The sequence below is a fragment of the Artibeus jamaicensis genome, unplaced genomic scaffold, assembly GCF_021234435.1.
Source record: "Artibeus jamaicensis isolate MK-2021 breed Jamaican fruit bat unplaced genomic scaffold, CSHL_Jam_final contig_507, whole genome shotgun sequence".
NCBI classification, from domain to species: Eukaryota; Metazoa; Chordata; class Mammalia; order Chiroptera; family Phyllostomidae; genus Artibeus; species Artibeus jamaicensis.
In genome coordinates, this window is record NW_026521864.1 from 151,337 (window position 1) to 223,425 (window position 72,089).

A 72,089-nucleotide genomic window follows, 5' to 3' on the forward strand; every position below is an offset into this window, starting at 1 on the left:
GAGAAAAAAGAAGTAACATACAAGGGAGCCCCAATAACGTTAGCTACTGACTTCTCAATGGAAACACTCCAAAAAAGAAGAGAATGGCAAGACATGTTCCAAGTAATGAGAACTAGAGGCCTACAACCAAAGTTAATTTACCCAGCAAGACTATCAATCAAGATAGAAGGCCAAATAAAGAGCTTCCAAGACAAAAGAAGTCTAAAAGACTAGGTCTCCACCAAACCAGGCCTACAAGAAATACTAAAAGGACTACTTTTAAAAAAAGGAAGAAAAAGTGAGAGACAGAGAGAACACAGATACAAATATGGCAATGAATAAGTACCTATCAATAATAACCTTAAATATAAATGGATAAAATGGTCCAATCAAAAGACACAAAATAGCTGAATGGATAAGAAAGCATGACCCTCACATATCTTGCCAACAAGAGACCCACCTTAGGAAAAAAGACCATCACAGACTAAAAGTGAAAGGATGGAAACAAATTTACCAAGCAAAAGGACAAGAAAAAAAAGCTAGGGTTGCAATTCTCATATCGGACAAAATAGATTTCAAAAAGAGGGCCATAAAGGGAGATCCAGAGGGTAACTTCATAATACATAAGGGAATAATCCACCAAGAAGACAGTAACATCTTAAATATATATGCACCCAACACAGAAGCACAAAAATGTATCAAGAAAATCTTAGAGGACTTCAAGAAATATATTGACAGCAACACAATTATAGCAGGGGATTTGAACACCCCACTATCAAAAATGGACAGATCTTCCAAACAAAATATCAACAAACATATTTCAGCATTAAACAACGCCCTAGATGAAATGGACTTAACTGATAAATACAGAGGCCCTCATCCCAAAGTAGCTAAATACACATTCTTTTCAAATGCACATGAAATACTTTCAAAGATTGACCACATGATAGGACACAAAACAAGCCTCAACAAATTCAAGAATATTAAAATCATACCAAGCATTTTCTCTGGCCATGAGGGACTTAAGCTGGAAACCAACCCCAAAGGAAAAAACCCAAAACACCCAAAATCATGGAGACTGAACGGTATACTATTAAACAATGAATGTGTCAAGAATGAAATTACGGAAGAAATCAAAAAGTTTCTGGAAACAAATGAAAATGATCTCACAACAACCCAAAACTTATGGGATACAGAGAAGGCAGTCCTCAGAGGGAAGTTTATAGCAATACAGGCCTACCTTAAAAAAACAGAAATATTTCAAACAAATGACCTTACTCTACGCCTGCAAGAATTCGAGGAACAACAACAAAAACAGCCCAAAGCAAGTAGAAGGAAGGAAATAACTAAGATCAGAGCAGAACTAAATGACATAGAGACTAAAAGTACAATTCTAAAGATCAATGAATCCAGGAGTTGGTTCTTTGAAAAAATAAACAAAATAGACAAGCCTCTAAGTAGGCTCATCAAGAAAAAGAAGGGAACGGACACACATAAACACAATCAGAAATGAAAGAGGAGAGATTACAACTCATACCACAGAAATATAAAGGATTGTAACAAATTACTATGAAGAACTGTATGCCAAGAAATTTGAGAACCTAGGGGAAATGGACACATTTCTAGAAAAATGTAATCTCCCAAAACTCAATGAAAAAGAAGTAGAACACCTGAATGGACCAATAACGGCAAAAGAAATTGAAGCAGTAATCAAAAAACTCCCATCACACAAAAGCCCCAGACCAGATGGGTTCACAGGAGAATTCTACAAAGCATTTAAGGAAGAGCTAACCCCCATTCTTCACAGACTATTCCAAAAAATCGAAAAGGATGGAAAACTCCCAAACTCCTTTTATGAAGCCAGCATCATCCTAATTCCAAAACCAGATAGAGATACAACAAAGAAAGAAAACTTCAGGCCAATATCGCTGATGAACATACATGCTAAAATCCTCAACAAAATATTGGTAAATCGCATCCAACAATATATCAAAAACATCATACACCATGACCAAGTGGGATTCATCCCAGGGATGCAAGGATGGTTCAACATTCTCAAATCAGTAAATGTAATTCATCATATAAACAAAAGCAAAGACAAAAATCACATGATTATATCAATAGATGTGGAAAAAGCTTTTGATAAGGTACAACACCCATTTATGATAAAAACACTCAGCAAAGTGGGAATACAGGGAACATTTCTCAAAATAATAAAGGCCATATATGAGAGACCCACAGCCAATATCATACTCAATGGGAAAAAACTAAAAGCTTTTCCACTAAGATCAGGAACAAGACAAGGTTGTCCACTTTCACCACTTCTATTCAATATAGTATTGGAAGTTTTAGCCACAGTGATGAGGCAAGAAAAGGAAATAAAAGGCATCCAAATAGGAAAGGAGGAAGCAAAACTGTTACTGTTTGCAGATGACATGATAGTGTACATGGAAAATCCTATAGACTCTACCGAAAAACTGCTTGAAATAATTATCGCTTTTGGTAAAACTGCTGGTTACAAAGTCAATATCCAGAAATCAAAGGCATTTTTGTATACCAACAATGAATCTGCAGAAGCAGAAATCAAGGGGAAAATCCCATTCGATATAGCAAAAAGAAAAATAAAATATCTGGGAATAAACCTAACAAAGGAGGTAAAAAACCTGTATGCAGAAAACTACACAGCACTGAAGAAAGAAATCAGGGAAGACACAAACAAATGGAAACATATACCATGTTCATGGATTGAAAGAATTAACATCATCAAAATGCCCATACAACCCAAAGCAATATAAAGATTCAATATCAAAGTACCAATGGCATATTTCACAGACGTAGAACAAACACTTCAAAAATTTATATGGAATAATAAGCGAGCCTGAATAGCAGCTGCTGTTTTGAGAAAGAAGAACAAAGTAGGAGGGATCACAATGCCTGACATCAAACTGTATTACAAGGCCACTATAATCAAAACAGCCTGGTACTGGCATAAAAACAGGCACATAGATCAATGGAAAAGAATAGAGAGCCCAGAAATCAACCCAACTCTCTACTGTCAATTAATATTTGACAAAGAGGGCAATAACATAAAATGGAGTAAAGCTAGCCTTTTCAACAAATGCTATTGGGAGAACTGGACTTTAGGTGCAAAAAAAATGAAACTTGAGCACAGACTTACACCATACACAAAAATAAATTCAAGGGTGATAAATGACATAAATATAAGCCATGGCACTATTAAAGTTCTAGAGGAAAACATTGGCAAGAAAATCTCAGATATTTCACACAGCAACATTTTTACTTATATGTCCCCTAGAGCAAGGAATATAAAGGAAAGAATAAACAAATGGGATCTCATCATTTGTGTGTGATTGGTTTGTTTGTGAAAATAAAAAGCTTCTCTGTGGCTAATGAAAACAGTATTAAATTAAAAACACAACCAACTGTATGGGAAAATATATTTGCCAATAATACCTCAGACAAATGTTTAATCCCCAAAATATAAAAATAACTTACACGACTCCACGATAACTTACACGACTCCAAAGAACTTAGACACGACTAGTTTCTAAGAAGACATCTAACCCGATTAAAAAATGGGAAAAGGACTTGAACAGAGACTTTTCCAAGGAGGACATACAGAATATACAGAGACACATGAAGAAATGCTCAATATCTTTAGCTATCAGAAAGATGGAAATTAAAACCACAAGGAGATGCCACTTTACACCAGTAAGGATGGCTATCATAAATAAAGCAGCAATCAACAAATTTTGGAGAGGTTTTGGAGAAAAGGGTTCCTTAGTGCACTGTTGGTGGGATTGTAGACTGGTACAAAGATTATGGAAAACAGTACAAAATTTTCTCAGAAAGATAAAAATCGACCTGCATTTTGACCCAGCAATTCCCCTGCTAGGATTATATCCTATGAATGCTAAAACATCAATTTCAAAGAACCTATGCAACACAATGTTCATGGAAGCAACCTAGGTGCCTGTCAGTAAATAAATGGATCAAAAAATCGTGGTACTTATACACAATAGAATTCTATGCAGCAGAGAGAAAGAAGGAGGTACTACTCTTTGCAACAACATGGATGGAACTGGAAAGCATTATGCTGAGTGAAATAGGCCAGGTGCTGAAAGACAAATACCATATGATCTCACCTTTAACAGGAAGCTAAACAACAAAATAGAGCAGGGAGAAACAGCTAGTGCAGGGTAGGGGAACCAGCGCCCTGTGGCGAGAGCCCAATGGCTCCTGGGACAGCCTTCAGCGCCCGGGCAGCTCCCTCCCTGAAATTTTTCTGCTGGGCGGGCTGAGTGACCCAGGCAAAGAGGTGTGGAAGAAATTTCAGCCTGCGCTCAAGTTGGGGAACTAGTCGATCCCCAAGCAGTGTGTCTGGGCAAGTGCCTGAGGGCGCCTAGGCAAACATTCAGCGCTCAGAAAGCTCCCTCCCTAGGATTTTTGGGCCCGGACCGGCCAAGAGACCCAACCAGAGGGGAGCAGAGGAGATTTCAGCCTGCACACAGTTCTGGGTCCAGCGTCCGGCGTGGTGCTGCTACATCCCTAGGTTTTGTTTTTTTGTTGTTGTTGTTTTTTGCCAGAGGTTGGCCAGGGGACCCAGACAAACACAGGAGCAGAAGGGATACATACCAAGCAGCGCAGCATACCATGACCTGCACACAGAGTTTCTAGGTTGGCGCCCAGGCCTCAGATCGGCTCCCGGCTTCCGGTCTACCCCCCTCAGACTATCTTGAAGCCTGGGGCACTGAGGGGTCCTGGGAAAAGAGCTGAGACCCTCAACCACCCCCCTTTCTGGCCAAGCAAAGTGGGGGACCAGGAGAGACTTGTTTGATAGAGTTTACAGAGAGGGTGCGGAGGACAAAGTGCCCCAACCAAAGACTCTGTAGTTGCCAGCCCAGGAGAACTCAGAGGTGCAGCCTGGGGCTCTGAATCCAGTAGCCACGGCAGCCTGGTCTGCTTCACACTCAGCTTGGCAGCAAACCCAGGATTGGGAAGAGGGTCTGGGGCTTCCCAACTGAACGGGGGCAGGCCTGTGCTCAATCCCGAGGGAACAAGGCAAGTAGGCCCATGCAGGTGCCTGCAAACACAGCAAACCAGACTATGGCAGTAACCTCTGGGAGGGGAGCACTGCGAGAAAGTCCTAGCTCCCCATTGTAGGGAGCTGGGGGAGAGGCGCCAAGTGTCTGTATCCTGAGAGGGGCTAGCTGAAAAAATCACAACAATCGACCCTCAGCCAACTGCAACCAGAAAAACCGGTTCAGCTAGTTTGAAGCCAACAAGTGACATTCCTTTTTCTGAGGTTGTTTTTGAGAGATTATTTTTGTTTGAGCCTTTTTTGTTTTTTGCTTTTTTACTTTATTTTATTTTTATTCCTTCCTGTTTTTATTTACCTTTCTTCCTTCTCCATTCCTTTTCTTTATCTTTTTGCTCTTTTAAAGTAATCTTTTATTTCTTTTAAACTTTATTATTGTTTCATCTTTCCATACTTTTGTCCTCTTTTCCCGGATTTTCAGTTTTATTTCTTTTTCTTTTCTTTCTAAACTTATTGCTCTTTCTTCCATTCCCCTACCATTTTTTTCTTTCTTCCTTTTATTTCTTTCCTTATCATTTCTTTCTTTTACCCACAAGAGTCACAATCAACTTGAAAATATGAAAAGATCAGAGCTGGACCCATAGAAGGGGCCTCCCAATAGTAGAGTCAGAGAGACAAATTGCACATTGTTGTAGGAGAGAAGCCACAAGTTGCTGCATATTTGAGTAGGTGGAAGCAGAACAACAGGATAACCAAAACAGGCTGCACCATTGAAATTCACAGGCATTCCACCACAAAAGTTCATACCATAAACCCAGAGTGTCAAAACAGATTAATCTAAGACGCTGAGGCTAACAAGAAGAGTCTCACAAACAATGGGAAGACAAAGAAACAATGCCCAAATAAAAGGAAAGAAGGAATCCTCAGAAAGAATGCTAGATGAAATAAAGGCAAGTCAACTATCAGATATTGAATTCAAAGCACTGGTTATCAGGAAGTTCAAAGAGATCACAATCAGCTACCAGAAACTACAGAGAAGCTACAATGATCTCACTATGAACTACATCAACATGAAAAAGGAAATGGAAATTATTAGCAAGGGCCAAGGAAATGAAGAATACAATTTCTGAATTAAAAAACACAGAGGAAAGCATTGAAAATAGGGTGGATGAAACAGAAGATCGGATTAGTGAATTGGAGGACAAAGTAGAAAGCATCTCACAGAAAGAACAGGAAAGGGAAAAGAGGCTCAGAAAGAATGAAGAGAGATTAAGAGAAATGCAAGACAATATGAAACGTAATAATATCCGAATAATAGGAATACCAGAAGGAGAAGAAGAAGAACAGGGATAGAAAACATATTTGAAAGAGTAATGAGAGAAAATTTCCCTAATTTGACAAAAGAAAAAGTCACACAAATCCAGGAATCACACAGAGTCCCATTCAAGAGGAACACAAAGAGGCCCACTTCAAGACACATCATCATTAAAATGGCAAACTTCCAAGACAAAGAGAGAATCTTAAAGGCAGCAAGGGAGAAAAAGGAAGTAACATACAAGGGAGCACCAATATGGTTGGTTACTGACTTCACAATAGAAACACTCCAAGCGAGAAGAGATTGGCAAGAAATATTCCAAGTAATGAGAAGAGGCCTACAACCAAGGCTACTTTACCCAGCAAGGCTCTCAATTAAGATAGAAGGCCAAATAAAGAGCTTCCAAGACAAAAAAAGTCTAAAGGAATTTGCTGCCACTAAGCCAGCTCTACAAGAAATACTAAAAGGTCTGCTTTAAGGAAAGGAAGGAAAAGAGACAGACACAGAGGAACACAGGTACAAAAATGGCCATGAATAAGTACCTATCAATTATAACTTTAAATGTAAATGGATTAAATGCTCCAATCAAAAGACACAGAATAGCGTCATGGATAAGAAAGTATGACCCACACATATGCTGCCTACAAGAGACCCACCTCAGGACAAAAGACCATCACAGACTAAAAGTGAAAAGATGGAAACAAATTTTCCAAGCAAATGGACAAGAAAAAAAAGCTGGGGTAGCAATTCTCATATCAGACAAAATAGACCTCAAAAAAAGAGCCATAAGGAGAGACCCAGAAGGTCACTTCATAATACTCAAGGGAAGAATCCACCAAGAAGACATTAACATCATAAATATATATGCATCCAACATAGGAGCACCAAAATATATAAGGAAAATCTTAGAGGAATTCAAGAAAGATATAGACAGCAACACAATTATAGTGGGGGATTTGAACACCCCACTATCAAAAATGGACAGATCTTCCAAACAAAATATCAACAAAGACATTGCGGCATTAAACAACACCCTTGATGAAATAAATCTAACTGATATATACAGAGCTCTTCACCCCAAAGAAGCGAAATACACATTCTTTTCAAATGCACATGGAACATTCTCAAAGATAGATCACATGATAGGGCACAAAACAAGCCTCAACAAATTCAAGAATATTAAAATCATACCAAGCATTTTCTCTGACCATAAGGGACTTAAGCTGGAAACCAACCCCAAAGGAAAAAACCCAAAACACCCAAAATCATGGAGACTGAACGGTATACTATTAAACAATGAATGTGTCAAGAATGAAATTACGGAAGAAATCAAAAAGTTTCTGGAAACAAATGAAAATGATCTCACAACAACCCAAAACTTATGGGATACAGAGAAGGCAGTCCTCAGAGGGAAGTTTATAGCAATACAGGCCTACCTAAAAAAAAAACAGAAACATTTCAACAAATGACCTTACTCTACGCCTGCAAGAACTCGAGGAACAACAACAAAAACAGCCCAAAGCAAGTAGAAGGAAGGAAATAACTAAGATCAGAGCAGAACTAAATGACATAGAGACTAAAAGTACAATTCTAAAGATCAATGAATCCAGGAGTTGGTTCTTTGAAAAAATAAACAAAATAGACAAGCCTCTAAGTAGGCTCATCAAGAAAAGAAGGGAACGGACACACATAAACACAATCAGAAATGAAAGAGGAGAGATTACAACTGATACCACAGAAATATAAAGGATTGTAACAAATTACTATGAAGAACTGTATGCCAAGAAATTTGAGAACCTAGGGGAAATGGACACATTTCTAGAAAAATACAACCTTCCAAAACTCAATGAAAAAGAAGTAGAACACCTGGATAGACCAAAAACAGCAAAAGAAATTGAAGCAGTAATCAAAAAAGTCCCATCACACAAAAGCCCTGGACCAGATGGGTTCACAGGAGAATTCTACAAAGCATTTAAGGAAGCGCTAACCCCCATTCTTCACAGACTATTCCAAAAAATCGAAAAGGATGGAAAACTCCCAAACTCCTTTTATGAAGCCAGCATCATCCTAATTCCAAAACCAGATAGAGATACAACAAAGAGAGAAAACTTCAGACCAATATCGCTGATGAACATGGACACTAAAATCCTCAACAAAATATTGGTAAATCGCATCCAACAATATATCCAAAAGATTATACACCATGACCAAGTGGGATTCATTCCAAGGATGCAAGGATGGTTCAACATTCTCAAATCAGTAAATGTAATTCATCACATAAACAAAAGCAAAGACAAAAATCACATGGTCATATCAATAGACACAGAAAAAGCTTTTGGTAAGGTACAACACCCATTTATGATAAAAACACTCAGCAAAATGGAAATAGAGGGAACATTCCTCAATATAATAAAGGCCATACATGAAAGACCTACAGCCAATACCATACTCAATGGGAAAAAACTAAAAGCTTTTCCACTAAGATCAGGAACAAGACAAGGATGTCCACTTTCACTTCTTGTATTCAATATAGTATTGGAAGTTTTGGCCACAGTGATCAGGCAGGAAAAGGAAATAAAAGGCATCCAAATAGGAAAGGAGGAAACAAAACTGTCACTGTTTGCAGATGAAATGATAGTGTACATGGAAAATCCTATAGACTCTACCCAAAAACTGCTCCAACTAATTAATGAATTTGGCAAAACAGCAGGATACAAAGTCAATATCCAGAAATCAAAGGCATTTTTGTATACAAACAATGAATCAGCAGAAGCAGAAATCAAGGGGAAAATCCCATTCGATATAGCAAAAAGAAAAATAAAATATCTGGGAATAAACCTAACCAAAGAGGTAAAAGACCTGTATGCAGAAAACTACACAGCACTGAAGAAAGAAATCAAGGAAGACACAAACAAATGGAAACATATACCATGTTCATGGATTGGAAGAATTAACATCATCACAATGTCCATACTACCCAAAGCAATATACAGATTCAATGCAATACCTATTAAACTACCAATGGCGTATTTCACAGACATAGAACAAACACTTCCAAAAATTTATATGGAATCATAAACCAGCCTGAATAGCAGCTGCTCTTTTGAGAAAGAAGAACAAAGTAGGAGGGATCACAATACCTGATATCAAACTGTATTACAAGGCCACTGTAATCAAAACAGCCTGGTACTGGCATAAAAACAGGCACATAGACCAATGGAACAGAACGGAGAGCCCAGAAATCAACCCAACCCTCTACTGTCAATCAATATTCGACAAAGGGGGCAGTAACATAAAATGGAGTAAAGATAGCCTCTTCAGCAAATGGTGTTGGGAGAACTGGACAGCTACGTGCAAAAAAATGACACTTGAGCACCAACTTACACCATACACCAAAATAAATTCAAGGTGGATAAAAGACTTAAATATAAGCCATGGCACCATTAAAGTCCTAGAGGAGAACATTGGCAAGATAATCTCAGATATTACACGCAGCAACATTTTTACAGATATGTCCCCAGAGCAAGGAATATAAAGGAAAGAATAAACAAATGGGATCTCATCAAAATAAAAAGCTTCTGCATGGCTAAAGAAAACAGTATTAAATTAAAAAGACAACCAACTGTATGGGAAAACATATTTGCCAATGATACCTCAGACAAAGGTTTAATCTCCAAAATATACAAAGAACTTACAAGACTCCACTCTAGGAAGACATCGAACCCAATTAAAAAATGGGAAAAGGACTTGAACAGACACTTCTCTAAAGAGGACATACAGAATATCCAGAGACACATGAAGAGATGCTCAATATCGTTAGCTATCAGAGAGATGCAAATTAAAACCACAATGAGATACCACTTTACACCAGTCAGGATGGCTATAATAGACAAAGCAACAAACAACAAATGTTGGAGAGGGTGTGGGGAAAAGGGGACCTTAGTTCACTGTTGGTGGGATTGCAGACTGGTACAACCATTATGGAAAACAGTATGGAATTTTCTCAGAAAAATAAAAATTGACCTGCCTTTTGACCCAGCAATTCCACTGCTAGGATTATACCCCAAGAATCCTAAAACATCAATTTCAAAGAACCTATGCACCACAATGTTCATAGCAGCACAATTTACAATAGCCAAGAGTTGGAAGCAACCTAGGTGCCCGTAAGTAAACGAATGGATCAAAAAATTGTGGTACATATACACCATGGAATTCTATGCAGCAGAGAGAAAGAAGGAGCTACTACCTTTTGCAACAACATGGATGGAACTGGAAAGCATTATGCTGAGTGAAATAGGCCAGGCATTGAAGGACAAATACCATATGATCTCACCTTTGACAGGAAGCTAAAGAATAAAACAAACAAGCAAACAGAATAAAAACAAAGATGCTGAAATAGAGAACAAGTGGGCAGCGACCAGAGAGGTGAGGGAAGGGAACTTAAGGGGAAAAAGAGGGAGGGATTTCGAGGAACAAGTATGAAAGACACAGAGATGACTGGGGGGGGGGGAATGGGAGGGAGGGGGGAGACCGGGCAGGGGGGTGGGGTGGGTTGGGAGAAATAGATTAAAAAAATGTACTTGAAAAGTAACTAAATAAAATTTATATTAAAAAATAAAATAAAATAAAAAATAAAATCTTTGCTAAATATTTTTAAAAAAGAAAAAATAATAACTTTTGGAAAAAATCAAATGGCATAAATGTAACAAATATATTTTATCTACTGATAATATGAAGACACCTATAATAATCAGCACTTTATATTTAGTCCATGCATCCAAGGAGTCAGAAATAGTTAGGAAGAGTTTAATTCAACTAAACTAACATGTACTTTGAATTCTTTACATTATAAATATCAACATTTAAGAAAGTGCAGACACGGACTTAATTGGAAAATACATAGTCTTTTGACTACTGATTCCAACTCAGTCTCACTGTGGCATGAAAATGGTCGCCACTGCTGATAGCTGCTTCCATTAGAAAACACTGTTACTTTATCACTTGAAGAAAGACATTTACCATTTCCTGGTGTGAATCTCCTAATCACTAAAATGTGCATAACGACAGCTCTCCACTACCCAGCAGGCCTTTGATTAGCACTAAATGAGATTATATATATGAGGGATAATTATACAGTGAAAATGCACTATGGAAGTGGAAGTTATTAACAGTAATAGGTGAACAATCTATGAAGACAGTAATTTATTATATTTCAGAAATATTGTCTACATATACTTCACAGCTTCTTTGACTGAAGTCCATCCACCAGTAAGAAAGTCTAATGTTAATTTTAATCTGTGGGTAAAACAAACAAGCACTGTACTATCAAGAAACATTTTTGGTTGGACAACTAAATTTATTTTTTTGCATCTGTTCTCTCTGCCTCGGAAGGTGAAAATTAGTATACATTTCTCCACTAATTAATGTATATATATTTCTCCACTAATCCTGGATAAGGAGTGCTGGAGTAGCTCTGGCCACTGCCTTAATTTCATACAACCTGAGGGTCAACTATGGAAGGTGAAGTTCCCAACCTTTTCCACTTTGGCATAGAAAGAGAAAACCTTGATATTTATTAGGCATATATGGCAAAACAGATGACACTGCTCCAGGCCTACCTTGCTGTCCCAAAGAGTAGGGTTCTTACTTAGCACTGTGTTTCAGAGTAAGCAATGGGTAGTACAAAGACATCATATATATTTCATCCTGCAAGCCAACTCTAGGGCACTGAGGATGGTTACTGGAGTCTTGTGCTGAGAGCTAGGAAGGCTCTGGTTTGACAGTGGGGAAAATTACTAAATATACCAATGCTAATTTGGTAATATATACCAAATTACCAAATTAGCATTGGTATATGTTACCCCATGACAGTAAGTTAGTTAAGCCCAGCCATTCCTGGCTTAGAAAATATTAACCTGTAAAGACAATAAAAAGATAATAAGGGAGTGACACTGCCAAACACAGGAAAAGATGCTCAACCTCACCTACAACAGAACAAATTAACTTTTAAAGTATAGCACAGTAACACTGTACACCAATCAGACTGGCAAAAAAAATCCCAATTTTAAATAATATTTTCTAATGATAAAATTGTAGAAAAATATTAAAAATTGTCTATAGAACACAATTTGACAACAAGTCACATGCATGTTCACATGCCCTTTCTACTTCTAGGTAATTTTCTACTACTTCTCCTTCTAGGAATATTTTCTAAAGATATACTTACACATATTCAAAGTGATGTGGATACATGAATACTGAAATTCATTGCAGTATTTTTTGTTTGTTGTAATAAAAGACTGGACAAAACCTCAATGTCCATCACTAAGGGGTAGGTTAAATTTTTATCTCATATTCATACACTGGGATACAATGTAGTGGTCCTGTGTTTCTTTTACTGATGAGGAAATATCTCCATAGCATATTTTTTAAACCAGACAGTTTACATGAAAATGTTAGTCATATCCAAAAGTACAAAATGCAAAAAAGACTCCACTAGTAAACACTCAAAAGATATACTCATATCACTCTTTTTCAACAATTTTACTCCTCTTCCCTCTCTGGATTCATTGATCTTTTTCTATTCTTTCTTTTTGTTTTTTCTTCTTCTTTTTTTCTTTTCCTTTTTTTTTTTGTTTTGTTTTCATTTCTTTTTTTTCTTGGTTTGCTTATGTATTGTAAATTAAATCCAGTACATTATGTAAGTTCACCTCAACATACTGAAGTGTGTATCTCCACAGATATTTGACTTACATAACTATTATCCTGCCTTACTAAATCAACAATTTCTGGGTGTTCAAGATATACCTTCTGTTAAAGAAAAAAAGGAGCCATATCCAGAACAGATGTTACCATTTATATAAAAATATAATATAAATACGTATTTTTATTCTCATAAGTACAGATTGTGGAATATCTGTGGGAAAACACACAAAAAGAACTAAAAATAGCAGTTGTTTTCTGAGAGGGGCATTGGGTGGTTGGGGTCACAGGTGAAGCAGAGACCTTTTACTGTATACCCTTTGACATGTACTGATGTTAAAATCATGTGAATATATTGAATATTACCTACTTTGAAAACAGACGTATACTACAAATTTTCTTCTTGGTATGTAATTACAAGTGCGGATTAGAAATATTCTTCCAACAGATTTTTCTGACACTCTTCCAATCAGTTTATCCAAAACTTTGTAACAGATGGAGAAAACCTAATGACAGCTGTAAAATCATCATATCACGGTAGATGAGAACTCAATACTGGCATAGTCTAATGGTTTTATATATATATAAATAATGAATATATATATTCATTAACAAATTTGCAGGTTATTTACCTAGAGAGAAACTTAATCTGGGCCCTCTAACTTAGGGTCCACCTCTATCTCAAGGAATACATTTTAAAAATCAAAGCAAAAACCTGTATGTTCCCAAATTCTGAGTATTAAAAGCACTATGTAAGTATTATATAAATGCAGTTGAGAATTTACCTCCTAAAGCTATAGTGTAACTTTTCAAATGTCCAACAGTATACTTTACTGGCAGAATTTTTAAACAGAAAACCACCTCTAATTCTGGTAAATAGATCATTTTTCCCAAGTCTCCATTTCTCTGGGTTCTTCAGCAAATAGATACTGTATGACTTCAAACAAGCAGAACAAAAAGTCACAGAGGTATTCCAGGTGATTGAGAACACTGCAGAGGCTGCAACACACCAGGTGTTTGAGAACACCGGAGATGCTGAGAATATGTTACATGTTTGAATTCCCTTAAGATACTACATTGCCAGGGTATTTGACAACTTTGAGACTTGGTGAGAGCCCATGCTTTTGAGACGTTGCAGGCACTGGGAATTTTCCAAGAGTTGGAGAACACTGCAAACCCAGTGTACTCTGTGTGTTTGACAACAATAAACAGGATGAGAAAGGCAAGGTGTTTGAGAACATGGCACAGTCTGAGATGTCAGAGACACTGCCAACATTGCTATAATTGGATGTTGTAGATCTTGTACATGCTGAGTCACACTTCTGTTTTGGGAACACTGAAAGTGCTGTGATAGTCTATAGCTGAGAACACCACAGAAGCTGATATAGTACAGGTACTGAAGAACATAGCACATGCTGAAATAGCCCCTGTGTTTTCAAGCTGTGCCCAAGGTTGGGTAGTCCAAGTATTCAAAACATTGCAGTCAAAGCAATTGTCCAGCTGTTTGCCAACAGTGAAGATCATTTATCATCCAGGGATTTGAGAACACTGCAGACAAGGAAACAGTACCTGAGATCTCAGAGAAGGACCACCAGAATAATCCAGTTGCTGAAAAAATTCTGCAAATGCTGTACTATTTGATGCTGTGCAGTGGTGGAAGGGGAGATTGTGTTTGTAGGGATTAACCAGGCTGTAAACATGCGGGCATTGGGCTAGTCTTGATGTTTTTGATGCTGAAGTCCTGGCCTGTTCATGTAGTTGTAGACTGTTGTGGAGGCTTGATTGTTTAGGTTTTGGGAACATTGCAGAAGATTTGAAACTCACAGAGTTTGAGGTAGATGCTGGGATAGTGGACTGTTTCCAACATTTTAGATGCTGTTGTACACATGTGTTTGATGATTTCACAGTCTCAGTGGCTTAGGTGTGTAGGCCAGTGAAAGGGCTGGATTTGTTCAGGTGACTGAGGTCTCTGACAATGATGGGATAGCCCGGGTATAAAGAACAGTCAAGGCAAATGCTGGAATAGTCAAGATGTTTAAAAAATATTGCTCTTGCTGGGAGAGTCCATGTGTTAAAATTCACTGCAGAGGCTAGGATAGTTCTTGGCTTGATAAAACTAAAGATTCTGTGATAATCCAGGTTTCTGAGAAGAATGCAGATGCTGGAAGCCAGGTGGTTGAGAACATTGCACATGCTAAGAGAGACCTGATATCCTAAGGACAAGAAGATGCTGGGATGCTGCATCTGTTTCAAAACAGTGCAAATACTGGCAGACTTTAGGGTATTAGAATGTAAACCTCTAAGGAAGAATCCGAGAGTTTCAAAACATTTCTGACACTGGATTAAATTATGGTGTTTTTGAAACATATAGGCCTTGAAATGGCTCAGGTGTTTGGCAAAATGGAAAAGGCTGGAGTATTGCAGGTGCAGCAGAATATTGCAGACACTAAAAAAGTAACGATGATTGATAACAAAAAAATGCCTATTCACCAGTGGCTTGGAAACTTGGCAAAAACTTGGGTGTGCCTGGTGTTTGAACACCCTGAAGATGGTGCTAATTATCTAAGTGTTTGTTTGAGATTATTAAAGATGCTATGATGTGCTGCTGTTAGAAAACGGCGAACACAAGTGAAACTAGGGCTATTAAACACTTCATGGATGGTAGTGCACTGGAGAAGTGTAAGAAGTTTTCAGTTCTGAAATAAAACGAAATATTCAGAACTCTACTGATGTTGTCATAGTCCAGGTATGTGAAAATCTTTAAGACAACATTTAAAAAAAACAAGAGAGAAAAAAAAAAAGACGGCAGGCCAATATAGTCTTTCAACATAGATACCAAGTACTAAACAACACACTAAAAAACAGCATCGGGCAATAGGTTAAAAAGTTCATACACCAGGATCAAGAGTGATTCATCCCCGGGATGCAAGCATGTTACAATATTCGGAAATTGGTAAATGTAATACATGACATAGCCATTAGGAGGGACGAAAATTACATGATCATGGCAATAGATTCACACCTGGAATTTGAAAAGACGCAGAATGCATTCATGGGAAAAAAAAACTCTCAGAGGGTGGCAATAGAGGGAGCATTGCTCATCATACTAAAGGCCACACTCAATGAAACTATAGGCCACCTGAATTTCATAGGCCAAAAATTTTCAGCTTTCTCAATAAGGGCAGGAGTATCACAAGGATGCAAGCTATCGCCAAAGCTGTAAAACTTAGTATTCATAACTCCTGAGTGCAGCAGGCATACAAAAATAAAAAATAAAAAAAACACGGGAGGCTCGCCGTTGAAAAGAATAAAGCAAAACTCTCATTGTTTCCAAGTGACATGAGGGTGTACATAGAAAATCCTGTAGACTCCAAAAATGATCTACTGGACCCAAGAAGTGAATTTCTAAAAACAGAAGGACACACAGTAGATACTGAGCAACCAAGAGCATTGTTATAAGCATAAATGAAATCTCAACAGACTAAACACTGCAAGTAATCCCATTTGATAAAGCAGCAACAGAACGAAAGCACCAAGGAATAGACTGCAGCAACGATATTGGATTTCTGAAATCACAAAAGTACACACCACAAGGAAAAGAAGTGAAGGAAGAAGCAGAGGAACGGAAGCATGTCACGTGCACACACTTAGCAAGAATTCACATTAATAGAATGTACTTCTATCCCAAGGCCATCTATACATTCCACGCAAACCATTCTAAAATACCAAGAACGTATTACGAATATAGACAAAAAGCATTCGCAACCTTTATATGGAAGCCTTAATGACCTCGAGAAGCTGCAGCAGTATAGAGAAAAAACAAGAGAGGTAAAGGGACACCATACCAGATATCCAACTGGATTACGAAACTACTATCTTGAAAACAGCCTGGCACTGACATAAGAACAAACACAAAAATTTCTGGGGCAGATCACAGAGGCTGGAGATGAAACCAACTCTCCATAATGAACTAGTTTTGGATGCCGGGGTAGAGGCATAAAAAGTGATCGAATTTGACTGTCTATCTAGTTAGGGTGTGGGAGATATTATGGAAGGCTCATGAGCAATAGAACTACCTCCGAAAACAAGTTATGCCATGGAAAACACTACCCTGAAGGGTAGAGATAGTTCTGAAGTATGAGCCGTAATGCCAAAGAAGTCTTTGAAGAAGATACCAGCAGGTAAATCTGAGAAATTACATACCTCAACATCCTCACTTGAAGTTCATCTAAAATAAGCACAGACAGAAGAAAAAAGTTACAATATGGAAAACACTACCCTGAAGGGTAGAGATAGTTCTGAAGTATAAGCCGTGACGCCATAGAAGTCTTTGGGGAAGACACCGGCTGGGAAATCTGAGAAATTCCATACATCAATATCCTCACTTTGTAAGGTCATCTAAAGTAAGGCACAGAAAGAAAAGAATACTCACATGGGTCCTCATTGGATTGAAGAGCGTGCACATGCCTATAAAGAAGAGCAGCATTCAAATGCAAAGAGGACCACCTAGTGGGGGAACTATCTAAGCCAGTGACACCCCACACAAGGACTTGATCCTCAAGATGTGTAAAGAACTCACAGGATTGCCCTGTAGGACGGCAAACAAGTCAATGGTCAAAGAAAGGGGCTCACGCATTGAGCAGGCTTCTCCCAGGAGGACTTAGCAAAGGCCCCCTAGCACGTGAGAAGGTACCCAAGCTCACTAGCCGTCAGAGACACCGATACAAATGAAAGGCACAGTGAGATACCACTTCACACGGGCGAGCAGGGCCATCGTGAAGAAAGCGGCAAGCAAGTGTTGGAAAGCAGCTGGACAAAAGGGAATCCCCGTGTCCTGTGGGTGGGAGGGCTGACTGTTACACACCTGGTGGAAAACCAGACGGAATTTCCTCAGATGTCCACAAGTGCAAGTGCCCAGGGAACTAACAGGTCCGCTCGCGGGATTATATGCTAAGGCCCAGAAAACTCAATTTTCAAAGCCATTCACCCCAATGTTCACAGCAGCACCGATACACTGCAGCACCAGCCCAGTACTGGAAGCTACCCAACAGCTTGTCAGGAATCCAGAGGATCCAACAGCATGCAGCAGAGAGAGAGAAGCAGCTTGTACCCTCAGCTAGCGTTTGCTCGCATGGCACAGCGTTCTGCTGCATGAAATAGGCCCAGCGGGGAGGGACACATACCGTCCGATCTGACCTTGAACTGCGATCCAAGGAACACACCAGGAAAGCGGGCACAACACAACTTGAAACACTGAAGTGGACCACAATCTGACAGTCTCCAGAGGGTTGTTTCAAAGCCAGGAGGAGGGAGGGCTTTTAGAAATGACTCGAAGGAATACATGGAGAAAACCTACCCGTGGCTGGGAACGGGAGAGGGTAGTGCTTCTCGATTGTGTCAGTGTGAAGATGGCGGAGAGATGCCGACAGATTTCAATGAAGTGGTAAGTGTGACGTAAGAAAACTCAAAATCAGTAATGGACTAGGTGGGAATTGAAAACTGCAGCAGCAACAACCCCCTCCCCCCCACACACACGCAACAAGAAGGACAGGAAGTGGCCATTTGGTTTAGATAGCACATGTAATACCCTCCTGGCACACACGCCCTCTCCCTCCGTTACATGTTTCTTAGGTTCCGCCCGAGAAAGCACAGATGTCTGTCTTCATCCGCTTCGCCTCCCCCTTGCTACTCATGACAGAAAAGAGTTGGCAGGAGCTGGCAACACCAGAAGAGCTGCCGGAGGTGAAAACACACCGTTCAAGGAAGCAGCGAGAACGCATCAAAACACATTGTGCAGTAGTGGTCGGAAGCCACATCCACCTCCACACATCACCAATCTGGAAGTATGACCCACGGTGGACACATTACCCAGAACGAGCGACTGAAAACGAGCTAGAGGGAAGCCTCGAAACCTCGGGGACACAGAAGATGCACTTTGCACACAACCTCCTGCACCTGCGCAGCTGCATACAAGATGTGGTGGATGCAGTGACCATCCGTTTAGCAGCTAGAGGAAAGGACCCACCAGACAGAGAGTCAACATCAGTCAAAACCCACACACATCCAGAGATCCACCATAATCCGCAGCACAAGAACCGGGCGTTCCAGAGGTCACGGGGTCTGCACCAATGAGACTCACAGGGTCCCTGGCCATAGTGGTTCGTATTTCGAACACAGGGTGTGACAACACATGCATCGAAGAAGCCCAGGCTAACAAGGAGAGTTTGAAATGCAATGGGAAGTATAGAAAACAATGCCCAAATGTACAGGAGGACACGGGGGAGCTACAGAGACAGTGCAAAATGAAATACAGGATGGGCAACTGTGACACATGGAGTTCACGGCCATGGTCAGAAGGAAGCCTCATGAACTTACTGAGAACTACCACCGGGAAACTACCATGACCTAACTGAAAACTGGATCAACATGAAAGACGACGTAGTAACTATTTACAAAAGCCAATACGCAGTGAAGAATACCTCTTCTCAAAGGAAGAACACAGGAGAAGAAATGCAAGGCAAACTGCATGAAGTACAGACTTGGACCAGCGAGCTGGTGGAGAAGACAGAAGAAGGCACAAAGTAAGAGCACGGGAAGAAAAAAGAAGTTCAGGTGGGAAAAGAAGGGTTTCGGGAGATAGAGCGCAACATGACACACACTAATATCTGTACACTAGGGACACCAGGAGGAGGAGAAGAGCCAGGGACAGTGAACCTGTTTCGCAAAGGGATGACGGAAACTTTCTGTGATTTGACCAGAGAGGGAAATCACACGTGGCTGGAAACACAGAGGATCCCGGGAGAATTTAACCGTACAGAGCCCAGTTGAGAATCCATAACTACTAGAATCACCAACACAGGCGGAGAAAAATAAAATACAATAAAAATATACGTGTGTGTGTGTGTGTCTGTCTGTCTGTCTGTCTGTGTGTATGTATGTATATATATATATACTCAAGACAGCAAGGGAGAATCAGAAAGTAATATACCAGGGAGCCCTGATAAGACCAGAAGCTGATTTCTCAACACAATCGTGGCCAGCCAGACATGACAGGAAAGCAATCTTTCGAGCAGTGAATGAAATCCAAAACACAGCAACTGACACCGTGCCATCCAGAAGGAGGGCTCTCAAATACAGAGGATGAGCGAATAGAGATTGGCCGGGTAAAAGAAGCCTCAAAGCACACTCCTCCTCCAACCAGCTCTGCAAGACATGCTAAAGGGTTTGCTTTCATGACAGAAACAAACAAGAGTGAGAGAAAAAGGAGCACAAGAGTGGGGGGCGGGAAGCTGCAAACTGGTCACCTTCAAAGCGGATGGATTCATGCTTGCAAGCAAACGACAGAGAAGAGCTGAATGGCTATGAAATCATGACTCACAAGTATGCTGCAGACTGGAAACCAGCCTCGCACCCCAAAGACCTACACACACTGAAAGGGAACCGCTACAAAGAAATATTCCAAGCAAGCCCAAAGCAAGAAAGGCCAGGGCCACCATCCTCCTGTCTCACCACATCGACTTCTAAAGGAGGTGCAGAAAAGGGACCAGGAGGTCGATTCATAATACTGAAGGGAGCAATACACCAGAAAGCCATAAACTCTGTACATACACTCACACCCAATGCGGGAGCACACAAACAGAAGCAGAAATCTTGGAGGACTTTCCGGGACGATATCGACAGCCACACAGTTAGAGTGGGGGATTGGAATGGCTCACTGTCAAAAACGGACAGTACTCCCAAACTGATTATCAGCAATGGCATCGGCGCATGTTCACTGCCCTGGACGACCTGCACTTAACTGATATGTGGAGAACTTTTTGTCCCGGACATGCAAAGAGCACATTCATTTCACCTGCACGGGGGTGGTTTTCCAAGATAGAACACATGATGGGACACAAAAATTCCTCAACAATTTCAAGACCATGGAAACCATATCTAGCATGTTTAGTGAGCACAGGCAACTGACGGTGGGAAGCAATTTCAAGGAAAATACTCCTCGAAACTGCGGCGAAGGGTCCACAGCGAGAGTCAGGAAGAAGGCAAAGAGGTTCTGCAAACCAATTCAAATGAGCTAGCAACGAACCGGAGCGAATGGCACACCGGCCAGGCAGTCCTGAGGGGGCAGTCTATGGATGTACAGGAGGGTTCCCCAAACCAGACAGAAACATTGGAAACGGAGAGCCTCACCCTACACCTAGGAGAAATGGGGGAAAAACAAGCAAGACAGCCCAGACGACGTCCAAGGCAGGCCGTAACCGAGACCAGAGCAACCTGACGTGACGCGAAGAGCACAATTCCCAGGAAAAACTAACCTGGAAGATCGTGTATGCAGACACATTTCAGTGAACAACATCTGTCAACAGTGAACACGTGACAAACCTCCACAAGCCTGTACAAAGACCCTTGACAGAAAAGAGAGCACCCATATGAACACGGTTATACATTAAAGATGTGAGGCTAGAGCTGCTGCCCAAATGTACACACATTTTGCTTGTAATTTCTTGTGTTAGAGACTGTTGTGAACACGTATATGCCAGGCACTTGAAACCTCTTTCAAGTGAAACGGACCTTTTTCTGAAATGACATTGATGTTCCAGCAGCCAGTGAAGAAGCAGCAGGAATCCTGAACAGAGCGACAACAGCCGATGAAAGTGAAGCACGGATCAGAAAAACGCAGACACCCCAAAGCCCTGCACAAGACGGCTGCACAGAAGACTCGTACGCAGCATGTGAGGAACACCTAAACTCTGTCCACCGCTGGTTATTGCCGGAAATTCTGACGAGGATGAGTTTCCCCAATCTCATTTGATGCCGCTGCCGTCATTCCAATGCCAGAAACACTTGTATTCAACGGGAGGAAGAAGAAGAAGAAGAGTAAGAGGAAGAAGAAGAAGAAGAAGAAGAAGAAGAAGAAGAAGAAGAAGGAGGAGGAGGAGGAGGAGGAGGAGGAGGAGGAGGAGGAGGAGGAGGAGGAGGAGGAGGAGGAGGAGGAGGAGAAGAAGAAGAAGAAGAAGAAGAAGAAGAAGAAGAAGAAGAAGAAGAAGAAGAAGAAGAGAAGGAGGAGGAAGAGGAGGAGGAGGAGGAGAAGGAGGAGGAGGAATAAGAAAAAAGACTTGAGGCCAATATCTTCTTTCATCATAGACACCAGGTACAAAACAACACACTGGGAAACTGCATCAGGCAATAGGTTGAAAAGTTCATACACCAGGATCAAGAGTGATTCATCCCCGGGATGCAAGCATGTTACAATATTCGGCAATCGGTAAACGTAATAGGTGACGTAGCTATTAGGAGAGACCAAAGTTATATGATCGTGGCAATAGATTCGGAGCGAGCATTTGATAAGGCGCAGCATGCATTCATGGGGAAAAAAAACCTTTCAGAGTGTGGCAGTAGAGGGCGAATTGATCAGCACACTAAGCATGTCATTTGCAGGACACCATAAAACATAATGATATTAATACACCAGAAATGTCATTAGCAGGAGAACAATAAGAAGAAGGGATAGTAAACATCTAACTGAAAGTAACGATTAAAAACTTCTATAATTTTATGAGAGAAATATCACACATAGGTGAAATATGAAGGGGCCTGAGAGAATTTTCTAGGCAGTAAGGGAGAAACAGATATTAAAATACAAAGGGGACCTGATAAGACCAGCAGCTGACTTCTCACCGGTATTGCTATCAGCTAGAAGTGAATATCAAAAAATATTTTAAGAAATGAAAATAAAAGGACAACAACAGATATCCCTTCATTTAACATTCTCTCAAGTAAAAAGGTAGTCTGAATAAAAATCTGCCAGATAAAATAATTCTCACAGCAAACGTTTTTTAAAGCAGTCTGGACGACATACTAATTGGTTTACTTTCAGAACAGAAAGAAATAGGAGTAAGAGAGAATAGGGCATGCGGTGAGTAATACATGTCATAGGTTCTCACCTTTTACTGGAATCGTATCAACACCCGAAGAAGATATGAAAATATAACTAGAAACACTGAAAATGTGAAAATCTGACAGTCACCAGAGAAAAGTCTAGAAGCCAAAAGGAAGTAGAAATTTCAGGAATGTCTACAAGGAACAGATGGACAAACCAACTTCCAGGTGGTAAGGGAGGGAGGTCATTTCAGCTTGCACCACAGTGATGATGGAGATGAAACACAGACATGGATAAATACAGAAGGAAACATGATGTAAAGAAAATGAAACCTTAGTAAGAATAGGCGTAATTATCCAAGAAAAGTAGAAGAAAACAACCACAAATATTAGCGTTTGGGGTAGATAGCACTTTAACATCTTACTAATACAGAGGATCTCCAGTCTGATTATTGTGTCTTAGGCTCAATCCAAGAGAACGCAGGCTCTCTGTCTTAATTTAATTTTCCTCCTTCTTGCTAAAGATCACATAAAAGATTCATTCAGATTTGGAACACCAGAATGTCTGCTGGAAGTGGGAATCCACAAACAAGAGACCATAAGAAATCAGGTTGAAATAATGAGTGGAAGTCATATTGAGCCAAATCCATAATCAGAATTCAAGGGTCTTGTTGTACACACATAATGAAATATCAGATAGAGAAAACAGGGAGAGAAATCCTATTCCCTAAGCAGCAAGGGAAATACAGTACCTAGTAACAGACCTAAGCATGGATGTAAAAGTACGGTACTCAGGAAAGCATGCAACACTGAAGAAAGGAAAGAAGACCCAAACAAATGGAAGCATGTCCCATGAACAGCTGAAGAATTGGAAGAATTCATATCAACAAAATGTCCTTACATTCCAAGGCCATTTATAGTCTCAATGCGATCCCTGCAGAAGTACCAATGACATATTTCATAGATAGAGAACAAGCATTTCTGACATGTATATGGAGGCATAAATGACCTCAAAGAACTGCGGCATTATTGAGAAAGAAGAACAAAGTAGGAGGGATCACAACTAGATTACAAGGCCACTCAAAAGAGTTTGGTACTGGTATACAAAGAGGCACATAAACCAAAGGAAAGAACAGAGGCCCAGAAACAAACCCAAAACCTATTGTCCATTAATATTCTACAAATGAGGCACCAGCTTAAAATGGAATGAAAATTTCCTCTTCAAAAGATGGTGCTGGGAGAACTGAACAGCTACATGCAAAATAAAAATGCAATTTGAGCACTAAATTACATCATACACAAAAATTAATTCAAAGTAAATAAATGATTTGAATATAAGTTGTGACACCATCATTGCCCTAGAGGAGAACATAGGCTGAAAAATATCAAGAAAAGTGATGCAGCAGCATTTTCAGTTATATATCCCATGGAGCAAGGGACATAAAGAAAAAATAAACAAATGGGATCTCATCAAAATAAAACCTTCTGCATGACTAAAGAAAACAGTATGAAAGTGAAAAAAAAAGAACCAATCATATGAAAAAATATATTTGCCAATGATACCTCAGGCAAGTGTTTAATCTGCAAATATATAAAGAACTCACGTGTCTCTAAGACAAACTAATTAAAAATGGGCACAGGACTTGAACAGATACTTCTGCAAGGAGGACCTACAGAGGATGCAGAGACACATAAAAAGATGCTCAGTATCTCTAGCTCTCACAGAGAAGCAAATTAAAACCATAATAAAATACCACTTCACACCATTCAGAATGGCCATCATAAACAAAGCAACAAACAACAAGATTAGGACAGGTGGTGTAGAAAAGGGAATTCCAGTGCAGTTTCTGGGACTGCAGATACATGTTAACACTATGGAAAATAATATGGAATTTTCTCAGATAAATGCAAATAGATCTACCTTTAGACCCAGTAATTCCACAGCTTGGATTGTATTCTAACAACCTTGAAACCACAGTCCAACAGAACCTGTGCACTACAATATTCATAGCAGCACAATTGACAAGAACCAAGTGCTTGAAGCAAGCTAGGTATCCAACAGTAAATGAATGGATCTAAAAACCTTGATACATATGTGCAATGAAATTCTATGCAATAGAAAGAAAGAAGGAACTCCTATTCTTTGTGACATCATAGATAGAACTGGAAATTGTTATATTAAGTAAAATAACTCAGGAGGGGAAACACAGATAACATATGATCTCACCATTAACAGAAACCCAAACAACCAAAATATAACAAAAAAAAACTGAAATTGAGAACAGGCTGACAGTGACAAGAGGAGAGAGGGGAGGAAATTTTAGTGGAAAGGGGGGAAAAGTTTTCAAGAAAAAGTATAAAGGACACATGGACAACAACTAAGGGGGATGAAAATGGTAGGGAGTTGGCAATGGCCAGTGGGTGGGCTTGGATGGGGTAAAGAGCAGAAAACTGTCCTTGAACAACATTTAAAATATAAAGAAAAAAAGAGAACTCCAAGAAATTTTACTAAAAACTAATCAATGCTGCAGAAATAGAAAGGACTATAAAAATAATCTTAAAATTTTCTTGCAAGTAAATACATGCAAGAAAATTAGCTAATCTGAAGAAAATGAATAAAGTCCTAGAAATGTACATTCTTCCAAACTGAATAAAAATGAATCCGAAAATCTTTTTTATTCTATTTTTTGTTCTTTTTCAAGTACAGTTGTCTGCGTTTTACCTCTGCCCCCCACTCCCCACATAAGTACCCATATCCATCTCTGTTCTGATTCCACATTCTCTTGTTTTTTTTCCATGTGTTCTTATAATTGTTTATGTAAACCCTTCACACTTTCTTTCCATTATTCCCTTCCACATTCCTCTGGTTACTGTCAGCCCATTCTCAATTTCAATATCGCTAGTTATGTTTCCCATGCTTGTTGCTTTTCTTGATTACATTTCAGTAAAAGTTGAGATCATATGATATTTATCCCTCACCATCTGACTTATTTCACTTAGCATAATGCTGTCCAGTTCCATCCACACTGTCACAAAGGGAGGTAGCCCTCTTCTTTCTCTACTGTGTAGTGTTGCATTGTATAAATATACCAGATTTTTTGATCCATTCATTTACTTATGGGCACTTCAGGTTGCTTCCAGGACTTGGCTATTGTGAATTGAGCTGCTGTGAACATTGTGGTGCATAGGTTTTTCTGGACTGGTGTTTCAGAAATCTTAGGATACAATCCCATTACTGGAAATGCTGGGTCAAAAGGCACTCCATTGGTACTTATCTGAGGAAGTTCCATACTGTTTTTCACAGTGGCTGCTCCAGTCTACCTTCCCACCAACAGTGCAGTAGGGTCCCCTTTTCTTTACATATGCTCCAAAACTTGTCATTGTTGAGTTGTTTATGATAGCCATTCTCAACAGTGTGAAGTGGTATCTCATTGTTTTTTCACTTTGCATGTCTCTGATTGCTAGTGATGCTGAGTAACTTTTCACATGTCTCTGAACCAGAAAATTGAATTCTAATAATTACAACTAATGAAGTTGAAGTAGTAAACTACAACAGCAACAACAAAAATTTGTTCCAAACAAAAGTCTTGGACCACCTTAAGAGGCAAACTTACCAAACTTAAATAACTAACATCTGTCTTTTTCTAACAATTCAAAAAATTCAAAAGATAAGAAAACTTCAAAGCACAGTTTAAAAGGCTAGTATTATCTTAATTTGAAAACCAGAGAACACATAACAAAGAAAGTTACAAGCCAGTATTGCTGATAAATATACATGCTAAAATCCTCAAACAAATATTAGCAGAATGGATCTGACAATATGTGGAAAAAGATCATACACTGTGATCAGGTGGAATTAATCCTGAGGAATAAAAAATGTTAATATGCACATATAAACAATGTGATAGATCACAAAAATGCAATAAACGTAGAAGCCACATGATCACATCAATACATTCAGAAAAAAAAATCTGATAAAAATATTTTTGATAAGAACTCTCCTCAAAATGAAAATAGAAGGAACAAACCTCAACATAATGAAGACCATAAATAAACCCTCAGGCAACATGAAATGGGAAGAAACTAAATGTGATTCCCTTGTGATGGGGAACAAACCAGTGAAGTCTGCCTTTACCTCTCTTATTCAGCATAGTATTGAAAATCCTAGAAATCATACAAAATCCTGGAAATCATACAAGAACAACCAAAATGCATCCAAACCAAAAACTAAGGACTAAAATTGACATTATTTGCGGAAGACACAATGCATTGTATAAAAAACACTTAAAAATCCACCTAATACTAGAACTGGTGGGTAAATTTGGTAAAGTAGCATAACATAATATTTAATATAAGAAACTCCTTGCATTTTATATACCAATAATGGATTATTAGCAAAGGAACATAAGACTTCAATCTCAATTATTATTTCAACAACAAAAAAGTAAGGTGCCTAGGAATAAATTTCAGCAATGAGGTCAAAGACCAGTACTCAGAAAACAGTAGGATATTATAGAAAGGAACAGAAAAAGATACAAACAAGTGGAAGGAAAATTGTGTTAATGGACTGCAAAAAGTATCATGAAAATGTCCATACTACCTAAAACAATCTATAGATACAATACAACTTCTGTTAAAATACCAGTGGTGCATTTCACAGATTAAGAGGAAGTATTTCAAAAATTTAGAGGGAAACACAAAACATCCATGGTAGTGGCCTGAATCCAGACACATGAGTCAATGAAACAGTGTAGAACTCAGCCCTGGTGGGCTGGCTCCATGGCTTGAGTGCAGGCCTACAAAAAAAGGTCATGGGTTTGATTTCCAGCCAAAGCGCAAGTCTGGCTTGTGGGACAGGTCTCTGACTGGGGGCCTGGTAGAGGCAACTAGTCCATGTGTCTCTTGCACATCAATGTCTCTCACCCTTTCTTTTTTTTTTGCCTTTCTCCCTTCCTTCCTTCCTTTTTTCTCTTTTCTTTCTTTCTTTCTTTCTTTCTTTCTTTCTTTCTTTCTTTCTTTCTTTCTTTCTTTCTTTCTTTCTTTCTCTCTCTCTCTCTCTCTCTCTTTCTTTCTTTCTTTCTTTCTTTCTTTCTTTTCTTTCTTTCCCTTCCTTCCTTCCTTCCTTCCTTCCTTCCTTCCTTCCTTCCTTCCTTCCTTCCTTCCCTCCTTCCTTCCTTCATTTTTTCTCTTTTCTTTCTTTCTTTCTTTCTTTCTTTCTTTCTTTCTTTCTTTCTTTCTTTCTTTCTTTCTTTCTTCTTCTTTTTTCTTCTCATATCTCTAAAAATAAATAAATAAAATCTTTTTTTAAAAATGAAAATAAATCTATAGAGCCCAGGAACAAACACACCTTTATAGTTAATTGCTATTCACCAAAAGAAGCAAGAACATAGAATGTAATAAAGACAATGTACTAAATATATGATTTTTGAAAAATAAGACAAATGCAAACCAAAAAAATGAGACCACATTTTACATCATGCACAAGAATAAACTCAAAATAAATGCAATATTTTAATGCTACACATCCACCATAAAATCCTGGAAGAAAAAATAGGTAGCAAAAGCTCAGCCCTGGCTGGTGTATCTCAGTGGATTGAGTGACAGCCTGATTGGTGGTTTGATTCCCACCCAGAGCAAATGCCTGGGTTGCAGGCAAGGTTCTTGATGTAGGGGTATCAAGGGGAAACCCCACATTAATGTTTTTTCTTCCTTTACCCTCTCTAAAAATGAAATAAAATTTCTAATTTAATAAAATAACATACAATCTCAGAACATGTCCTGCTGTTTTTGACCATGTGGCAATAAAAACATAAAGATATCTTTAAAATATTTTGACTCCCTGCTACTTGAGTGGCTGGCACAAAGATGGCTGCGAATCCATAGTCTGTATTTGGGGGACAGTATTTCCCAGGCGGCTTGCATCTGGGATTCAGATGGGTGGGGCAGCTGCAGTTTCAATCATTTATGAAGAAACAGAGCCAAGATCCCCAGAGAGTTTCACCTGTGCAGTAGCCAAGGAAAGTACAGGAAATTCTTGCCCCCACCCTTACAATGTGAGAGCACCAGCCTCTTTGTCTGTTTGAATCAACTGTGTCAGGTTCCAGCTACCCCTTTGGCCATTTTATGTGGAGAAAGGGGAAAGGAATGGACAGAACCTCAGAGTAAAGACATTCATCACCACGTTTGCTGGTGCACTGGAACCTCTGCCTCACAACCTTGCCAAGGCAAGGTGGGGAGAGTGTCCGACTTTGGTATACAACAGAGCACACTGAAGAAGGGACTACAGCAAATGGCCAGAGTCTGGTGAAAGGTTGCAAGGAAGGTTGAAGAGGCTCCACATTGAGCATACTCAGATACTGATTTCACCAGCTGGACCGAACTACTGAGGATAACTACTTTTCCTTTTTTAATACTTTCTTTATATTCTCTTTCCTACCTCATTTCTTGTTCCTTTTTTCTCTATTTTGCTTTCATATTTCTGAATATCTCTTGCCTTTTTTCACTCTAACTTGCTGTTTTTCTAGTTTCTTAATATTTTCATGTCCTAATTTATTTTAATTTATTTTTCCTTTTTCTTTATCTATGCACTTCTTATTATTACTTTGGTATAAATATTTCTCTTTTTCTCTTTCTTAATTTCTTACATATTTTCTTTTCTGTTTTCTACTTTAACTACCTTTGTTTCTAGTCTTTTATTATTCTTTATAATTTTTTTTTTTATTTTTCAAAACTGTATTTCTTTGTCTTTGCTTTCTGGAATTTCTATTTTTTCTACTTCTTTGTGTGTTTTATTTTTTGTTGTTATTGGTGGTGGTGAAGTTGTTTACTCTTTAATTTCTTTTGTCTTATTATGTACTGTGAGCACTTGTAGTGAAATTTGTACAAATGTGGTCAGGTTGAGCCTCACAGTCCACCAGCCTGAGTGTTAATCTAGTCAACAAATGGGACAACTACAATCAAGAAAAAACACAACAGGAGGGCTCACTTAAGTATACAAGGCTCATTCCTAGAGCATGCAGCTCAGGTGCAAGGCAGACTGCACCACTGAAACCCAAAGGACATCTGCTACAGAAGGACACACACCCACTTCTGGAAGTCATAATGAGTTAATACATAGAAAAGAAAAAGATGCAGACAAACATAAAGAAAGAAAAAAGTCCTCAAATAAAAGAACAAAAGGAATCTCCAGAAAAAAAAGCAAAATAACATAGTAGTAAAGAAAACTTCCTTAAGGCATGGGTTCTAGTTGAATTCAGTATACATATAGGCTCTCTTTTCCCCCAGTAATATTCATCCTCCTGAGGTATTTCCAAGACTTGTTGAAGTAGGGATGAAACCATATATGGAAAAATATGTAATTAAGAAGAATTTAATTAAGAATTAATTTAAAAATTAAGAATTAATTAATTAATTAGTTTTAATTAAGAACTAAAATAAGTGCATGTGATTTTTTGGTATGTGACTCTTACATTAAAGAAAATGCCCAGGATGCTGTTTATTGATGAATCTAAGTTCAAGAAATTGCCTGTAAAAATCATTTTGCTAACCAGAATTGGCTCAGAGCAGGGCCAGAAACCAATGCTGACTCCTTTAGAAGGAAGTATCTCTGTAGAGCACTCCAGAATAGAATATGGTAAGATCAATTAATTTGGTACCTCTAAGTACCTGCCATAATAGTACCTGCCATTTGGTACCTGCCATAATTAATGACAGCACTTCTAAGTTCTCTAGAACAGCTGATGTGTATAGCCTGGGTGTGTGGAGTGCACTACAGGTTGGCCTGTATTTATGCTGGATGGAGTTGAGATGAAGTTCACACTGGAGCTTTGGGCAAACCTTTTTAATTCTCTGAGCTCCTGAATACTAATGTGGAAAGTGTAACTAAGAACACATAGCTCATCTATGGTTTGAAGGCATTAAATTAAATTTAAAACAATGGACACATGCAATTGTCTAATAAGTGCATTTGTGATGATGTCACATATGCCATCTAGGTGTTTTATGCACAGGCCTTGACTTAATGCCTTACTCACAGCATGGGCCAGCAATAAATATTTTGTGAAAAGGAAAGGTTAAGAAGTAAAACCAGACAATGGGGAGATCTAGAAATTAAAATCGAATTAGCCATCTGCAGGCAGAGTGAGGTTTTAGTCTCTCTCAACCAAAATTTGACAGAGGAAAATACCAGACAATGAGGAAGGAAGGAGAACATTTTGATGAGAAGACACTGTATTTTGGACCAAAGGGAGACTAACGCTCCAGATGCCACCCAACTTGTTTACCTACCTGCACCACTCCAACTTAGAATGGAGGAGAAATGATACTGTCATGAAGAGGTATAGCCTATGAGAAGGAATGAACCATGTGTACAAAGAGGTCAGCGAGCCCCAGGATGATGACTATCTCTGTAAGTGACCCTCACACACAATAGCTTGGTGTGTCTCAGTGTAGTGATTTCACATAGTCATTTGGCCTGTAAATCATCCCTTCCCCCAGAGCAGAATTCCTTTCCACGCAGAGAATGGAGTAAAGAATAGAGGTTCTGTGATGTGAGTTTCTGGGCTGTCTCTGAAGTTCTCCATGTACAGGAACACACCCTATACCTTTCCAATTGACTGCTCCTCTCACCTTCAAATTGTGAAACCTGTCAGGAATTCTTCATTGACAGCTGTCCTGTGCGTGGGCCCCCTGTGTTTACAAAAGACACTACAGTGGACAAGGGGCATCCTGATCGTTCAGCTCTCACTATGCCCCCTGGGTTGAGAATTGGATGATCGGGCAACCCTGATGGCGGTCTTGGAGTGTGGAATGAGGTGTCTGATCTGCCTGTGGGTGTCTGGTTTGGCCCTTTTGCAGGCCTGGTCACGCAAGATGAAGACACATCCAGGAGTGAACACACCTGGGTGGTGAAAAGTGTTTTTCTCTTACCCTGTTCTCTGGCTTCCCACATCACTTCTGTGGCTTGGTGGGTCCTCACTTCCCATGCTACACATGGGTGGGGACAATGTGACTAGCCCTGTGTACTGAGTGGACTTTGCATGAGCATTGGGCTCCTCTTTAAGAGTCAGAAAAGAAGTAGGGCCAAAGATGTGCAGACACAAAGGAGTGGCTCCTTCCTTTAGGGGCTCCTGGTGTCCTGGGACACTGGAAAATATCCAGAGACACTGAACTGCACTCATATTGCCACTGACTGAGTTCCAGGTTACAGGAATGAGTTCAAACCCTAGAAATTGTCATGGACCAATGCTGAACCAGATAAATCCTCTGGAAAGTGAGTAAGTTTTTCAGTTAGACTCTTCATAAATCACAGGTTCAACCCATATACTTTTCATCCTTAGGAGAAACATTTATTTTTTTTTAGTTTAGTTTTAATTTTTTTTAACAATGCATGCACAACTTTGTCAATACATATAGTACTGAAGGGCTTATTTGCCCTGTGCAGAAAGATTACAAGTGACAACCAGCTTTGTGAACAAAGCACTTTTTCCTGAACACCTTTCTGCTGTTTTGTTTCAATATTCTTTATCTATCTAAATGCAATGTGTTTGTCCATATGCTCTGAATCATGATTTTACTTTCCTGTGCACTGAATTGCTAGTAGGCAAATAGGTGCTGGAGTACACTTGAGCCACAGTCAGATGAAGCAAGGATAACCAGGCACACAGGCTTGTGTGTGCCTAATATTGCACATACATTAGTGCTTGAAGAAAACAAACCCAGAACAAGTGCCTAGATATAACTGTGAGTGGGGGCTGGGGCTGGGGCTGGGGCTGGAGCAGAGGCGGTGCATTGGGGTTGATGGTCAGGATAAGGCTCCCTCAGAAGATAAAGATGACCATGTTTCCTGTATGGAAAGGATTGTGACTGAGGGGCCGTTTAGTGCAGGAATGATATGAGATGGGGCATCAGGCTGGCTGAGGCTACTCAGGACTCAGTCTGAATTCAGAGAGTAGGAACGGGGGTTAAATAGATGCCTAGCATCTGGAAAATGCAGTGCCTATGCTATCACCTGAGACACCAGGGACTTTTCTCAGTGAGTTGATAGTTGTGCCATATTCAGGTGCAGACTACACAGGGGTGTCTCTGTTTTAAGATTCTGTGTTGCTGATATTTGGAAATAAATATCAGTGGGGGACTCCTCAAATATTACTTTATCTCCAAGGGGGAGAGTCTGGCTACTTGATTGGAGTTATGTGGGAGTCAGCAGGGTAAGAAATATGTTTGAAGAAATATTTAGAAACTGGTATAAAGGTGTTTTATTTTCTTTCTTTCTTTTTTTTTTTTTTACTGCAATGACCTCACAGGGAATCATTCATTCATGAGGAATGAAATCAGGTGTAGACAGTTAGTGAGAGGTTTTGGAAGGATATAATTTGATTTTATGATTTTGGAAAAGAGAGTAACCATAGGTTCCTTTCTCTTGGGGACTCTAGTTAGTCTCTTTGAAACTACTTAGAAAATACATATGCAAGGGAAAGGTCACTGTAGTTCAATTTATACAAGTTGTAAAGTGGACTCTCATGGTCCTAGAAAGTCCGTAGTCTAGGAACTTTGTAGAAAAGACAGTTGGCATGGGCTTTGTGCATACCTGAAGATGATGCAGTGCATGGGAATAAAAAGGAAACTAGACTGTGAAGGAATACTTTGTGGGACACAGAGCCTGCATTGTCACCACAAGGAGAATAATTCATAGGGCTGTTCCTTCATTCAGGAGGCAAAATGTGTGGCTCTGGCAGGCTTGACAGCATGTGTGCTGACCACAAATTTCTCTTTCAGTACAACCAAAACCAGAGATGCACTCCTGTTCATTCTGCCTTTGGGCCTTCTCCAGTAAGAAATTGCTTTGCTGACATGTGAACTGCAGTCGCCCCTGTCAGATTGCTTTGGGGACATCTGCAAGGAAACACCTCCAATCAGTTGAACCCTGCTCAGAGGATCACAGTCAGCAGCAGAAACATGCTGATACCCAGAGCTGGAATGACAAGGATAAAAGTTAAAAAGTTAAAAAAGGGATCCTTGCTTAAAAGGATCAGACAGAGGGGACGTTCAGGGGCCTTGCTGACAACACCCACTGCACCCAAAGGGAGCTCTAGTGAGGGTGGGAGGATTCTGCAGGAAAAGCCAAACATTGCAGAAAGGCATCAAGAGGATTAAGGAATATTATTTGTGGGAGGAGGAGTGCCTAGAAGTGTAATGTTCAAGCATGGAGGATGTGGGCAAGGTTTCAATAATGGGTCACAGTTGAAGAGACACCAGAATACAAACTCAGGGGGCAGGACCTATGCTTTCAGTGAGAAAGGGCCAAGCTTTACAAGTATGTCAGATGTCATCACCCTCCAGAGGACTCATTCAGGGGAGGAAACCTATGTTTGCAAAGACTGTGGGGTGAACTACACAGAGAAATCAGTTCTAGTGGGACACAACTGGACACACTCAGAGAAAAAGCCCTATGTTTCCCCAGAGTGTGGACAACACTTTACAGTGATAGCCCCACATCACAACACACATGAGAGGACCCACAAAGGGGCAAAACCCTAGATTTTTGTACAATGTAGGTACTGTTTCTCTTTGAAGTCAGAGCTCACCTTACACCACAAGACACACACTGGGGAAAAGTCCTATACTTGTATGGACTGTGGGTGAGGCTTTGCACAGAAGTCATATCTCATGAAACACCAGAAGAGACATTCAGCAAAGTAGTCCCAATTTTTCATGGAGAGTGATAAGTGACTAGCATTCAGTAGCCCCTCATGTACCTCGCATACCAATGTAGCCAACACAGTTAATACCACAGGTCTGAGTAGGGCTCACATGATGTTATGGAGCTGCTTGCTGTCCCCAAAAGTGTCATCAGTAGACAATTCCCCCTTAAACAAATCCCCCTTACCAATGAAAAGAGATGTAACAAAAACAAAAACAAAAAACAGATCCATGATCGCTGTGGAAATATCAACACCAATGCACTCCAGGTTTTTCCCACTCTGTGTTCTAATACATTTTGTTGCAACACTAACTGGAAGCTCAGGTATCTCATTCTTCCCATCACTGAAGAAACAGTGGACAGCCCATATGCTCAATCACTGCTACTGAACTCCTTCAAAGGCTTGTGTATGCAGTCAATCTAGTTACGTTACTGCCCGGGGAAAGGGAATGGAGATAGACTCGCCAGGAAAGGGGGTTCCCTAAAATTCTACGTACTTGGGGTTTTGCATCATATTGAGTACACCCCACACTTTCCTTGGCTTCTCCTGCATTCTGTCCTTGTATCTTCAGAACTCTGAGTCTCAGAGGTGAAGGGTGAGAAAAGGCATGTCTGTGGGCATGGACGTCAGGCAGGCTCCATCTGGAGACCTGATCTGCACCATTTATGCTTGCCTTTCGTAACCACATTTCATGATTTGCAGCATCTGCAGTCTGGTTCATTCCTTACCATGTCTGAGTCTCAGAAATGCGGAACCCACTGTGGAACCCAAAGTACGGTTCTCAAACTTTCTTGGTTGGTTTTCTATTTTTGGTACTTTGGGAATGGTAACAGCAGTCTTCTGCTTTGACACTTAAAATTGAGACAGAACATGGTACAAGGAGTCTGAGGTCACAAATCTCCAGCTATAATGCTTTCACTGGTCAAGACTCCCTGGTCTTCCATGCTGGAGAAGGGAAGATATGGATGGGGGAGAGGGCTGGGTCCAAATTAAGACACTGAGCAGACACCGGTGTTTTCTCCACATAGATTAGGCTGCCCTGAGCGGGCTGTATGAGTTTTGAGAATTCCCTCTTTGCAGGCCAGCACACTGTGCCACTGAGCCTGAGCACTCTCCTATTGTTCACAAGATACAGGCATATTGTGAAACCTGTGGGAAAGTCCCTTTCCCAACCCTGGATGAGAAATAAACTTTGGGACATCCTCTGGGCACAATGTGATTGTGAGTCTTCATAGAGCAGCTTCTGTAGTACATTTTCCATCTAGCTGAGTTTCATGGATTTTAATACACTAGAAGCTATCTTGGGGCTCTAACATGTTGCATGATTAAATACTAGCTGTTTAATTGAAGTGTTATGGGAACATACACATACTATGAGTAGAGCAGATATGCACAACCTTGGTCATTCCTGGCCACACATTCTGAGTTAATGTCCAGAATGGCTCAGGGCACAGGATACCAATGGAGGCACTATGTGGGAGACCAGTGAGATCAAAATGAGGACTTAGTAAACATCTACCTCTGCATGTGCAAGAATGCTTACAGCTCACCAAAGTGAAATTTTTCTTAGAAATAGACCTGACTTCCAAACAGAGCATATGGAAACACAATCAGTGAGTATCCATATCATATCCTGACCTAATGGAGGCTATCTGAGCATGTCCCATCTTGAATCTGCAGCAGCAGAATCACAAAATGGGGATACCCAAATTCCATGAGGGAGAAAGATGACCTCTGTGTTCCTCTGTTGGGCCGAAGTTCGTAAAGGCTGTCTATATAAACAAGGAAGATTTCCATAATAGGTATTAAATGCCGCTTTCTCTTTTTTCTCTTGTATTTATAAGGAATGTTGTGTGAATGATTATTCACATATCCTGCAATGTTCTCAACACCTGAACAATCCTGCCTCAGCAACATTCTACAAGTACATGACTGGGGCAGGACTTCAGCATAGAAATTACCAAGACTATCCCAAAGTCTACATGTTCAAAGCTTGATAAGTCACTACAAATGCAATACACTCCCCACCCCCCATCACCTTGAATAGTACAGCATTTGCAGGTTTTCCTGCGACTGGATTATCCCAGTGCTCCTTCTCTCAGATCTCAGGTACTGTCTCCTTGTCAGCAGTGTTCTCAAATCCCTGGATGATACAGCATCTTCTGTGTTGGCAAACAGCTGGACAATTGCTTTTACTGCAATGTTTCAAACACCTGGACTATCCAAGCTTGAATAAAGCTTTAAAACATGGTGGTAGCCCTGGCTGGTATAGCTCAGTGGATTGAGCGCAGGCCTGTGAATCAAAGTATCACGGGTTGATTCCCAGTCAGAGCACATGTCTGGGTTGCAGGCCAGTTCCCAGCAGGGGACACACAATAGGCAAACATACATTGATATTTCTCCCCCTCTCTCATTCCCCTCCCCTCTAAAGATAAGTAAATAAAATATTTTTTAAAAGATTATACTTAAAGAAAACGTGGTGGTTATTTCAGCATGTGCTATGTTCTCCAGTATCTGTACTATATCAACATCTGTGGTGTTCTCAGCTGCAGAGTAATCCAGAACCTTCAGTGTTCCAAAAACATAAACACGACTTAGCATGTACAAGCTCTCAAGCATCCAATTATAGAAATTTTGGTGTCAAACTTCCAAGACAAAGAGAGAATCTTAAAGGCAGCAAGGGAGAAAAAAGAAATAACATACAAGGGCGTCCCAATAAGGTTAGCCACTGACTTCTCAATGGAAACACTCCAAGCAAGAAGAGATTGGCAAGAAATATTCCAATTAATGAGAAACAGAGGCCTACAACAAAGGCTACTTTACCCAGCAAGGCTCTCAATAAAGATAGAAGGCCAAATAAAGAGCTTCCAAGACAAAAGAAGTCTAAAAGAATTTGCTGCCACCAAGCCAGCTCTACAAGAAATACTAAAAGGTCTGCTTTAAGGAAAGGAAGGAAAAGAGACAGACACAGAGGAACACAGGTACAAAAATGGCAATGAATAAGTACCTATCAATAATAACCTTAAATGTAAATGGATTAAATGCTCCAATCAAAAGACACAGAATAGCGTCATGGATAAGAAAGTATGACCCACACATATGCTGCCTACAAGAGACCCAACTCAGGACAAAAGATCACCAGAGACTAAAAGTGAAAGGCTGGAAACAAATTTTCCAAGCAAATGGAAAAGAAAAAAAAGCTGGGGTAGCAATTCTCATATCAGACAAAATAGACTTCAAAAAAAGAGCCATAAAGAGTGACCCAGAAGGTCACTTCATAATACTCAAGGGAAGAATCCACCAAGAAGACATTACCATCATAAATATATATGCACCCAACATAGGAGCACCAAAATATATAAGGAAAATCTTAGAGGAATTCAAGAAAGATATCAACAGCAACACAATTATAGTGGGGAATTTGAACACCCCACTATCAAAAATGGACAGATCTTCCAAACAAAATATCAACAAAGACATTGCAGCATTAAACAACACCCTTGATGAAATGGACCTAACTGATATATACAGAGCTATATATCACCCCAAAGAAGCTAAATACACATTCTTTTCAAATGCACATGGAACATTCTCAAAGATAGACCACATGATAGGACACAAAATGAGCCTCAACAAATTCAAGACTATTGAAATCATACCAAGCATTTTCTCTGGCCATAAGGGACTGAAACTGGAAACCAACCCCAAAGGAAAAAACCCAAAACACCCAAAATCATGGAGACTGAACGGTATGCTATTAAACAATGAATGGGTCAAGAATGAAATTAGGGAAGAAATCAAAAAATTTCTGGAAACAAATGAAAATGATCTCACAACAACCCAAAACTTATGGGATACAGCCAAGGCAGTCCTGAGAGGGAAGTTTATAGCAATACAGGCCTACCTAAAGAAAACATAAACATTTCAAACAAATGACCTTACTCTACGCCTGCAAGAACTCGAGGAACAACAACAAAAACAGCCCAAAGCAAGTAGAAGGAAGGAAATAACTAAGATCAGAGCAGAACTAAATGACATAGAGACTAAAAGTACAATTCTAAAGATCAATGAATCCAGGAGTTGGTTCTTTGAAAAAATAAACAAAATAGACAAGCCTTTAAGTAGGCTCATCAAGAAAAGAAGGGAACGGACACAAATAACCACAATCAGAAATGAAAGAGGAGAGATTACAACTGATACCACAGAAATAGAGAGGATTGTAAGAAATTACTATGAAGAACTGTATGCCAAGAAATTTGAGAACCTAGGGGAAATGGACACATTTCTAGACAAATATAATCTCCCAAAACTCAATGAAAAAGAAGTAGAACACCTGAATAGACCAATAACAGCAAAAGAAATTGAAGCAGTAATCAAAAAACTCCCATCACACAAAAGCCCTGGACCAGATGGATTCACAGGAGAATTCTACAAAGCATTTAAGGAAGAGCTAACCCCCATTCTTCACAGACTATTCCAAAAAATCCAAAAGGATGGAAAACTCCCTAACTCCTTTTATGAAGCCAGCATCATCCTAATTCCAAAACCAGATAGAGATACAACAAAGAAAGAAAACTTCAGGCCAATATTGCTGATGAACATAGACGCTAAAATCCTCAACAAAATATTAGCAAATCGCATCCAACAATATATCCAAAAGATTATACACCATGACCAAGTGGGATTCATCCCAGGGATGCAAGGATGGTTCAACATTCACAAAACAGTAAATGTAATTCATCACATAAACAAAAGCAAAGACAAAAACCACATGATCATATCAATACATGCAGAAAAAGCTTTTGATAAGGTACAACACCCATTTATGATAAAAACACTCAGCAAAATGGGAATAGAGGGAACATTCCTCAATATAATAAAGGCCATTTATGAGAGACCTACAGCCAATATCATACTCAATGGACAAAAACTAAAAGCTTTTCCACTAAGATCAGGAACAAGACAAGGATGTCCACTTTCACCACCTCTATTCAATATAGTATTAGAAGTTTTGGCCACAGCGATCAGGCAGGAAAAGGAAATAAAAGGCATCCAAATAGGAAAGGAAGAAACAAAATTGTCACTGTTTGCAGATGACATGATAGTGTACATGGAAAATCCTATAGATTCTACCCAAAAACTGCTCAAACTAATTAATGAACTTGGCAAAACAGCAGGATACAAAGTCAATATCCAGAAATCAAAGGCATTTTTGTATACAAACAATGAATCAGCAGAAGCAGAAATCAAGGGAAAATCCCATTCGATATAGCAAAAAGAAAAATAAAATATCTGGGAATAAACCTAACCAAAGAGGTAAAAGACCTCTATGCAGAAAACTACACAACACTGAAGAAAGAAATCAGGGAAGACACAAACAAATGGAAACATATACCGTGTTCATGGACTGGAAGAATTAACATCATCAAAATGTCCATACTACCCAAAGCAATATACAGATTCAATGCAATACCTATTAAAGTACCAATGGCATATTTCACAGACATAGAACAAACACTTCGAAAATTTATATGGAACCATAAACGAGCTCGAATAGCAGCTGCTCTTTTGAGAAAGAAGATCAAAGTAGGAGGGATCATAATACCTGATATCAAACTGTATTACAAAGCCACTGTAATCAAAACAGCCTAGTACTGGCATAAAAACAGGCACATAGACCAGTGGAATAGAACAGAGAGCCCAGAAATCAACCCAACACTCTACAGTCAATTAATATTTGACAAAAAGAACAGTAACATATAATGGAGTAAAGATAGCCTCTTCAGCAAATGGTGTTGGGAGAACTGGACAGCTACGTGCAAAAAAATGACACTTGAGCACCAACTTACACCATACACCAAAATAAATTCAAGGTGGATAAAAGACTTAAATATAAGCCATGACAGCATTAAAGTCCTAGAGGAGAACATTGGCAAGAAAATCTCAGATATTCCACGCAGCAACATTTTTACGGATATGTGCCCTAGAGCAAGGAATATAAAGGAAAGAATAAACAAATGGGATCTCATCAAAATAAAAAGCTTCTGCATGGCTAAAGAAAACAGTATTAAATTAAAAAGACAACCAACTGTATGGGAAAACATATTTGCCAATGATACCTCAGACAAAGGTTTAATCTCCAAAATATACAAAGAACTTACAAGACTCCACTCTAGGAAGACATCGAACCCAATTAAAAAATGGGAAAAGGACTTGAACAGACACTTCTCTAAAGAGGACATACAGAATATCCAGACACATGAAGAGATGCTCAATATCATTAGCTATCAGAGAGATGCAAATTAAAACCACAATGAGATACCACTTTACACCAGTCAGGATGGCTATAATAGACAAAGCAACAAACAACAAATGTTGGAGAGGGTGTGGGGAAAAGGGGACCTTAGTTCACTGTTGGTGGGATTGCAGACTGGTACAACCATTATGGAAAACAGTATGGAATTTTCTCAGAAAAATAAAAATCGACCTGCCTTTTGACCCAGCAATTCCACTGCTAGGATTATACCCCAAGAATCCTAAAACATCAATTTCAAAGAACCTATGCACCACAATGTTCATAGCAGCACAATTTACAATAGCCAAGAGTTGGAAGCAACCTAGGTGCCCATCAGTAAATGAATGGATCAAAAAATTGTGGTACATATACAGCATGGAATTCTATGCAGCAGAGAGAAAGAAGGAGCTACTACCTTTTGCAACAACATGGATGGAACTGGAAAGCATTATGCTGAGTGAAATAGGCCAGGCATTGAAGGACAAATACCATATGATCTCACCTTTGACAGGAAGCTAAAGAATAAAACAAACAAGCAAACAGAATAAAAACAGACGCTGAAATAGAGAACAAGTGGGCAGCGACCAGAGGGGGAGAGGGAAGGGAACTTAAGGGGAAAAAGGGGGAGGGATTTTGAGGAACAAGTATGAAAGACACAGAGATGAGGACTGGGGGGGGGGGGAATAGGAGGGAGGGGCGAGACCGGGCGGGGGTCAGGTGGGGTGGGATGGGAGAAATAGATAAAAAAAAATGTACTTGAAAAGTAACTAAATAAAATTTAATATTAAAAAAAAGCAATTTTGGCAGTGTATCTACTATCACAGAGTGTGCCATGTCCTCAAACAACTTGCTGCCCGCACCCTGTTTAATGTTGTCAAACACACAGACTACACTTGGTCTGCAGTGTTCTCCAACTCTTGGAAAATTTCTAGTCCCTGCAAAGTCTCAAAATCATGGACTCTCACAGAATCACAACGTTGTCAAATACACTGGCAAATACACTGGCAACACCTTAAAAGAATTCAAACACATAACATTCCTAGCATTCCTAACATTCCGTTTGTGTCCTCAAAATCCTGGTGTATTGCAGCCTCTGCAATGTTCTCCAATCACCTGGAGTACCTTTGTGACTTTTTGTTTTCAAACACGTGAATCCTCTCAAGGTCTGTAATCTGTTGAAATACCAGCAATATTCCAACATCTTCAGTGTTCTCAGATTCTTAGAGTCTCCTGTGTCTGCAGTGTTCTCAAACACATGGACTGTTCCAAGCAGCTTTCATTGTTCTGATCCACTTGACCCAGAAATTTGTGTTGTTAAACATTACAACTATCCCAGAGCCTGTGATGTTCTCAAATCCCAGAGAATTCCAACATCTCCAGTGTTATCAACACATGGAATATCGACATGTTCTGATGACCTAGAGTATCCCCAACATATGTCAAGTGCTGTAGATGACGACTAACTCAGCCACTGCAATAATCTGAAACACCAAGAATATAGCTGTTTTGCATTTTCCCATGCACCTGGAACAGAGCTAGCATCATTGGAGTTTCCAGATGCTTGGACATCTTTAACTGTTTTGTTACCAAAATTTCTGGACTATCCTAGTTTCTACAGTATTTTCAAAATGTGGGAGTATCCTAGTTTTGTTTTGTTTTCAACACCTGTGATACTCCTTCCTCTATGATGTTCCAAAACACTCACAATATTACAGTGCCTTCTGAGTTCTTGAAATGTGAACTGTACTGCTGTTCTGTATCCTTCAAATACACCTGCACTTTTCATGGCATCTTCTGTCTTCTCAAACACCTCATTTATTCCAGGGTCTGCAATAATGCTTAGAACTCTATCATGTTGCTGCATAAACTGGATCTCAAACATCTGCATGATTCCAACCCTGGCAATATTCTTCAACATCTGGAATACCTTAGCATCTTCCATGTTCTCTGATACGTGGTCTACACCAGCTTTTTCAGTGTTCTGAAACACTCGGACCACCCAGCGTCTTCATTATTCTCACACACCAGTACTATTCTCAGCAGCTGCAGTTTTTTTCCAAAACAGGTACCTCTTCAGCATCCCCAGGGTTCTCATAAACCGGGACTATTTCAGCATCTTCTGTTATCCCATTCACCTGTACTCTTCCAACATCTTTAAAGTTCTCAGACTTGAGCAGTATACCAGCACCTGTAGTGGTGTCAGATAGCTGAAGTAGCCTAGCCCTTCAAGAATATCAAACAGCTGAGTGTTTGATATACAAGTATCTGGGCTAGGCTGGGTCTTTGATATTGCTTGAGAGAAATGTCCAAGTATCTGCATTGCTCTCAAGCTCCAGCTGTGTGACAGGGTGTCTTCTCAAATATCTACTATCCCAGCAACTGAAATACTGTCAAACACACATAACATTCCATTGTCTTCTCTCTTCTCTAACACCTGACCGATCTGTAGCAGCATCTGTATGGTTCAAGAACACCCGTGATAGATCAAGCACTGGCAACATCCCCAAAATCCCTGAGTATTATTTACATCTCCAGTGTTCTATGCAGCTGAACTCTCCCAACCTAACTAGTGCCTCAAACACTCTGAGTATTCAACAATGTTTTGGTTCTCAAATATGTTCACTCTGCTATCATTTTCAGTGTTCTCAACTACTTGAGGAATTCCATTATTTGCACTGTTCTCAACAACTGAATTATCCAAGCATCTGCAACATTCTCAACACCTGTGTCTGTACCATTTTCCAATACCTACACTATTGTGGTATCCACAATATCCTCAAACACAAGGACTTTGTCATCATCTTCATTACTTTCCAAAACCAGAATTATCCTAGTTATTCAATATTCTGAAACATGTGAACTATCCCAGCTTCTGCAGTGTAATCTAACTACCAGGCTATAACACCACCAGCAATGTATCAAGTGCCATTAGTGCTCTAGCTAGGCTGTGTTCTCCAACATCTGGACCATCCCTTCATCCTTAGTGTTCTCAAACACCTGGACATGCAAGGAGACTTCGTAGTCTCCCTATCTGAGCCATCTCGGTGATTTTGATGTTATCAAACTCCAGCAGATCCCAGCATCTTCAATGATTTAAACACTGGACTACCCCAGGGTCTGTTATCCAACCGGTCATTCACATATTTGCAACATTCTCTAACACTTGGACAACCTTCGGGTCTAAATAGTTTTCAAACTATTGGGTTATCCCAGCACTGAAATATCTCAAACGCCTAGGGTATTCCAGTGTCATCTTGTTCTCAGACATTTGGGCAATAACAACAACTGCAATGCCATCCTCACTTGGAGTAGTAGAGTGTCTGCGATGTTATCAAGCAACTGATAGCCCAGCAGTGCTTTGTGCTTTTAAAGTGCTTTTGATTATTTTCTAAATTTTTATTTACTTATTTTCAAGTACAGTTTTCTATTTCTCCCATCCCAGCTCACCCCATCCCGTGCTCCCCACCTCTCTCCTACTTCCACCCCCTTAGTTCTTGTCCTTGTGTCCTTCATACTTGTTCCTCCAAACTCCTCCTCCTTTTTCCCCTTAATTTCCATTCCCTCTGCCCTCTGGTCACTGTCCCCTTGTTCTCTATTTCAGTGTCTTTGTTTTTATTCAGCTTGCTTGTTTGGTTTGTTGTTTAGCTTACTGTTAAAGGTGAGATCATATGGTATTTGTCTTTCAACTCCTGGCCTATTTCACTCAGCATAATGCTTTCCAGTTCTATCCGTGTTGTTGCAAAGGGTAGGAGCTCCTTCTTTCTCTCTGCTGCATAGAATTCCATTGTGTATATATGCCACAATTTTTTGATCCATTCATTTACTGATGGGCACCTAGGTTACTTCCAAATCCTGGCTATTGTAAATTATGCTGCTATGAACATTGTGATGCCTAGGTTCTTTGAAATTAATGTTTTAGAATTCTTAGGATATAATTCTAGAAGTGGAATTGCTGGGTCAAAAGGCAGGTCGATTTTTATTTTTTTAAGAAAATTTCATACTGTTTTGCATAATGGTTGCACCAGCCTGCAATCCCATAAACAGTGAACTAGGGTCCCCTTTTCCTCACAACCTCTCCAATATTTGTTGTTTGTTGCTTTGTTTATGATAGCCATCCTGACTGGTGTAAAGTGGTATCTCATTGTGGTTTTAATTTGCATCTCTCTGATGGCTAGAGATATTGAGAATCTTTTCAGGTGTCTCTGGATCCTCTGTATGTCCTCCTTGATGAAGTGTCTGTTCAAGTCCTTTTCCCATTTTTTAATTGCGTTGGTTGTCTTCTTAGAGTAGAGTCCTCAAAGTTCTTTGTATATTTTGGAGATTAAAACATTTTCTGTGGTATCTTTGGAAAATATGTTTTCCCATACAGTTGGTTGTCTTGCTAATTTAATACTGTTTTCTTTAGCCATGCAGAAGCTTTTTATTTTGATGAGATCCCATTTGTTTATTCTTTCCTTTGTATTCCTTGCTCTAGGGCACATATCAGTAAAAACGTTGCTGCGTGGAATATCTGAGATTTTCCTGCCAATGTTCTCCTCTAAGACTTTAATGGTTTCACGGCTTATATTTAAGTCTTTTATCCACCTTGAATTTATTTTGGTATAGGGTGTAAGTTTGTGCTCATTTTATTTTTATTTTTTTGCACGTAGCTGTCCAGCTCTCCCAAACACCATTTGTTAAAGAGGCTATCTTTACTCCATTTTATGTTACTGTTCTTTTTGTCAAATATGAATTGACTGTAGAGTGTTGGGTTGAATTCTGGGCTCTCTGTTTTGTTCCATTGGTCTATGTGCCTGTTTTTATTCCAGTACCAGGCTGTTTTGAGTACAGTGGTCTTGTAATACAATTTTATATCAGGTATTGTGATTCCTCCTACTTTATTCTTCTCCCTCAAAATAGCACCAGCTATTCGGGGTTATTTATGGTTCCATATAAATTTTTGAAGTGTTTGTTCTATGTCTGTGAAATATGCCATTGGTACTTTAATAGCTATTGTATTGAATCTGTAAATTTCTTTGGGAGTATAGACATTTTAATGATGTTAACTCTTCCAATCCATGAACACAGTATATGTTTCCATTTGTTTGTGTCTTTCTTAATTTGTTTCTTCAGTGTTGTGTAGTTTTCTGCATACAGGTCTTTTACCTCTTTGGTTAGGTTTATTCCCAGATATTTTATTTTTCTTTTTGCTATATTGATGGGATTTTTTCCCTTGATTTTTGCTTCTGCTGTTTCGTTGTTGGTATACAAAAATGCCTTTGATTTTTGGATATTGACTTTGTAACCCGCTGTTTTGCCAAATTCATAAATTAGTTCCAGCAGATTTTTAGTAGAGTCTATAGGGTTTTCCATGTACACTATCATGTCATCTGCAAACAGTGACAATTTTGTTTCTTCCTTTCTGATTTGGATGCCTTTTATTTCTTTTTCTTGCCTGATCACTGTGGCTAAAACTTCCAATACTATATTGAATAGAAGTGGTGAAAGTGGACATCCTTGTCTTGTTCCTGATCTTAGTGGAACAGGTTTTAGTTTTTGCCCATTGAGTATGATGTTGGTTGTAGGTCTTTCATATATGGCCTTTATTATATTGAGGAATGCTCCCTCTATTCCCATTTTGCTGAGTGTTTTTATCATGAATGGGTGTTGTACCTTATCAAAAGCTTTTCCTGCATCTATTGATCTGATCATGTGATTTTTGTCTTTGCTTTTGTTTATGTGATGTATTACATTTACTGATTTGTGAGTATTGAACCATCCTTGCATCCCTGGGATGAATCCCACTTGGTCAGGGTGTATGATCTTATTGATACATTGTTGGATGCGATTTGCCAATATTTTGTTGAGGATTTTAGCATCTATGTTCATCAGCGATATTGGCCTGAAGTTTTCTGTCTTTGTTGTGTCTCTATCTGGTTTTGGAATTAGGATGATGCTGGCTTCATGAAAAGAGTTTGGGAGTTTTCCATCCTTTTGGATTTTTTTGAATAGTCTGTGGAAAATAGGGGTTAGCTCTTCCTTAAATGGTTTGTAGAATTCTCCTGTGAACCCATCTGGTACAGGGCTTTTGTGTGATGGGAGTTTTTTGATTACTGTTTCAATTTCATTTGCTGTTATTGGTCTATTAGGTTTTCTGCTTCTTTTTCATTGAGTTTTAGAAGATTATATTTTCCTAGAAATTTTTCCATTTCCCCTAGGTTCTCAAATTGTTTGGCATACAGTTCTTCATAGTAATTTCTAACAATCCCTTCTATTTCTGTGGTATCAGTTGTAATCTCTCCTCTTCCATTTCTGATTGTGTTTATTTGTGTCTTCTCTCTTCTTCTCTTGATGAGCCTACTTAAAGGCTTGTCTATTTTGTTTATCTTTTCAAAGAACCTACTCCTAGATTCATTGATCCTTAGAATTGTGCTTTTAGTTTCTATGTAATTTAGTTCTGCTCTGCTCTTGGCTATTTTCTTCCTTCTACTTGCTCTGGGCTGTCTTTGTTGTTGTTCCTTGAGTTCTTGCAGGTGTAGGGTTAGGTTGTTTGTTTGAAATGTTTCTGTTTTCTTTAGGTAGGCCTGTATTGCTATAAACTTCCCTCTCAGGACTGCCTTTGCTGTGTCCCATAAATTTTGGGTTGTTGTGAGATCATTTTCATTTGTTTCCAGAAACTTTTTCATTTCTTCCCTAATTTCATTCTTGACCCATTCATTGTTTAGTAGCATACCATTCAGTCTCCATGATTTTGGGTGTTTTGGGTCTTTTCCTCTAGGGTTGGTTTCCAATTTCAGTCTTTTGTGGTCAGAGAAAATGCTTGGTATGGTTTCAATTTTCTTGAATTTGTTGAGGCTCATTTTGTGTCCTATCATGTGGTCTATCTTTGAAAATGTTCCATGTGCATTTGAAAACAATGCGTATTTAACTTCTTTGGAGTAAAGGGATATATATATATATATATATATAATCAGTTCAGTCCATTTCATCAAGCGTGTTGTGTAATACCACAATATCTTTGTTGATATTTTGTTCGGAAGATCTGTTCATTTTTGATAGTGGGGTGTTAAAATTTCCTACTATAATTGTGTTGCTGTCAATATCTTACTTGAATTCCTCTAAGAATTTCCTTATATATTTTGGTGCTCCTATGTTGGGTGCATATATATTTATGATGTTAATGTCTTCTTGGTGTATTCTTCCCTTTAGTATTATGAAGTGACATTCTGGGTCTCTCCTTATGGCCCTTTTTTGAAGTCTGATGTGAGAATTGCTACCCCAGCTTTTTTTTTCTTGTCCATTTGCTTGAAAAATTTGTTTCCAGCCTTTGACATTTAGTCTGTGGTGATCTTTTGTCCTGAGGTGGGTCTCTTGTAGGCAGCAGATGTGTGTATCATGCTTTCTTATCTATTCAATTATTCTGTGTCTTTTTATCAAAGCATTTAATCCATTTCCATTTAAGGTTATTATTGATAGGTGCTTATTCATTGCCATTTTTGTACCCGTGTTCCTCTCTGTCTCCCTCTTATCCTTCCTTTCCTTAAATCAGTTTTTTTTTAGTATTTCTTGTAGAGCTTGTTTGGTGGCGGCATATTCTTTTATACCTTTTTTTGTCTAGGAAGCTCTTTATTTGGCCTTCTATCTTGATTGAGAGCCTTGCTGGGTAAAGTAGTCTTGGTTATAGGCGTCTAGTTCTCATTACTTGGAATATTTCTTGCCATTCTCTTCTTGCTTGGAGTGTTTCTAATGAGAAGTCAGTAGCTAACCTTATTGGGGCTCCCTTGTATGTTACCTCTTTTTTCTCCTTTGCTGCCTTTAAGATTTTCTCTTTTGTCTTGGAATTTTGCCATTTTAATGATGTTGTGTCTTGAAGTGGGCCTGTTTGCGTTCCTCTTGATTGGGACCCTCTGTGTTTCCTGAATTTGTGTAGCTTTTCTCTCATCAAATTAGAAGAATTTTCTCTCATTACTCTTTCAAATACATATTCTATCCCTTGTTCTTCTTCTTCTCCTTCTGGTATATCTATTATTCGGATTTTATTATGTTTCATATTGTCTTGCATTTCTCTTAATCCCTCTTCATTCTTTCTGAGCCTCTTTTCTTCTTCTTGCTCTTTCTGCGAGATGATTTCTACTTTGTCCTCAAACTCGCTGATTTTATCTTCTGCTTCATTGATTCTGTTTTTAAAAGTTTCTACTGTGTTCTTCAATTTGGATATTGTATTCTTCATTTTCTCTTGTTTCTTGCTGATAGTTTCTATTTCCTTTTTCATGTTGATATAGTTTGTGGAGAGTTCATTCTAGCTCCCCTGTAGTTTCTGGTAGCTCATTGTGAGCTCTTTGAACTTCCTGATAACCAGTGGTTTGAATTCAATATCTGATAGTTGACTTGCCTCTGTTTCATCTAACATTCTTTCTGAGGGCTCCTCCTTTTCTTTCATTTGGGGATTCTTTCTTTGTCTTCCCATTGTTTTTGAGATTCTTCTTGTTAGCCTCAGCTTCTAAAATTGGTCTCTTCTGACTCCCTAGATTTATGGTGTGAACTTTTGTGGTAGAATACCTGTGAATTTCAGTGGTGCAGGCTCCTGCCGGTATCTTGCTGTTCGTCATTTCCACCTACTTCTTTTTTCATATGCATGTAGTCAGTTTGAGGGGAAGGCCAAATGGTTTATGACAGCAGAAGAGTATTTTATAATAGTTGCAATCACATCCAGTAGGGAAAAGGTAGACGATATTTAGGCTATATTTAATGTTAGCCATAATCTTCAACCCAACTTGCCACTTTGATGAAAGAATGGACAAAAGATAAGCTTCCTCTAGTCCCTGGAGTCTAGTCAGCTCACCATGAGGAGAGAGAGCCAGAAAATGGCCATGAGTGCTACTATGGCCTCTTCCCAGTCCTAAAGTGCTTTTTAAAGTTCTTTTCAAAGTGCTTTGTGTTTTCAAACATCTAATCTACCCCGTTGTCAGAGTGCTTTCTAACACAAGGAGCACCTCAACATTTTCTTGTGCTCTAATACTTTAATATCCCAGGATCCGCAATATCATCATGGCCCTGAAATATTCCAATATTTTCAGTATTTTATAGCACTTGGACTAACCCAGCTTTTGCAGTGTCCTCAGATGCATGGACTACTTCCAGCTTCTGTGATATTATCAAATACATGGGCTATCCCAAGCATCTCTCAGTTATAATGACATGACTCTGCATGATGCAGCATCGTGCTAAGTTGTCTGTAGAATCCCAGCATCTGTATGTTGTCACATATCTGGACTATCTATGATTCTGAAAAGTTCCCCCAAACCTCTACTATCTGTAAATCTTTTATGATGTCAAGCACAAGAAATATCACTGGATCTGCAATGTTCTGCAGTGCAGTTATGCAGTTCTCCAGTGCAATACCTGCACAGGAGTATTTCAGCATCTGTGATGTTCTCAAACACCTGGTTGACTTCAGCATCTGCTGTGTTCTCAGACACCGGAGGTGTCTGGGCATCTTCAGGGCTCTGATATATCTGGACTATCCCAGCATCTGCAGTGTTTTAAACACCTGGAGTATCCCAATGTCTCTCTGTTTACATATATCTGCATTGTACAAGGGTCTGCAATCATAAAAAATCCACATTATTTCATCATCTTTTGGGTTCTCAAAGGCCAGAAGTTTATCACTTTGTGTAGGGGTAAAAAAACCTGGTCTATCTTCTGCACCAGCAATGACTTTAAACCCTTGGGATCTTTGAGCATTTTCGGAGCTTTGAACACCTGAAGTATTATAACATTTGCCGCACTCTCAAACATGAGGCATATGGTGGAAAATTTTGTTGTCAAATACACGGACTATAACAGCATCTGCAGCATTTTCAACACTTGTAACTTTTCCCTGTGTTTGCAATATACCCAAACACTTGAACTATCCCACAATCCTAAGTGTTCTCCAACACATGGACTATCCAAGCCTCTGAAGTGTTCTGTAACACCTGGCTGCTCCCAGCATCAGCACTTTCCTCAAACATCTTATTATTGCAGCATTGGCAGAGTTATCCAACACATGGACCATGCCAGCATCTTTGGTGATCTCAGGAACATAGCGGGAAAGTGCCATGGCACTCAGTGGTCAGTGCCACTGTAATGTTACCAAACACAAGGACAATGCCAGTCCCCTCCATGGTGCAAGTCCTGATCTCTTCAGGAGTTTTTCCTCAAACACCTGAATTAATGATATAATTTGCAATGTATTCAAACACCGGGACAATCTCAGCATCTTAAAAATTCTTAAATCACGGTATAATTCACGCATTACTGTGCCTCACACCCAACGGCATCCCAGATTCTTTTCATTCTCAAGAAATCTGGACAATTCCAATGACTGAAATGTCCTCAGACATATTAAATAATGCAGAGTCTGCAATGTTTTTAAACTTTTGGAGCTTCCCTGTGTCTTTTTGTTAGGATGTATGTGATCTACACTATTGTCAGCAGTGTTCCAAAAACACCTGGAGTAACTAATGTCTTCAATGTCTGAAACCACTGCAATGTGGAGACTGCAATGTTTCAAACACCTGGACTATCCCTGTACCAGAAAGACTCCACACTCATGGACTTTCCAGCACCTGCAATGTTTTAAGATACCTGGACAATTCCAGTGTTCACAATGTCCCCATACATGTGGATTATACCACCTTCTTCAATTTCCTCAAGACTAAAAGATCACATCATGTACATGTTCTCTAACATCTGGGCTAGAATGGCATCTGTAGTAATCTCATACAGCAGCATTTTCCCAGTGTCTGCAATTGCTTCAAACACTGGGATAACCCAGCATGTTCAAAGTTCTCTAACAGCAAGCAGGGTTAGGCCACCACCTTTGCTCTTCTCAAACACATGAACTACCCTAGTTTCTTCATTGTTGTCTAACACCTGGAATGTCTCAGCATCAGCATTGTTCTCAAACCCCTTGAAAACAGGAGCATTTGCACTGTTCTCCAACACCTAGGCTATTCCCTCATCTTCAGTGATCTCAATCATCTTGACAATGCTGGCGTCTTCAGTGATCTAAAGCACATGGGCCATCTAAGTGACTCGAATGTTATCACATGCCAGAGTGATTCAAGCATCTTCAATATTTCAGAATTTTTAGGGGTCCCCAATGCCTGGGCTATCCCATCATTTGTGATGATCTCATGCTGCTGGACCATTGCCAGCATATGCCAATGTTCTGTAACTCCAGAGTGACATTAGTATCTGCAATGCTCTTAAACACAGAGACTTTCATAGTGTCTGCAGTATTCACAAACACTCGGACAATTCCAGTATCTTCATTATTCTCAGACCCGTGGATGATCATAGCAACTGCAAAATGTTTAGACACTGGGACTATCCCAGCATATGAACTGTTGTCACGCACCTGTAACATTCCAGTCTCTGCAGTGTTCTCATATATCTGTAGTATGCCAGCATCTGAAATATCTCAAAATCCTCAACTATCTTTCCCTGTGCATGCCATGAAAAACCTGCTCTACAACATCAGCTGCAGTATTTTCCAACAGCTGTATTCTGTCAGCATGTGCTATGTTGCCAGTTACCTGGACTTTAGCCAGCCTCTTCACTGTTCAGAAAAACTTGCTCCACCAGGGTCAGCATATTCACAATACCCTGGAAAATCGACATGCCTTACTATTCGCACATATCTGTAGTATTTCAGTGTATGCTTTATTATCAAATGCCAACAACATTCCAGTGACTTCAGGGTTTCAGACACTGAAGTATACCACCTTTAGCAATGTTGCAAATACCTGGACTGACTCAGCACCTGCAAAATGCTCAGACACCTGCACAGTGCAACATTCTGCAATGTTCTCAAATGACTGGACTTTTCGTGTAATGAACTTTCTCAAACACTCTGACTTATCCCAGCACCTTGACATTCTCAAAAATCTTGACTATCCCAATGTCTGCAATGTCCTCCAACACATGGAATGATACAGTTCCTGCAATGTTTTCCAGCTATGGGTGATTTCTGGTGCCTTTTTCATCCCAAATGTCTGAACTAAACCTTTGCCACCAGTGTTATCAACCTCTGGACCATCCAGCATCTTCAGTGTTCATTAAACACCTGGATGACCCTGCAGCTGTGACAATTCAAACACCTGGACTACCCAGTGTTTGCAATGTTGTCAAGCATTGATACTATCCCAGCATCTACAAACTTCTAGAATGCTAGGTTCTTACCAATCTCTCTTGGTTATGAAGTTCTAGATTATTCCAGCTCTGCAATATTACAACACCTGCGGGTCATAGCATCTGCAATATTCTTAAACACCTGGCTTCTTAGAGGTGTTTCACTGTTCTCAAACACTGTTATTTTTTTTTAGCATCTTTAGGATTCTCAAACACTTTGAAATTGCTGCATCTAAAATGATCCCCAAGCCAGCTATGTTTTCCAACTAATTGTTTTCAGCAATTCACAGTGCCACAGTATTCTCGAACTCCCAGAATATCTCAAGATAGGTGCACTCCGAAATTCATGGACTATTTAGAGCATAAATGGTGTTCTGTACACCTGAACTCCTTCAAAATCTTTAGTGTCCCCAAACACCTGAACTATCCCTGCATTGGCAATGTTTTCAAACACCCATACCAATTGAGCATCTGCACATTTCTCAAACACCTGAACTATTCCAATGTCTTCAGTGTTAGCACACACGTGGACTGCCACAGCATCTGCAGGGTTTCCAAATATGGAGTATCTCAGAGTCATTTCATTTACCAAGATCTAAACAATTCTGGTGTTGTTAGTGTTCCAAACACCAAACTAGACAGGCATCAGATTGTTTTGGTACTTGTGGGCACCTTATCCTCTTCAATACTCTTAAACACACATGCTATCTAGGTATCTGTAATGTTCCAATTCACCTAGACAAGATGAGCACCTGCATTGATCTCACACACCTAAACATCATGGCTTCTCAATATTCTAAAGGACCTGGAAATCCCAGTGCCCATAGATGTTCCCTAATACATGTATTGTTTTAGCATCCACAATGTTCTGAAACCCCAGGATCATTCCCAGCATCCTCAGTGTTCAAACACCTGGACAATGATCTCACACATGTGAGCTATCCAAGGGTAATCAACACTGCCAAACACCTGAAATATTCCAGCTTCTTCAGCGATCTCACACTCTTGTTCCATCCAAGGCCTGCATGTTAATATCTGGACCACTCCAAGCATCTTCAGTGTACTCACACACTTGGCACATCTTAGCTTTGTCTGTGTTTCAAACATACAGACTATTTCTCTCAACAGGAGTATTCTCCAACACTTTCTCATGTGTAGTGTCTGTGCTGTTCTCGTATATCCAGAATATCCCTGCATCCTTTTGTCCTCAGATATCTGGACTATACTTGTGCCTATATTATTCACAAAACCTTGAATAATTCAGCAATTATGAAGTTCTCAAGCACATCAACTGGCCTACCTCCTGAAATGTTAGCCAACACCTGGTCTAACCATCCACATTAGGGGACTCAAATCTGCACTATTCCAGCATCTTCAGTGTTCTAAATCTTGTGTACTATCCCAGAATCTGCAATGTTCTCAAACCCCTTGAATGACAAACATGTGCATATTGTCAAACACCTGGTGACCCCTGCAGCTTTTTGCCCACAAACTCTGGACACTCTTAGCATCTGAATTATTCTGAAACACTTGGAATACCCAATATTCTTCAGTGTCCTCAAACACTTGTAGTCTTGCCACATCTGCAATGTGCTCAAACACGTGGTATATGCCAGAGTCATTTTCCTCTAATAATTGTACTATCGCAGTGTCTGAAATACTCTAATACACCTGGAATATTGCAGCATCTTCAGTGTTCTCCAACACCAATACTACATGTGTCTGTATGATGCAAATACATGCTGGTGATTTGCAGCATCTTCAGAGTTCTCAGACTCCTGGACTATTCCCAGGATCTTCAATGTTCCAAACACCTGAACTACCCCAGCATTGCCAATGATTTCAAACACATGGAATATACCACCTCTTTATGTTCTTTAATTGAACTGGCATAGCTTCTGGAAACATTCTCTAACATCTGCAATATTACAGCCTGAACAGTGTTCTCAAACAGCTTGGGTCTTTTAGCATCTGCACATTTGCCAGTGCTCATAACATTCCAGCCTCTGCAGCATAGTCAAACACCTGAACTATTTCTCATGACCTTAGTGTCTAAAAATCACTGAGTATTTCAGCCTCTGCAGTGATATCAGTCACCTGGGGAATTCTTACTTCTTTTTGTTCTGAAACATTACACCATGAATATAGCATGATCTGCAGTTGTTCTCAAACTCTTGGACAAATTTCAGCATCCTCAAAGTCTCAAACTCCTGGCATATCCCAGCATCATCACAGCTTTCCAACAGCTGGACCATGCCAGTATCTAAAATGTTCTAAAAAACCTGGACTATGCCAGCACTTCCAGTGATCTCAAACCAGTGACTACCCCAGCAACTAAAGTGTTGTCAGTCACCTGGAACATAATGGCATCTTTTCTTTTACACATCTACAGTATCCTTAAGTATAAAATGTTCTCAATCACTTGGCTCATTCTGTAGCTACACTGTTCTTAAGCACCTGGGGTATATAAGTGTACTCAAAATTCTTGAACACCTGCACTATTCATAACATCTCTGGTGTTCTCAAACACCTAGCCAATCCCAGCATCTTCAACACTCTCACACTTCTGCATGATCCCAGTGTTTGCAAGTTCTCAAACTCATCTGATATTCCAACATCTGCAGTGTTCTCAACCAGCTGAAATATTACAGCACCTGAAAAATTATCAATCCCCTGGAATATATTAGAATTTGGAATATTCTTCAACAGCTGGTCTTCCAGTATCCTGCAATTTCTCAAACACCTGTACAACCTATGGTCTATATTGTCCTCAAACACCTGAACTATTGCTAGCAAATCCAGAGTTTTCAGACACTTGGAGTATTTCAGCCTCAGCAGTGATCCGAGTCACCTGGCATATCACTACCTCTTGTTCTCAAACATCTCAACTATCCTAGCCTCATCATTGCTAGAAATCTGAATAATCCAAGTGCCTTCACTGTCCCCAAGCACCTGCACTATCCAAGCATCTGTGGTGTTCCCCTAAACCTTGAAAATTACAGCAACTGCAATGTTCTCACACACCTAAATTGTCACAGTGTCTACAATGTTCTCAAGCAATTGGACTATCCCAGCATCTGCACTCTTCTCAACACTTGGACTTTTCAGGCATCTTTAGTGCCCTAAAACACCTGTACTCTGTCTCTGCACTGTCCACAAACTCTGGCACCATTTTCAGCATATGTAATATTCTAAATTCCAGGATTTGTTAGCATCTCAGCCTTGTCAAATACATAGACTGTCAGTGTTTGCAGTATTCCAAAACACCTGGACTACTCACAGCATCTTTTCAGTTTTCAAACACCTGGATGACCACAGGGAGTGCTATGTCTTCAAACCTGAGGACATTTCCATTGTCTTCAGTTTTTTAATTCTGGACTCTCCCAGCATCTCTACTCAAAAATTCACATTATCTCCAACATCACACTCTGGGACAATCCCACTGTCTCCAAAAACCTCAACGAACTGGACTCTGCCACAGTTGCCCTATTCACAAACACCTGGATAACCTTAGCATGCCCTGCATTCTCTAATGCCTGAACTTGCCAGCTATTACAGTTTTCTAACACCTGGACTAAACCTGCTTCTGCAATGTTCTAAACACCTGGGCTTTTCCAGCATCTGCAGTGTTCTCCAACATCCGGATTCTCCCAGTGTCTGCAATGTTCTCATAACTTTGTATTCTCTCCAAGGAGGTTCATGTTCTCCAACACCTGGTTTATACCAGCATCTTCAGAGTTTTCAAACACCTCTAATATCCCAACATATGCTATGTTCTCAACACTCAGCATTTGTGACACAAGTCATACACCTGGAGTCTCCCAGGATCTGGAATGTTCTCAAACACATGACTATCTTAGCACCTGCCAGTGTCTCAAGCACCTGTACAAACCCAGCATTGACAATGAGCATAGACAGCCAAACTATACCTAGCACCTTAGTGTACTCTAACGCTTGGAGTATCTCTTATTCAGCAGTGATCTCTTGCACATGGAGTGTTCCAGCTATGATTTGTTCTGAATCATCTGGACTATTTAAGCATCTGCAGTGTTCTCGAACACTTGGACTACTTCTAGCATTAGCCATATTCCCACATAATGAGCCTATTCCAAGCATCTTCAGTGTTTTAAGAACCTGGACTGCACCAGCGCATGCTGTGTGATAAAACAGCTGCAGTATCCTAGCATCTTTTGGTTGTCAAACATCTGGACCAGTCCAGAGTCTATTATGTTCAGAACACCTAGGCTAGCCCAGTGTCTTCAGCATTCTCAACACCAGGACAATCCCAGGACCCACAGTGTTCTCTAGCATCTGAGGAATCCCAGCATCCTCAGATTTCTCAAACACCTAGACTGTAACAGCTTAGGGCAACATAGGTCACTAGACAGTCACTGGTCTTGGCTGTACATGTCCAAGCTGAAGACAGGACATCTGGTGGCGTTTTTGGAGAGTGTGAGTATAGCTATCACTGTAGAATTTAGGTCATCACCTAGGAGGTTGACATCTTGAACCATCGGGGTGGAAACAGGCATGCTCTGCAGACAGGTAGGCAGTGTTCAAGCCTGGAGATCAAAGAAAGATTTGGCTCATGTAACCTGCGCCATCCAAAGATGAAGAACCCTTCAGCAACCACCTGGAAAGGCCATCATCTCCATTATATGCCCTGTTTCTGTGTTGGGCTCTGTGAGGATTTCAAGGCAATGCTGATAGGCTTCTCCACAGTGCTACCTTCACCTTGGCCCACCAACCCACACAGAACCAAAGTTTGGTGATTTGACACAATCACCTCCCACCAGTGACCTGGGAAACTACTTTCTGATCAATTTATTTGCAGCACCAGGTAACAGGTCCTGGGACCCTTCTCCTTATGCATTCAATACTTATGGGGGCCACATTGGGGAATGTGTTCTCTTTTACAGAAGAATGTGGTCTAATTTTGTGAGAAGCAGAGCCATTTCATTTTGCCCTCAGGAGAGGAGACTTTGGGTCATATTTCTCATTCAGTCTGGTGATGCCTTGGGCTTATTCTGCCCAGGGTTCAAGGATAGCCTATATGCACCAGAATGACTCGGTCAGAAGCAGGAACCACTTCTGACTGGTCAGTGCATATTCTAACCAGGATTATGTTCTGATCAGTAGGTGACTGCTCTCATTGGTTGGGATTTGCACTCATGGGCTGGTGTGTGCTCTGACTATACATGTCAGCTCTGATTTGGTTGTGTCTTCTCTGATTATTATTTAAAAAATTTTTTTAGAATGCTTAAATGATCTTACCTTTATTTTCTCTTTTTCCTAAAATTTTATTGTTCAAGTAGAGTTTTCTGCCTTTTTGCCCCATCACTTCTCCACACCCCAGCGATCTGCACCTCCCTCCAAGGGGAATTTCAACCCCCCTGGTTTAGTCCGTGTGTCCTTTATACTTGTTCCTATAAATCCCTTCACCCTTTCCCCCTCCAATCTCCCCTCTGGTTACTGCCCATTTGTGCTTAATTTCAATGTCTCTGCTTCTATTTTTCTTGCTTGTTTGTTTTTGGTGATTGAGTTCCTCTTAAAGGTGAGATCATATGGTATGTGTCCCTCACCACCTGGCTTATTTCACTTAGCATAATGCTCTCCAGTCCCATCCATGCTGTTACAAAGAGTAGGAGCCCCTTCTTTCTCTCTGCTGTGTAGTATTGCATTGTGTAAGTGCACCGTAGTTTTTGATCTATTTGTTTAGTGATGGGCACTTAAGTTGCTTTCAGAACTTGGGTATTGAGAATTGTGCTGCTATGAACATTGTGGTGGATAGGTTTTTCTGGATTGGTGTTTCAGGGATCTTAGGATACTGTTCCATGAGTGAAAATACTGGGTCAAAAGACAGTCCATTTATAGTTATATGAGGAAATTCCATACTGTTTTCCACAGTGGCTGCACCAGTCAGCATTCCCACCAACAGTGCACTAGGGTTCCCTTTTCTCCAGCACTTGTTGTTTGTTGATTTGTTTATGATGGCCATTCTCACTGGTGTGGAATGATATCTGATTCTCATTTTAATGTGTATCTTTCTCATGGTTAGTAGTGTTGAGCATCCTTTCATATGTCTCTGGGTCCTGCATATATTCTCCTTGGAGAATTATCTATTTTGATTCTTTGCCCATTTTTAATTGAGTTGTTTGTCTTCCTAGAGTAGAGTAGTGTAAGGTCTTAATGTATTTTTTTAAAGATTTTATTTACTTATCTTTAGAGGGGAAGGGAAAGAGAGAGGGAGAGAAACATTAATGTATGTTTGCATTTCATGCATCCCCTGCTGGGAACTGGCCTGAAGGGAACTGGCCTGCAACCCTGGTATGTGCCCTGATCGGGAATCGAACCGCGATTGTCAGGTTCGCAGGCCCGCGCTCAATCCACTGAGCTACACCAGCCAGGGACGTCTTAATGTATTTTGTATATCAAGCCTTTGTCTGAGTTATAGTTGGCAAATATATTGCCCGATATGCTTGGCTTCATTTTCATTTTGCTAATGTTTTCTTTAGTTGTGCAGAACTTCTTTTTAAATTTGGTGACATCCTGTTTGTTTATTCTTTCCTTTGTGTCCCTTGCTATAGTCGATATATCAATGAACATACCGCTGCATGTAATATCTGAGATTTTTTGCCTATGTTCTCCTGAAACACTTTTATGGTGTCACAACTTACAATTAAGTCTTTTATCTAACTTGAATTTATTTTTGTGTATCTTGTAAGTTGATGATCAATTACCCTATTTTTTCATGGAGCTGTCCGGCTCTCCCAGGAGCATTTGTTGAAGAGGTGATTTTTACTTTAATTTATGATGCTGCATCTTTGTCAAACAATAATTAACCATAGAGACGGATTTATTTCTGGGCTCTCTATTCTGTTCTATTGCTTCTTGTGTATGTTCTTATGCCCTACCCAGGCTCTTTTGATTACAATGGCTTTATAATACTCTTTAGTATCAGGTGTTATGATTCCTCCTACTTTTCTCTTCTTTCTCAAAATTGCTAAGGCCATTTTGGGTCATTTATGGTATCACATAATTTTTTTAAATGTGCGTTCTATGACTGTGAGCTATGTCCTTGGTATTTAATAGAGATTGTGGTGAATCTATAAATTGCTTTAGATAATATGGACACTTTGTTCAATATAATTCTTTCACTCCATGAACACAGCTTATGGTTCCATGTATTTTTGACCTCATAAATTCATTGTTTAGTGTTGTGTATTTTTCTGAGTATGTATCTTTTACTTTCTTCATTAGGTTTATTTCTGTATTTTAAAATACATGCTGTATTTTGAATATGTACTGTATTTTTCTTGTTGCTATATTGCACAAATTTTCTTGATTTTTCTCTCTGATAGTTCATGGTTGGTGTACAAAGCTGCTTTAATTTTTTTAACATTGATTTGTATGCCAGTGTTTTGTGTATTTCATTTATTACATCTAGCAGTTTTTTTGGTGGAATGTATAGAGTTTTCTATGTACACTATAATGTCACCTGCAAAGAGTGACTATTTTACTTCCTCCTTTCCAACTTGAATACATTTTATTTCTTCTTGTTTCTGACTGCTGTGGCTACAACTGTCAATACTTTGTTGAATGGAATTGATGAAAGAAGACACCTTTGTCTTGTTTCTGATCTGTAGGGAACCAGTTTGTTTAATATGGAAAATGTGGCAGCTCTGTATGAAAAGCCAACAGGAATAAAGTGGGGGGCAGGAACCAGACCCTCAAACCAGGTATTCCTGTGGTAATCAGGCCTAGAAAATGCATCCACACTGTTATGGCTTGCTCTTGCTAAAACTCCCTTACCCTTGTCTGAAGCAGTAGATGTTTATTGCCTATCTTCAAGGTAATTTTCAAAGTTTGTGTGAATTTTCCCAAGGACAGAGCATAATGAGTTCACCACCTTTCCCTTCTGCCTTTGTTATTTTTTCCCTTGATTGTACCTAACACATAGACAATAACATTCTATGTAATACATAACAAGACCAGAGAAAAATAATAAAAGCCTGTCTAGGTAAGGGTTGAGGCACTTTCCTCTTGAGAGAGTGGCCACAGGACTCTCATCTGTACCATCCCTTTTTCTCCACAGGACTATTGCAGTCTGTGTGCATTTGTTCTCATCTTCAGCCACCACACTCAGACTCTGCTGTCTAGATCCTGCCACACTGATATTAGTTGGAGAGCTTTTAGTTTTTTTCCCATTGAGTTTCTTGTATATGGCCTTTATTATGTTGAGTCATGCTTCCTCTACTCCCACTTTGCTGAATGTTTTTTATCATAAATGGGTCCAACTTATTAAATGTTTTCTCCACATCTTTTGAATGATCATGTGGTTTTCATCTTTCCTTTTGTTTTGTAACTCTCTCTTTCTCTTGCTGCTTTTAGGATTCTCTCCTTATCTTTCATCTTGGATAATGTAATTGTGATATGCCTTGGCATATTCTTCCCTGGGTCCAATTTTTTAGGGACTCTCTGAGATTCCCAGACTTTCAGCAAATCTATTTTATTTGCCAAATTGTGAAATTTGCCCTTCATTTTTTTTTAAATAAATTTTTAATCTCTTGCTCTTCCTCTTCTCCTTCTGGCACCCTTATCATTCATATGTTGGAGTGTTTGAAATTGTCCCAGAGGTTCCTAAGCCTCTCCTCATTTTGTTTTATTTCTTCTTACTTCATTTTGTTCTTCTTGAATGTTTATTTCTTCCTTCTGTTCCAATCCATTGATTTGAGTCCTGATTTCCTTCCCATCACTGTTCTTCCTTTTACACTTTTTAATTTTACTTTTTCATAGACTTCATTTTTTACTCTACTTTGGAACCATATTCAACCAATTTTGTGAGCGTCCTGATTACCACTGTTCTGAACTGTGTATCTGATAGGTTGGCTATCTCTTCATCACTTACTTGTATTTTTCCTGAAACTTTGATCTGTTCTTTCCTTCCAGCCATTTTTTTGTCTCTTCATGCCTGTTACATATTAACAGGCAGAGACTAGGTACTCACCTGGGCAGGGTAACCTACATCTCTGTGTTGTAGTGCTGTGTGTGGGGAAGGGATCTGACATAAAACAATGCCACTTGCTCAACTCTAACCTGCTTTCATCCACTTCCTCCTCTACCCACAACAAATTGGTCTCTTCTGGTGCTGATTCCCATGTGTGGGGGTTTGTTAATGTTTTAGGACCCTGTGGGTCTCTCCAACAAACTCTCCTAATAGTCTGGGATTTTCTCCAACTGCCTGAACCCCACAGGTGTCTTCAGTCTGAGGTTTTGTGGCTTTATTTCTCCATGCTGCAACCCTGGGTTGAGTGGTGTGTCTCCATTTTCAGTTGTTACTCCTGGTTTATTCTCACACAAATGCGGGACCATATGCTCTGCCAGTTTCTGCATTGCCAGCTCAGGTCCTCCAGTCACCACCTCCTTGCCACATGTCCTCTTCACCTGGCTGCCCATCTCCTCCTCTCTTACTGGTCTGAATGAAAATTTCTTCTTTAACTTCTTGGTTGTCAGACTTCCATATAGTTTAATTTTCTGACAGTTCTGGTCATTTCTGTATTAAAATTTGCCGTTGTCCTTCTTTTGGTTGTGCAAGGTGGCACAGTATATCTACCTATGCATCCATCTTAGCCGGAAGTACAAACATCAAGTTACTTGGTATATAGTTGTTTGTATAATTTCTTCTTAACTGATGATCTGTCAGCTAGATTGACTAAGAAAAAAGAGAGAAAATACTTAATTGCTCGATTTACTAAAATCAAAATGAACAAGAGACACTGAAACAATGCCACAGAAATTAAACATAAAGTTTCTTACAGGCTATCAAGAATAAAAATATGCTGCCTTGGCTGGTGTGGCTCAGTGGATTGAACACCAGCAAAAGGGTTGCTGGTTCAGTTTCCAGTCATACAACATGCCTGGGTTGCAGGCCAGGTCCCCGGTGGCAGACACGCAAGTGGCAACCAAATATAAGTGGTTCTCTTCCTCTTTGTCTCCCTTCTTTCCTCTCTGTCTAAAAATAGAGAAATGAAATCTATTTTAAAAATCTGGTCTATCATTGAAACCTATTCAACAAACAAATCAGCAAGCAAAATATAACCAGGTACACTGAAATAAAGAACTGACAGTAACCAGAGAGAATAGGAGAGATGACTAATGGAGGAAAGTAGGAGAAAGGTTTTCAATAAACATATATAAGGGGCACATGGACACACTAAAGAGGGTGGGAGGCTTGAAGGGCTGGGCCATAGGGAGTAATAACAAATAGAGAAGGCAACCATACTTGAATAACAACAAAGAACAAAACATACTTGAGTTGCAATTGTATAAGATTCTCAAAAAGTACCCATAGAAAGATATAAATAAATAAGCATAACATTAAAAAAATTTCACACTTATTCATAAGACTAGCATAACCCTGAAACAAAAGACAATAGAGACTGTAAGAGAACTACAAACCAATATTTCTAATGGATAGAGAAACAAAAATTCTCAACAAAATACTAGCAGACAAAATTCAACAGCACTTTCCAGGATCAAAACCCATGATCATGTGGAATTTACTCATGAAATGCAAGGATGGTCCCACACTATTAAAAAAATAATGTAAACACCCACATTAACAGAAGGAAAGACAAAACCACATGATCATATAAACTGATGCAGAAAAAGCATTTGAGAAAATTCAACACCACTTCAGGATAGAAATACAAGCTAGAAATGAAATTATACTTTGGGCCCTGCCCACAGGCCCCCCCGCCCATCCCCTCCCTGCCACCACAGACAAGAATAAGTGTATAAGTGTACTAAAACATGATCTGCTTGGGGAGGAAAGGTCCACTATCTTTCAAAAAAGAAGGACCAAGAGCTTATTCCTCAATGGGCTTTTATTAGGTTCATTTTGTACGGGAATACAGGTAAAGCTCCTTAGTCACTGTCAGGCAGTAAGGCTCAAACAATAGATAACATACATGGAATTCTGAGGCTATTTTGGGTTAGCGTCAGATACCTAAAGAGACATAAAATTTTGGGGAACAAACTCACTTCTTGCTTGGATCCTTATCATTTAATTGAGAGCATTCTAAACAAAGCAGGTTTCACAGGACTTTATGTATTCTTTCTTAGGCCTTATCGGCCTAGGGAACCTGCCCTTTCCAGCACAGACTGGCACCCACCACAAGCATTGTTTCAGACTTAAGTCAGATAGGGGAAGTAAGGCAGCCAAGAGATTAGGAGGCTTCTTGCAGACACAATAATGACTCAGGCTATGTTAAAGTCAAGGGATGAGGGTTCATCACCCCCTTTCTCCACAGCCCCCCAAGTTCTTCCCTAGGGCCTTCCAGTGATCATGCCTGTCTTAGGTCATTCCCCCCTTGGGGAATCTTACCCATCATTCATTGGCTAACCAGTCAAGCACTGGAGGCCAGGCAGGGTAAAGTAAAAGGAGCAGAAGCAGTGCTCCTTCCAGGGAGATAAGGTTTGTAACCTTAGTGACTTATGGTCCAAAGGCCACTCACTCAGTTAGCCATGGTGGGGTTACAACTTCTGAAATCAGGCAGTCCCCAACAGTATACTTCTTCAACATTTATAATATCAGGTATAGCTGCAGTTAATATTATACTCAATGGTGAAAGAGTGAAAGTTTCTGCTAGGTCAGTAAAAAGACAAGAATGTCTGCTGCCACTCTCTCTATTTATCATTGTACTACAGATCCTAGATAGAGTAATCAGGCAACAAATGAAATTAATGGCATCTAAATTGGAAAGAAAGAAGTAAAACCAGCTGTTCTTGCAGATGCTTTTATTTAGAGAAAAACATGAAAAGCTGCATACACACTTACTAAATCAAAACACAAAATCAGTAAGTTTACAAGCAATGAACAATCCAAAGAACAAATAATTCCATGTCAATAGCATCAAAAATAATTTTTAAAAACTTTAAGAATAAGCTTAACCAAGGAGGTACATGAGTTATATACTGAAAACTACAATGCATCAACTGAGAGAAATGAAAGGAGACAGAAATGAGTGGAAAGACAACTTGTAGTCATTGTTAGTGATCTTAACAATTTTTAAATATTCATACTAACCCAAATAATTTATAAAGTCAATGCTATCTCTATGAAAATACTAATTTTCATAGAGGCAATTTTTACTGAAATAGAAAAATTTATCCCAAAATGTACATAGATCCTCGAGGGATTCTTAAAGCACCGCAAAGTGGGCAATCTCACATTTCCTGACTTGAAAACTCCTGAAATAGCTACAATAATAAAGAAGTGTGGTGCTTCAAATAAAGGCAAACAGACTATTCACTGGGAAACAAACAGTCTCTTGATACCCACATGCAAACAAATGAAGTTGTACACTTGTTTTACACTATAAACAAAATTATGTCAAAATAGGCCTAGAACTATAAAATTTCTGGAAGAAAACAGGAGGGAAATTTACAGGAAATTTTATTTGCCTATTAGTTCTTGTGTATGACACCAAAAGCACATGCAACAAAATCAAAAATTAGATAAATGAGATTACATCATACTTTAAATCCTACGTATATCAAAGGATACAATCAACAGTAAGAAGGCAACCCATGACTCTAGCCAGGTAGCTCAATTGTTTGGAGCATTGCCTTGTACACCTAAGGGTTCTAAGTTTAATTCCTGATCAGGACACACACATAGTATGTGTGTTTTATTCCTGGTTAGAAAATGCTCAAGAAGCCACAGACCCAGGTTTTTCTTTCTCTTTCATTAATAAACAAAAATAAATATTTTAATTAGTTTTTACTATATTTGAATGGAAAAAAATTAATGGAATTACCATATATAATCCAACAATTCTACTTCTGTATAGACCCCCAAAAATGAACATAGGATCTCAAACAAATATTTCCAACACCTGTATTCACTACAGCCTTCTGTTTTTACAATAGCCAAGAGATGGGAACAATCCAAATGCCTGTCTGCAGATGAAAGAATAAAAAGAATAAGGTATATATCTACAATGGAATGTTATTCACCTTTGAAAAGGGAGGGGAATACTATCAAATACTATAACATAGATGAATTTGAGGATATAATGCTAAGTGAAAAGAGCGGTTACAACAACACAAACACCATATGATTACAGTCATATGAAGTAGATCTAAAGTAGTCAAATTCATAGAAGTAAGACATGCAATGATAGTTTCCAGGAACTGGGAATGGGGGCATGGATGGAGAGAAGTAGTTTAGAGTATAGAACTTCAGTTTTACAGGATAAAATGTTTTTATTGGAGATTGGCTGCACAACAGTGTAATTATTCTTAATACCTGTGGACCGCACACTTTTAAATAGTATGTGATAAAATTTGTATTGTATTTTTTTACTAAAATACTTTTAAGTATTAGAAAAACTTGGGAGACAATAAATGAATATATTAACATCCCTTGATAGCTGCAAACTTAGAGAGGCTAAGCCTAATGTTTTAAATTCTATCTTGAGAAAAATATTTAAGAATAATTGTTTTAAATAATCATGGTGGGAAATGTGAAAGGGTATTATGCTGAGTTTTAATACATTACATGTTAATGCTTTTATACCCCAAAACAATAATGCATTATATCCATACAGTGGCATATTATTAAGCAATTTATACCATAAATAGGTGTAAAATACTGACATATAATACAAATACACATATATGTTATAAGATGTAGATTAACCCTTTGCTTAAATGATAATATCCAGACACAAAGGTCACATACTATATAATGTCAATTATAAAATACATAGCATTGTAAAATCCATACAGAAGACACCATATTTAAGGTTGCTAAGGACTGGGAAGCCAAAGAAAGGGGAAATGACTGCTTGATATACACGGTGTGGTGTGTGTGAGTGAATGATTAGAGAAACATTTGCAACTTGATAGAGGTGGTTATTGCACATTTTGAATGCACTACATGCCTTGAATTATTTACTTTTCAATAAACAATGTTAGGTAATATGAACTTCATATAAGTTTTTTAAAGCTTTGCTTCAACATCTCCATTCCTTGAGGATTATGTCAATAAATCTAGATGTATAATTATTGTTTGATATATTTTTTAAAAATTAGTTCAGTAATTAGAGTTGTAAATGAAAAATATAGTTGTGCTGACTTTGATATTTACCTATCTACTTATCTCCCAGGAGTCTGACTTGGAGTTGTATTGCTGTGGAATGGCACATTGGCCTATAGGACTTCATTTACCACTGTTTTAGGTCAGAGATCAAAGAAATAAAAGCAGAAAGAGAAGAAGAGACTTGCGACAGGTATCACAGAAATATGAATGATCATGAGAGAGTACTATTATTAGCAGTACCACAGACTGAACAATCTATTAGAAGGAAGGGATATATATATTCCTAAAACATACAACCTAAGACTGTCATTAAAAAATGGAAAAGGGAACATACCAATAACTAATAAGGAGATTGAATCAATAATCAAAACCTCCCTAAAAAGCATAAGTCAAGGACAAGATGGCTTCACTGCTGAATGCTACCAAACATTAAAAGAATATCAATTCTTGTCAAACTCTTCCAGAAATAAGAAGAAAGGAGAATGAGAAGACAGAGGAGGAGAAGGAGGAGGAGGAGGAGGAAGAGGAGAAAGAACATCACAAATTCAAACATCACCCTAATACTGAAAATAGATGAGAACACCACAAGAAAATGACATTACAGATCAATACCCCTAAAGAAAATTAGGGTGTGAAAATTTTAAAAAGAATATTATCAAATGTATTAATGTATTCAATAATACATTAAGAGGACCATACACTGCAAGTGGGATTTATTCCAGGGAGGCAAATGAGTCATTGTGAAACACCATATTAACAGAAAAAAGAAATAAAAAATCATCTAATAATCTCAATAGATGCATAAGTCAACAAAGTGGGAATACCTCAATATGACAAAGGCCATAGATGAGAAATCCACAGCTAACATTATACTCAAGGTGAAAACTGAACCATTTTCTTCTTGCCACTTTTCTTTAGCAGAGTATTGGAAATCCTAGCCAGAGTTATTAAACAACAAAAAGAAACAAAAGATATCTAAATGGAACAGAAAGATTTAAAATCTGTCAATAGATGTTATGATCAGAAAAAAACATTAGCACTGATAGAGTCAACATATAAAAACCAGCATTTTATTTTCTTTTAATCTTCACTCAAGGATATGTTTGTTGATTTCAGGGAGATGTGAGGGGGCAGAGAAAAGAGAGAGAGAAAGAGAGAGAGAGAGAGAGAGAGAGAGAGAAATATGAAAGAAAATCACAAATTGGTTGTCTTCTATATGTGCCTCCACCAAGGATCAAGCCCACAGGCATGTGCCCTAAGTGGGAACCAAATTTGGAACATTCCCATATGTGGAGTGATGCTCCAATGAACTGAGCCACTGAGCCAGCACTATCATTTTTTTAAAAATACAAAAATTCTGATGTGGGACTTCCGCCAAGATGGAGGTTTAAGGTGGATGTGCCTGCCTCGTCACACAACCAAGTTTAGGGACAACTAAATATTAGCATCAGAAAACACAACCAGAACACGGAAAACTGAACTTTTCGGAAGTCCGCTAACAACAAATTCTTCGGCCCGACCGGTAAGGGGCGAAACCGGCGTCGGGTGAGGAGTTACAAAGGAGTCGACCCGGGCGCGGAATCCAGACACGTGAATCCAGTCGCACGGGTTCCAAACCCAGGATTGGACCTAGTGAGCGACCGAGCGGCCCACCGGGTGAGCGACTACGGAGGAGTCAGTGGGGAGGCGGTGGCAGCGGCAGCGAGTTGACTGAGGTTGCATGGTTGCACGCGGGTGAGGGAGTGAGCGCTTGGACCGGCTGGTGGCAGCAGTGCCATTTCCCCGCTCTGACCACGCCCCCACATACAGCGTCACAACCCAGCGACCTGGGAATCCAAGGCGCCGCTCCTCCCACTTAAAGGGCCAGAACAGACCAAAAATGTCGCAGGAAGACCTCAAAGCCCCACAGATAAATCTAAGTGACGAAGAAATAGCAAATCTCTCAGATGCACAGTTTAAAACACTGGTCATCAGCTTCCTCACAGATCTGGTGGACTATAGCCACAAATTAGAGAAACATATGAAGGCTAAATTAAGGGAAATGAATGGAATTCCACAGGAAAACCATAGAGATGAAAAAAAAAAACTGGGACTCAAATCAATGGAGTGAACCAGAAGGAAGAAAAAAATGATCAATCAGAAAGGAATGAAGAAATAAGAATTTAGAAAAATGAGGAGAAGCTTAGGAACCTCCAGGACATCTATAAATGCTCCAATATCCGAATTATAGGGGTACCAGAAGGGGGAAAGACACAACCACCAGTGGAAAAACTATTTGAACAAATAATAAAAGAAAATTTCCCCAATCTGGCAAAGGAAATAGACTTCCAAGAAATCCAAGAAGCTCAGAGAGTACCAAAAAAGTTGGACTCAAGAAGAAACACACCAAGGCATATCATAATTACATTAGCCAAAATTAAAATGAAGGAAAGAATCCTGGAAGCAGCAAGAGGTAAGGGGACAATCACCTACAAAGGAGTCCCCATCAGGCTGTCAGCAGATTTCTCAAAAGAGACCTTACAGGCAAGAAGGGGCTGGAAAGAAATATTCCAAGTCATGAAATCTAAAGACCTACAACCAAGATTGCTCTACCCAGCAAAACTTTCATTTAGAATGGAAGGACAGATAAGGTGCTTCTCAGATAAGACCAAATTCAAGGAGTTCATCATCACCAAGCCCTTATTATATGAAATGTTAAAGGGACTTATCTAAGAAAAAGAAGTTAAAGAAACATGAACAGTGCAAGGACAACAAACTCACAGTTATTAAGAACCATACCTAAAATGAAAGCAAACTAAAAGGACAGCTAGATCAGGAGTGGAAACATAGAAATGAAGATCTCAAGGAGGGTTAGCAACAGGGGAGTGGGAGGAGGAGATGGGGGGAGAAGGTACAGAAAACAAGTAGCATAGACAGTAGATAGAAAATAGATGGGGGGGCAAGAATAGTATGGGAAATATAGAATCTAAAGAACCTGAGACACGTTGTCATAAACTAAAAGGGGAAAAATGGTGGGGGAGGGCATGTGCAGGGTGGAGGGAAATGAAGGGGGAAATAGAATAACTATAATGGGGCATAATCAATAAAATATATTTAAAATTGTAAATATTAAAATTGAATAAGTTTTTTAATATTAAGTTTGACTAAAGGTGTAAAATTTGCTAGGAATTGAGTATCAAATATCTAAAAGCACTATACAAATTCTATCAATAAAATAGATTATAATTTAGGAGCACAGAAAAAGACATAAACATTTAATCCTTTGATGAACTGAAGAGTCCCATGTAGGTTTGTTCTCAGGGCTTGAGTGTCTGTGGAAGCTTTTGCCCTTCGCCATTTTTTTTTTCCAATATGTGAATCTTATAGGAGACAAGGGAAGGGCTCTTCTCATACAGGTGCTCTTGTTCAGGGAGGAGCAGAAACACAAAACTGCTTATTAGTCACTGTCTGCTGAAGTCTACAAAATAAGTCATTGCAAGTATTCCAGGTGGTTTTTCGTGATAGGTGTCAGCCCAATGATAAAAAGTCAGTTGGGTGATATACAAATTAATTTCACTGTTAGGAAGTTTGCAATGTGGATGACAACTTGTGTGTAAAACATTTTCCCTGAGAAAGATGCCTCTTTAGCAAGGACCAAGACTGTTAGAAATGTAGGTAACTATGAAGCAATCAGCTAAAATGAAAATGTGGCATCTGAAACAGCAAGGGCAAGAGATTGTTATTCAGACCCTAAGGTATGTCACAAAACACATAAAGGAAGGCCTTATTATGGTAAAACAGCTGTGTTGTTGTAGATGCCACATTGTAATGCCACCCATTTAATTGTCTTCAAATCACCTGTACTGAGCCAAGTGTGAAAAGACTCACTTGACTGAAATGCATGGAATTTGGTTTGTGGAATTCCATTGAATACATGTGAAGGAAGTTGTAAAACAAAATGCCAGGTGGGATGAGTAACATTTGCATGAGTGTCCACTGTGTCAGTGAGATACTGGGGTCTCAAAAATAAATCTGTCCTAGAAAGTATGTGGGATCAACCTCTTGCTTTCAGTGATGTGCTTCCCCCCAAAAAAGTACAGATGAGGACTTGGAATAATGAGATTAAGTTGTTTGAGGTTGTATATAAACTTTGTTCTAAGAAATCTTTGTATTTTGGCCTTGCTACCTTCCTTTTCCCAGCATGGTTGTTCTGTCCGCAGTCTCTACTTTCCTCTATTTTTCTTACAGATGGCAGAAATGGCAGTCTTCAGGAGAAATGGTCACTCTTATTAATCAAGGAGTTGGCATGTTTCAACATTTTTCCTGTGTTTCTTCATTATGTCACCTATTGACTTAAGTAAATATTGGTGTTTTCCATTTAGTAGTTCATATCTAGGGAATACTTGGATTCTTTATTACATCAGCTTTCCAGTTATTTCAGAGCAATTCACTCAGTAAATATTTTTTACAGAGACTTTTAGGTCATGGCTTGGTTGGAGGTTGCTGCTGAGAGAAAAGCACTATGTATCCTTGAAAGAGAGAGTGTTGGTGCCTCTTATTTTTTTCTTGGTTTCATCATTCCATGGCTATAAAAAGGTAAAGTATATACATGAGACGCAGTAGGTTATTTGATTCTTGATTACTTGTACTATTAGACTGTGTTTCTTATTTATTAGCTGATAATCTTCAGCTGCCTTTCACTTGGGAAGTTTTGTTTCTGAGCGCTGTGTACTTCCAGTGTATGAAATACTCAGTCTCCCCTGCTGTCCAACTTGTGCCTTTTTTGAGGTGACTGGGGGATCTTCATTTCTGTGGTGCTGTTGCACTCCTCCAGTAAATATATTGCTGGAAAGAAACTCAATTCCTTTGAACCTTCAGAGATCAAAGACCTGCCTATAGTGAACTACTTCATGGGATGG